Below are 60,948 nucleotides of genomic sequence, written 5' to 3'. Positions count from 1 at the left end.
ATTCAATTAGTAATGGCCATTAGTAAATATGTTTCAATTTTTTTCAATTTTTTTAAACTACTAATGGCGCACCGTGGGTGTGGTGCGCCATTACTAGTTGAACTAGTAATGGCGCACCACACCCACTGTGCGCCATTAGTAGTTTGGCCCAAACATTCCCCCGAATGCACCCCCGACCGCCTTTTCAGTTTCAAAAAAATAAAAGAAAATGATAGAAATGTCAAAAAAATAAAAGAAAATAAGATTCCCATGTGATATGTGGTCTAGTTGTTAGAAAAATTTACAAACATGAATTTTTGACTTTTTTGCAAAATCTCTCGAGAATTTGTAAAATGGGCATAACTTTTGCATACAAACTCGGATGAAAAAGTATTTTATATGAAAAATCATCTACTCGAAAAGTTACATCCGAATTTAACTGGGGAACCTTGTTAAACATTTTTAAAATCCTCAAAAACCTAACAGAAAAAAAGATACGGGGCTTTTAAGATCTGGAGAGGCAAAAAAATTTAAAAAAATTCAAACTTACTAATGGCGCACCTGCCCATGGTGCGCCATTACTATCTTCCCGCCTTCAAAATTCAAAATAAATCAAAAAAATATAAAAAAGTTAGTAATGGCGCACCTGCCCACGGTGCGCCATTACTATGCCGTATATATGGCTGGGCGTGGTCCTCTCCTCCTTATCTCTTCATTCTTCTCCTCCACTCCACCTCTCCTCCACTCCATCTCCTCCTCTCCTCCACTCCATCTCCCCTTATCTCCTCCACCATACTACCCTCCTCCTCTCCGGTGACCTCCTCCTCCTCCTCTCCGGCGACCTCCTCCTCCCTCCTCTCCTCCCCTCCCCTCATGGTTTCTCCTCCCTCCTCTCCGGTGATCTCCTCCTCCCTCCTCTCCGGTGATCTCCTCCTTCTTCCTCTCCGGTGAGCTCCTCCTCCCTCCTCTCCGATGAGCTCCTCCTCCCTCCTCTCCTCCCCTCCCCTCATGGTTTCTCCTTCCTCCTCTCCGGTGCTCCGGTGAACTCCTCTCCGGCGACCTCCTCCTCCTCTCCGGCGATGTAGGCGAGCGCCTCTCCGGTGACCTCCTACTCCTACTCTCCGGTGACCTCCTACTCCTCCTCTCCGGCGAACTCCTCTCCGGCAAAAGAACACGGCAAAAGAACGTACAAGATATAAAAACGAGAACAAAATTCGAAAAAATATCGTGCAAAAAAATGAGCCAAAAAAAGAGCAAAAAATGGGCAAAAAAATCGTGATCCAGATCCAAATTCAAAATTCAAAAATAGCAATGGCGCACGGTGGGGGTTAGACGGTGCGCCACTACTATTTTCCCGCCTTCAAAATTCAAAAATACTAATGGCGCACCGTGGCCTATACTAATGGCGCACCAGTGGCCTATACTAATGGCGCACCAGTGGTGCGCCATTAGTATATCAGATACTAATGGTGCACCAGTGGTGCGCCATTAGTATTTAATACTAGTGGCGTGGTACTAGTGGCGCACCAGTAGTGCGCCATTAGTAGGCAAAACTGGTGCGCCACTAGTAGGCCTTCTCCTAGTAGTGTGTTGCCCTTCGTCCTCGAACACGCAGCCAAACGGGTGTTTTTCAGCCAAAGAAACGCACTGACGGGACCGTCGCGTGGCTCGCTGCTTGCATGGCTCATAGTGCTATAGATCCTACTGCTGAACCTCGCCATTTTCAGGCTGCGTTGGGTATTCCTCACTGGCGTGCCGCGATAGAACAAGAGTTTCAGGCCTTGCTGAAGAATGACACTTGGCATCTTGTTCCTCCAGTGACTGGTGTTAATGTTATTGATTCTAAGTGGGTTTTCAAAGTCAAGAGACATGCTGATGGGTCTATTGAGCGCTACAAGGCCAGGCTAGTTGCCAAAGGTTTCAAACAGAGGTATGGTCTTGATTATGAAGACACATTCAGTCCAGTTATCAAGCCCACTACTATCCGTTTGCTGCTGTCTCTTGCGGTCACTCGCGGGTGGTCTCTTCGTCAGCTTGATGTGCAGAATGCTTTCTTGCATGGAGTCTTGAAGGAAGAGGTTTATATGCGTCAGCCGCCGGGTTTTGTGGATCCTGCACGTCCTCATCATCTCTGTCGTCTTGTTAAGGCGCTATATGGACTTAAACAGGCTCCCCGTGCGTGGCATGCTCGTCTTGGCTCTGTTCTTCGGGCGCTGGGGTTTCTTCCCTCCACAGCTGACACGTCCTTGTTTTTTCTTCAGCGTCCCGAGGTTACGATGTATCTACTGGTTTATGTTGATGATATCATCCTCATCAGTTCCTCCGATGCTGCTGCTGATCATCTTGTGGCTGCCTTGAGTGGTGACTTTGCTGTCAAGGACTTAGGTGCTCTGCACTTTTTCCTTGGTCTGGAGGTTTCGCGGTCTTCTACTGGGTTGACTCTTACTCAGAAGAAGTATTCTCTGGACTTGTTGCGTCGTGCTGGCATGCTGAAGTGTAAACATGCGATCACTCCGATGTCTGCTACTGATCGGCTGTCTGCCCTTGATGGAGATCTTCTTCCACCTGATGATGCTACTGAGTATCGCAGTCTAGTTGGTGGTCTGCAGTATCTTACTATCACCAGACCTGATGTTTCCTATGCAGTCAACCGTGTCTTTCAGTACCTCCATGCACCCAGGACGTCTCATTGGTCAGCTGTGAAGCGTATCCTCCGTTATATCTGCCTCACTGCTTCCTATGGTTTGCTTCTCCAGCCTGCACCATCTTGTGAGATCTCAGCATTTTCAGATGCAGATTGGGCTGGCAGTCCTGATGACAGGCGATCCACGGGGGGATATGCAGTGTTTCTTGGTCCTAACTTAATCGCCTGGAATGCTCGCAAGCAAGCCACGGTGTCTCGCAGCAGTACTGAAGCTGAGTACAAAGCAGTTGCTGATGCGACTGCTGAGATCATATGGGTTCAGTCCTTATTTTAGAGAATTGAGAGTCTCTCCTGCTCATCCTCCAGTGCTTTGGTGTAACAACATTGGTGCTACATATCTTTTGTCCAATCTGGTGTTTCATGCTCGGACGAAACATATTGAGGTGGACTATCATTTTGTTCGGGGACACGTTGCACAGAAGCTCCTCAGTATCAAGTTCATCTCGTCAAAGGATCAACTTGCTGACATCTTCACGAAGCCTCTTCCACAACCACAGTTTGTAGGCTGTAGGCGCAATCTTAACTTGCTTTGTACCTCAGGCCATAGTTAAGATTGAGGGAGGGTGTTAGACTGTATATATACGAGGACTCTTGTATACACCTGTAATTGTATTGTACCCTTTGGTACTATTATATAATGAGATAGTCACACCCTGTTTAGGGTGTCGAGCAGTTTTCCAAACTATATGTTTTACACTCCGGCGATGCTGCGATGGCGACACTGCTACGATGGCGGCGAGTCGGCTCTGGGCTGCAGCAACGTCGACTGCTGTGGGCACGACGACGGTCGGCTGCTCGGCTGCAGCAAGGCCGGCTGCTGCGGGTGCGACGACGGTCAGCTGCTCGGCAATGCTGTGACGGTGGCTCGGCTTCTCCGGTCATGCTGCAACGGTTGCTGCGACGGTGTGCTTTTGACATCTACGGCAGCGGTGATGCTGCTTTGATGGCCATGCCGCGAGCCGATGTTGGTGGCTGTGCTGCGAGCCCATGCTGGACGATGGCCGTGTTGCGAGCCGGTGCTTCGACAGCCGTACTGTAGGCTGGTGGTGTGACGATGCCACCATGCTACCAGCTAGGTCAGCAAGCCTGTGCTTGCCGAGCGAGATCACGTTACAAGCTATTGACGAGGAGTGCCATTTTTGTTTTCATGCATCTACGATTGGAAACACTTAGATTAGAACTAATTGGATGGTGAGAAAGGCGGCTGTCGTTTGCCCCGCGACATCCGGATGGCGCCTAGCACGCGACATTTTTCTATGCAACATTATCTGTGTTGCAAAAAAAAAATTTGAACAACACCCATACTGTAGAAAAATGAAGGCAAAAAAATCTGTACCTTTTTCCACAATATCATCCGTATTGCAAAATTTTATTCCACAAGAGCACCCACGTTATAAAAAAGTTAAGCCAAAAAAACTTCAATTATTTTCTGCAACATCAGATGTGTTGTAAAACTTTCTTTCGCAACAACATCCATGTTACAAAACAGTAAAGACGAAAAAATATACCTGCAACAAGCTCCCAACAACAATATCCTTGTTGCAATGGATGAGGACGGTGTTGGACGCTCGATAGCGCCAGATCTAACGGCTGCCGAGGTGGCAGCCAATGCACAGCATGCCTCTTTTGACTAGGTAAAGACGTTTATAAGGACATATGATACTTAATATATGACCTTAAAACTTTCCCTATTTAAGAAATACATTCCATACTTGTAAATTTTGTACAGTCAAACTTGCCCTCGATATAGATCTCCACCCCTCCCCCTCCCCCCTTCCCCCCTCCCCCTCCCCCGCGCGCCGCCTCCTCTGGCGGCTCGGGGGCAGCCCCGTCGCGCCGCCGCCGGCCCACCCTCCACACACCCCCATCCGCTTCGCCGCCGCCGGCGAAGCCGCGCGTGCCCGAGGGATGGTAGTGGCGGGGCTCCTTTGTGTCGGCGCTCGCCAGCTAACGGGGGGTCCTTTCGGCGACGCTGCAAGATCCGGTACGGTGGGCCCCTTCGCGGGCGTTGTGGGGGGCTGCTCAGCCCGGATCCGGCGCGTGGTGGTGCGGGGTTGAGTGCGCGAGGTCTTCCTGCTGGCCCGGTCGTGCGGGGCTCGATCCAGCGAGGCTGACGAGGTGTCTCGGTGGTCGGCTCTTCGAGGCTCGGTGGTGGGCGCTGGCTGGAGGAGGAGAGGCCCGGCGCATCTGGCTGGTAATGGCGTGTCGCTGCGGAGCGCGCAGGCCGGTGGCGGCTTGGTGCTCCTCGCCGCGGCGGCGCTCGAGCCAGGCCAGATCTGTGCTGGCTGGTGGTGAGGGCTTATGGCCGGCGCACGGCAGGTGAGGTGGTGATGTGGAGGGCCTGACGGGGTCTGGCAGCGGAGACGTGGCTCGTTCTGGTGGGGGCGCCAGCGGGAGGCAGTGCTGGGTTCTCATGGGCAGGTTGGTGGCGGCGCTGCGATGGCTCAGCCAAGATGGAGTCTCGCGAGCGGTCGGTCATCCCTGTGCGCCATGGCAAGCGACGGTGCTTTCCTGGTGGTGTCGGCTTGGGATTTTTCCGTGGAGAGGCGGGTCTGATTGTCACAAGGCTGTCCCTTGGAGTGGGCGATGGCCGTCGCGAGCAGTCCTGGACCTGGCCAGAGGTGCTGGTTGGCTGCGGACCCTCGTGCAGGCTCGGAGTGGATTGTGTGGCCGCGGTTTCCCTGCCGGGTGGTTGGTCGTTGGTCCTCGGGTATGCAGCTACATCGGCAAGTGCTGCGGTGGCGGCGGTGTGAGGCTTCTTGGCAGTGCTGCCAATCCCATGGAGTCGTGGAGATGGGCGAAGCGCAAATGAAAATGTTGCACGGCTTCTGCCGGGCCGGCGGTGATGGCACCGATGGATGTCATTCCCCTCCTTGGAGGCATTGTCAAGCGTGTTCGCCTCATCCCTCGCACTCATGGTGTTGGTGGATGTCTCCGGGCGAAAGCCTAGACTCGATATTCGGATCGGCACAATGGCAGTGTCCTCGACGCCGCTCCTCTGTTGGGAGCATTGTGTTTGAAGACACGACTGGTTCCTCGTTGCTCTCCTCCGGTGTTCGCCACTATCCTTTTTCTGATCCTCAGTGGCGGTATGTACGTTCGTCCACGGTACGGTGTCTTCCCGGATTGGATCGATTCCTACCATTCATCTGCCACTTTCTCTTAGGCGCTCAGGATGGATGGTGCGTCGACAAGAGAAGTTCTGCGGAAGTGTGGTCTTCGGAGGTGTCCGCGTCGGTCGAGACGCGGTGCTGTGTATCAGTTTAGGATAGGCTTTTTGCATTGTAGCTTGCCTAGTGGTGATGTTTGTTTGTGGTCTTGTCGGGTGTGGTGTTCGTGCTACATTCGTTGTTGCATCGAGCGGTAACTTTCTTGTAACTAAATTATGTCTTCTATAAAGTTATGGTACGACTAGGCGTACTTTGAAAGCTCGATCGATGGACTGCTGAGATCAAACACTACTCTTAAAAGAACTTGCAAGAATTAGATGTCCATGAATGCGGCACCGAGGAGCTAGTATACCAGTCCAGGGGGTTAGTGGGAACCGTTCCGAAGATCGTACTGCATTATGGAGACTTACAGAAGGTAATGACAACTACTTCCTTGTTCGCGTCCCATGTCACTTCCCAGATCCCACAATTGCCCTTGTTTTTTCCATGCATAACGGCATCGCCAAGATGGACCCTCAAACCTTTACTATATCTTCGGACCACTTTTGTCAGGGAACCTGTATATGTCCGCTTCGCAGTCCAGATGTATGGATACCGATATGCAAGAGACAAACGTGGGGGGCTTTGTCGGAGCTCGGACATACACTTCACCAATCACATGCACGGTTCCTCTCTTCTCTCTCTCCTCCCAACCGCACATGCATGGCCCCGCTCTCCTCTCTCTTCTTCCAACCGGACACTTAACCACAAATATCTCACCACATGCATAGTTCTCACCTACTTTTTTTCCTCCCAACTGGATACTTTGTGATTAGCATTGAATGGCTCACCCCGCATCATGTCCGCGAAACACGTCCGGACATAAAAATAGACATATACCAGAGATATTTGCCGGTCAGAGGTTGAGATGCCCTAATAATCTGACCAATGCTTCTTTCCATCTACTATACATGCCTCTGTCTTGTCCCCTCTACATTCTTTTTGCCTTGTAGAGCTCAACTCTCACCGCTCATGCACATTTTGCCACATGGATGAGGGTCTTGTGGCCATTTCTCCTTCATGTACATAAATCCGGTAAGTAAATCTTCAAGTAGAACCTTAGCCCTTCTGTGCAGTATCAACTTTATCAATTTCCATGTATACCTGTCATGAAAAGAGAACTCCCATCTATATCCCTGCGACATCAGATTTCCAGCTTCTTCCGAACGGTAGTGAAAATAGTTCTAAAGCATTACTTAGGATTTTCTTTGCCCCATTTTCGTTGTTCTTTCTTTGGTAAGAAAGTCGACGTGATTATTTGCTTGTGCCATCTGAAAGTATTTTTTCCTTCCTAAATGGAAATCCCAAAACATGTGATGTAATCACCATTTATTTGGTCCTTTGTGCAGGTGTTTGTTCGTGTTTGTCAGGATAAAAATTTGGCATCCGCATGTTCCATAAAATTTTGGGTTCTTGTCATTCATCGTGACTTGGTAGTCTACTTGCCTAGTTCGGGTCTCAAAATCAACATATCACTATAGCAGAAGTATGAAATAAATGAGACTTTGGGATCATTCCACTGATATTAAGGTTAGCAATTTTTTCACGCTACTACATTGCTATCGGTACTAGTTCTTGCATTCATCATCTTTGTTAGCTTGATGTGCAGGAGTTCTTGTGTCTGTTCTCGTAGTCTTCTGGCCACGCCGTGTTGACATTTTATCCAAAGCTCGTGAAGACTTGGTGGTGTATGTGGAAAGTTCAGGTTAAGGATTAAAACGTCGCCATGGCGTACGTAATAATGGAAAAGAATGAGCTTTATGTGCTACTGATAAGGTTTTGCAGTTTTCTAGCCCAGTCGCCATGGCATAATAATGGAAAACAATGAGCTTTCTACAATGCATCTGTATTTTTATTGTATGTCCAGCACGGTCTCCCTTTGCGTCTGTACGGAAGGCATTTTACAGTTGTTTGGTGTTTTCGCGAAGAAGTATGAATTGACACATGGTTTCAAAGTTTCAGAGTCAGCTAAGATTCTTATGTTGCTTGATACATATATAGGTGTGGCATGTGGTACAACTTTGGAACTACATGGCCGGCCTGAAAGTATACCTCTTTTTCCTAATGTTTACACTGAACTATGTAATTGTGTGTGTGTTTTTTTCTGGTGTGTGTCCATGACAAAGTGCAATTTTGATTTGGTCAGCCAACACTTAATCAGGGTGTCACTTGTGCCCTCGGTTTACTTGCTGATATGCTGTATTGATGGATCTGTGAGTGCCTCACTCATATTGCTCTTTTCCCTACCAGTTAAATTAAATAGTGGCAATTATGGTGTTACATTACATTTGTTGATCAATCTCCTTGGAAGCAGCGAATCGAATAGGCAATAAGACGTGGTTGATTCACACAGCCACTGAAACAAAATGGTTTCAAACTTGTGCTGCACCGATGCCAGATGAAGTTGAACTGCATAATGCGCATTATTTGGGTGCGCTGGGATCTTAAAGTCGCTCTGAACTTCCTAACCTTGTGATATTACTATCCTCAATGACTTGTTCGTCGTTTTATTCTTTATAGAGTGCAGCAATAGAAACCCGTCTTAATCTTAAACTGGTCACTCGACAATCGGGTTTTGATGGCCTCTTTGCCGGTACATATGGAGAATAATACCGGAGAGATGGTCAGTGTTTTCTTTGAAAGAAGAGAAGGCTTGCTTCAAGTATTGAGAAACATAGCTAGATGTTGCAATCAGAGAGGGATTCCTCCATGAACAATCCATCTATTGACAAAATTGTTTCTCAAAAACAAGTTTCCCTAATCAGTTTTGCTCCACACGCTGTCTAAGTTCAGAAAAGAAGGAAACGGTTTGATAGTTCATAAGTTACACAATCTTTTACCTCAGTAATTACAACAACACCCGAAAAAGTGACCGTGTACCAACCTTAATAGGGACGGAAATAATCATGGTTCAACGACACACGAATCATCAGCTGACCCGCATTTCACATTTCGCTGGAAACATTGTGTTCAACCACACATCTGAGCTATTGGATGCATATGGTTTATTTGATACTAGATAGCAGAAGATTAAGAGACAAACATGTTCTAGCTTATGTTACATACTACTACATGTACACCATGTCCCTATAAAGTTTGCGGTATAAAAAGTAACCCCCCAACCCAAACAAACACTACCCTTAAACAACTATGCTGACGTTTACCTGTTCACTAACTGCCGGGTAGTGACCAGTTTAACCGTCAATGGTTGTGTTCACCTACACCTGAAATTTCACAAGTCTGACGCGTTTCTCTGAACCAACAACGACACAGTTCCTTTCCCCCAACTCTGACGGCAATGGCCATCATACCTCCTGCGCCATCGTGTCACGCCGCACCGACCATCACGACGCCGCATGACCGATGTTGGCAGGATGCTGCCTCTGCAGCCATATCCTGTGGTTCTTCTCAACAACCACTTGCCAAGGTAAAAGCTGGTCACCAACATATACAATGAAATGCATGACACTTGTCTTTACCAAAGAAACGGCCAAGATAATATGAAAGGCGACTTGGGCTTCTAAACAGTGCCGCGTCGGCATCGAATCAGCTAGCATTTGGGTCTACTGCAAGTAAGAGCTTGCACTGCATTTCATGCATCATCTGAATCCGGTCCATGTAACCAAGCAGCAGGATGAGGTGGAGGTCCGCATGGCCGTCTAGCTTCGCTTCCTGCTCACATCAAGGTATAGTTGCTAACTTAATTGCTCACATCAAATGAACGAGCAACAATAGAAGAACAGTTATGCATAAGCACGATGCAGGGGACCATACAAGTTAGGCTGGAAGATGTGGCAGAAAAAACAGTACCAAGTTAAGCGATGAGGACGTACGGTGTGCTACCCCTCTTCCTGGATTAGCTAGCTATTCTTCCTCTGCTGCTCGTGCGTGTGTGCACGCTTATTGTCGCACTTCAGTTGCCCCCTGAGCCGGAAGCTACTTCCTGCTCCTGGTCTGCATCTACGGACGAAGAAGACTGGAATCAGCAGGACGGAGTAAATAGAACAAACACTACCAGAAAAACATCGTTTGCCGATGGCCAAATCTATGCCGACGGCACCCGTCGGCATAAATGCCGCTATGCCGACGGCCAAGTGCAGGCCGTAGGCGTAGAAAAGCCGTCAGCATAAAAACAAATATGCCGACGGGGCCGTCGGCATATACGAGGCCGTCGGGACCGCTCGAGGTACGCCTACGGGGCCCGTCTGCATAGGAGCGGCCGTCGGCATAGCCCTTGCCGTCAGCGCTCACCGTTTGACGACGTTGAGCCTACGCCGACGGGGGGTAACGGCGGCCGTCGGCATACCCGTGCCAGCCCTATGCCGACGGCTATGCCGTCGGCATAGACCTGGCCCATACCCCTCTGCCACGTCATCGATCTGTGTGCTATGCCACGTCATCGATCCGTGGGACTGCACCTCCGTGTGTGCACAGATATGCCGACGGCCTAGCCGTCGGCATACATTTATTTAGTTTTATTTTAAATTTCGCTTTATACTACCTATGGCAAATATATGCCTACGGTATAGCCGTCGGCATAGGCCCCTCTGCCACGTCATCGATCCGTGCGCCATGCCACGTCATCGATCCGTGGGACTGCACCTCCGTGTGTGCACAGGTATGCCGACGGCCTCGCCGTCGGCATACTATTTTTTTATTTTTACTTTATTTTCTCATTTTTACTTTATTTTAGTTTTTGTTTTTTCATAAGATAATTATGCCTTATCTAAAAAAACATACCCTGATTGTATATCGATTGCCCCCCATTACGAACGTCGCTATCGCCGTGCCACGGAGGGGGGAAACGGTCGACATGGAGGGAATTCTAGTTGGTGGGGGGATTCGGGGTGTAGCTATGTCACCGAAACATCGCACGGGTCCCGATGCATATGTGAAAGTGTTCAGGCATGCGTAGACGCCCGTCTTGGGGCTCCGCGGTGTGCCCCCCTGCACGCAAGGCAGTGCCGCCGTCACTTGGATGGGGGCACACCCCGGAGACGCGTGCCGCCTCTTCGGACATGCCACCACACCACCCCGCATGTATAAGAGACCGGTGCGACGTTCGGGTGGCATTGCTACCCCCCAGGGCCCCCGTCCCGCCTAACCCTGTAGCGTTTGACCACGGGATCTAGCCCTTTGACTTTGCACGGACGGGCTTTGAGCAGTGGACCTATCCACCCGGTTGTGTTAGGTTAGTCCATAGGCACACTTTGGAGCAACATCCGGGCCAGACCCACGGCAAGATCCCCTCCGTGTAGACCCGACGCGCCTGTTTCCGTCCTCCAAGTGCCGGCGGCGTCGCCATCCGTGACGGGGGGCACACCCCGGAGACGCGTGCCGCCTCTTGGGACATGCCACCGCAGCACCCCGCATGTATGAGGGCCCGGTGCGACGCTCGGGTGGCATTGCTACCCCCCAGGGGCCCCCGTCCCGCCTAACCCTGTAGCGTTTGACCACGGGATCTAGCCCTTTGACTTTGCATGGACAGGCTTTGAGCAGTGGACCTATCCACCCGGTTGTGTTAGGTCGGTCCATAGGAACACTTTGGAGCAACATCCGGGCCAGACCCACGGCAAGATCCCCTCCGTGTAGACCCGACACGCCTGTTTCCCCCCTCCAAGTGCCGGCGGCGTCGCCGTCCGTGAGGGGGGGCACACCCCGGAGACGCGTGCCGCCTCTTGGGACATGCCACCACACCACCCCGCATGTATGAGGGCCCGGTGCGACGCTCGGATGGCATTGCTACCCCCCAGGGCCCCCGTCCCGCCTAACCCTGTAGCGTTTGACCACGGGATCTAGCCCTTTGACTTTGCACGGACAGGCTTTGAGCAGTGGACCTATCCACCCGGTTGTGTTAGGTCAGTCCATAGGAACACTTTGGAGCAACATCCGGGCCAGACCCACGGCAAGATCCCCTCCGTGTAGACCCGACGCGCCTATTTCCCCCCTCCAAGTGCCGGCGGCGTCGCCGTCCGTGAGGGGGGCACACCCTGGAGACGCGTGCCGCCTCTTGGGACATGCCACCGCAGCACCCCGCATGTATGAGGGCCCGGTGCGACGCTCGTGTGGCATTGCTACCCCCAGGGGCCCCTGTCCCGCCTAACCCTGTAGCGTTTGACCACGGGATCTAGCCCTTTGACTTTGCACGGACAGGCTTTGAGCAGTGGACCTATACACCCGGTTGTGTTAGGTCAGTCCTTAGGAACACTTTGGAGCAACATCCGGGCCAGACCCACGGCAAGATCCCCTCCGTGTAGACCCGACGCGCCTGTTTCCCCCCTCCAAGTGCCGACGGCGTCGCCGTCCGTGAGGGGGGGCACACCCCGGAGACGCGTGCCGCCTCTTGGGACAGTCCACCGCAGCACCCCGCATGTATGAGGGCCCGGTGCGACGCTCGGGTGGCATTGCTACCCCCTAGGGGCCCCCGTCCCGCCTAACCCTGTAGCGTTTGACCACGGGATCTAGCCCTTTGACTTTGCACGGACAGGCTTTGAGCAGTGGACGTATCCACCCGGTTGTGTTAGGTAAGCCCATAGGAACACTTAGGAGCAACATCCGGGCCAGACCCACAGCAAGATCCCCTCCGTGTAGACCCGACTCGTCCGTTTCCCCCCTCCAGGTGCCGGCGGTGCCGCCGTCCATGAGGGGGGGGCACACCCCGGAGACGCGTGCCAGGCGTTTGCACCCGCCACAACACTTCCAGACTTTTGAGAGGCCGCCTACGCAAGATTTGGCGGCATGCTAGCCCCCGGAGGCCGCCGGCCACAGTCGTAGACACGCGAAGAGCAATCCGCATAGAGGGAATTGTTCAGATACTACTCCATCATGAACAATTATGACAAATTACCATCAATCCTACAGCACATGTGCCCGCGTCGTGTAAAAACTCATGATTTTATCGCGCTTCGAGTATTTAATAATATTCACGCCGCATCGCTACCGCAGAATGTCTACTAATGTGTCATCGCCGTCCGTGAGGGGGGCACACCCCGGAGACGCGTGCCGCCTCTTGGACATGCCACCACACCACCCCGCATGTATGAGGGCCCGGTGCGACGCTCGGGTGGCATTGCTACCCCCCAGGGCCCCCGTCCCGCCTAACCCTGTAGCGTTTGACCACGGGATCTAGCCCTTTGACTTTGCACGGACGGGCTTTGAGTAGTGGACCTATCCACCTGGTTGTGTTAGGTAAGCCCATAGGAACACTTAGGAGCAACATCCGGGCCAGACCCACGGCAAGATCCCCTCCGTGCAGACCCGACGCGTCCGTTTCCCCCTCCAGGTGCCGGCGGCGGCGCCGTCCGTGAGGGGGGGCACACCCCGGAGACGCGTGCCGCCTCTTGGGACATGCCACCACACCACCCCGCATGTATGAGGGCCCGGTGTGACGCTCGGGTGGCATTGCTACCCCCCAGGGCCCCCGTCCCGCCTAACCCTGTAGCGTTTGACCACGGGATCTAGCCCTTTGACTTTGCACGGACGGGCTTTGAGCAGTGGACCTATCCACCCGGTTGTGTTAGGTCAGTCATAGGAACACTTTGGAGCAACATCCGGGCCAGACCCACGGCAAGATCCCCTCCGTGTAGACCCGACGCGCCTGTTTCCCCCCTCCAAGTGCCGACGGCGTCGCCGTCCGTGAGGGGGGGCACACCCCGGAGACGCGTGCCGCCTCTTGGGACAGTCCACCGCAGCACCCCGCATGTATGAGGGCCCGGTGCGACGCTCGGGTGGCATTGCTACCCCCTAGGGGCCCCCGTCCCGCCTAACCCTGTAGCGTTTGACCACGGGATCTAGCCCTTTGACTTTGCACGGACAGGCTTTGAGCAGTGGACCTATCCACCCGGTTGTGTTAGGTAAGCCCCCATAGGAACACTTAGGAGCAACATCCGGGCCAGACCCACAGCAAGATCCCCTCCGTGTAGACCCGACGCGTCCGTTTCCCCCCTCCAGGTGCCGGCGGTGCCGCCGTCCATGAGGGGGGGCACACCCCGGAGACGCGTGCCAGGCGTTTGCACCCGCCACAACACTTCCAGACTTTTGAGAGGCCGCCTACGCAAGATTTGGCGGCATGCTAGCCCCCGGAGGCCGCCGGCCACAGTCGTAGACACGCGAAGAGCAATCCGCATAGAGGGAATTGTTCAGATACTACTCCATCATGAACAATTATGACAAATTACCATCAATCCTACAGCACATGTGCCCGCGTCGTGTAAAAACTCATGATTTTATCGCGCTTCGAGTATTTAATAATATTCACGCCGCATCGCTACCGCAGAATGTCTACTAATGTGTCATCACCGTCCGTGAGGGGGGGCACACCCCGGAGACGCGTGCCGCCTCTTGGACATGCCACCACACCACCCCACATGTATGAGGGCCCGGTGCGACGCTCGGGTGGCATTGCTACCCCCCAGGGCCCCCGTCCCGCCTAACCCTGTAGCGTTTGACCACGGGATCTAGCCCTTTGACTTTGCACGGACGGGCTTTGAGTAGTGGACCTATCCACCTGGTTGTGTTAGGTAAGCCCATAGGAACACTTAGGAGCAACATCCGGGCCAGACCCACGGCAAGATCCCCTCCGTGCAGACCCGACGCGTCCGTTTCCCCCTCCAGGTGCCGGCGGCGGCGCCGTCCGTGAGGGGGGGCACACCCCGGAGACGCGTGCCGCCTCTTGGGACATGCCACCACACCACCCCGCATGTATGAGGGCCCGGTGTGATGCTCGGGTGGCATTGCTACCCCCCAGGGCCCCCGTCCCGCCTAACCCTGTAGCGTTTGACCACGGGATCTAGCCCTTTGACTTTGCACGGACGGGCTTTGAGCAGTGGACCTATCCACCCGGTTGTGTTAGGTCAGTCATAGGAACACTTTGGAGCAACATCCGGGCCAGACCCACGGCAAGATCCCCTCCGTGTAGACCCGACGCGCCTGTTTCCCCCCTCCAAGTGCCGGCGGCGTCGCCGTCCGTGAGGGGGGGGCACACCCCGGAGACGCGTGCCGCCTCTTGGGACATGCCACCGCAGCACCCCGCATGTATGAGGGCCCGGTGCGACGCTCGGGTGGCATTGCTACCCCCAGGGGCCCCCGTCCCGCCTAACCCTGTAGCGTTTGACCACGGGATCTAGCCCTTTGACTTTGCACGGACAGGCTTTGAGCAGTGGACCGATCCACCCAGTTGTGTTAGGTCAGTCCATAGGAACACTTTGGAGCAACATCCGGGCCAGACCCACGGCAAGATCCCCTCCGTGTAGACCCGACGCGCCTGTTTCCCCCCTCCAAGTGCCGGCGGCGTCGCTGTCCGTGAGGGGGGGCACACCCCGGAGACGCGTGCCGCCTCTTGGGACATGCCACCGCAGCACCCCGCATGTATGAGGGCCCGGTGCGACGCTCGGGTGGCATTGCTACCCCCAGGGCCCCCGTCCCGCCTAACCCTGTAGCGTTTGACCACGGGATCTAGCCCTTTGACTTTGCACGGACAGGCTTTGAGCAGTGGACCTATCCACCCGGTTGTGTTTGGTAAGCCCGTAGGAACACTTAGGAGCAACATCCGGGCCAGACCCACAGCAAGATCCCCTCCGTGTAGACCCGACGCGTCCGTTTCCCCCCTCCAGGTGCCGGCGGCGCCGCCGTCCGTGAGGGTTAGATGGGACGGTGTACCTAGGGGGTAGCAATGCCGCCAGGTGTTGCAGTGGGCCCTCCTACGGTTGTGCAAGCGTGGTTGCAGGCGCAGGCACCCGGCACGCGGCTCCGCTGTGTGCCCCCCTCACAGGCGTCGCTGCGGGGCACGGCGGCAGCAACGTCCGTGAGGGGGGCAATCGATATACCATCGGGGTATGTTTTTTTTACATAAGGCACATTTATGTTGTGAAAAAACAAAAAAATAAACAAAATATAAATAAAAAATAATACAAAATTTAAATAAAAAAATAGAGATATGCCGACGACAAGGCCGTCGGCATAGCTGTGCACATGGCCACAGATCGATGACATGGCAAAGGGCCAGGCCTATGCCGACGGTTTGGCCGTCGGCATAGGATTGCCTTATCCGCTGCGGTTCGCCCCCGCACCACCCATTCCCCATCTCCCCCTTTCCCCCGACCCACACCCGCGCCGCCGCCGGATCCTCTGCTCCACCCACCGCTGCCCTTCCTCCGTTCGCTGCCGCCGCCCTTCCCTCGCCCTCCTCCGCCGCCGCCCCACCCGCACTCTGGGCCGCCGCCCTTCGCTCGCCACTCGCCGCAGCCCGCCCCACCCGCGCTCCGCCCCGGCCTCGTCATCTCGGCTCGCGTCGCCGCCGCCCTTCCCTTGCCGCAGTGGGGCGCGTGGACTCCTCCCCGGCCACCCCTCGGCCACGCCCTCGTCGACCTCGGTCCGGCCGGACCTCTCCGAGCCCACTCCTCCCTCACCGCCGCCCAACCGTTGCTCCGGCCGGCGGCTAGGCTGCACCGGCCCTCCTCTGTCGATGCTCCGGTCGGCCTAGCCCGAGCCCGAGCTCCCCTCCGCCTCCCCCACCGTGCCTGCCCTCCCCCCTCCCCCCAGCCGACCCTCCCACACGGTGAGCTCCTTCCCTCCCTCTTTGAAGCAATTTTTTTTAATTTAGTTAGATGATAGATGGATGGATGCATATTATGTATGATGATAGATGGTTAGATGGATGGATGCATGCATTATGTATGATGATAGTTAGATGATAGATGATTTGATGATAGTTAGAAATGTGAGAAATGCAAGAAATGCAAAAAAAAAAGATGATAGATGACGATGTTGATGATGATAGATTATGATAGATGATGATGTTGATGATAGATGATAGTGCTTTTTTATGCCTTGATAATTTTTAGATGATGATGATGATAGATTTCCATTTTTCCGGAAGAGATGATAAATGATGATGATTGTTGGATCAAGATAAATGATGATGATGATGATTTTTTTATGCTTCGATGATTGTTACATGATGATAGATGATGATGATGATATTGATGATGTACGGTGCAGGTTCTGTGGTGTTCCACCTCGGTGGAGTGATCGTCGTAGGAGCTGTTGGACCCCGATTGTCCCTCCGCTGTTCGACTACTTCCTCTACAGCCGAGGGTGAGCTACGAATCATGTCACTAGATTACATTCTCAAGTCATGTCGCGTAACCTAGGCGTCTCCCGTCCGAAAGGGTTGCATCGATAAATATGCATTCAATTTCATGTTTATCACCGCAGCTCTTTCGGATTGTCCAGCGTTTTCCACGGACAGCCCGAGGATGTGTAGATTTGGTATGTTCTTCATGTTCTACCCCGTTCCGAGACAGGATTTCGGCGGCGCCTCCCCATTGTTCTCCGGAGCACATTCTCTCGGCTATTTGCCGAGACGTGTATCTGGAGAACAGCGGGGAGGTGCTGCCGAAATTTTGTCTCGGAACGGGGTAGAATGGAGAACGTACTCAATCTACACATCCTCGGGTGGGATCAGGACCCATCTTTACCTATTAGAGATGTAGGTGGATTAAACGCGGTAGAAACTGAAAATTTGATGTGATTAATTTAAATGAATCCTTAATTATGTTGTGTGGCTTGCAAAAAAGCAGAGGATGGCAGATAATCAGTGGATGTACAGTGGTTTTATCCGTCGGAATCGAGTAACATCAGAGTGGATCGCGAAAACCGATGTCTATTTGAAGGAGATATTCCCTCGTCCAATGAGAATTATCCCACCATGCCCCTGTGCGAGATGTGCCAGACGTCACCGTAGAAATCAGACGGACATGAGTGAGCACCTTCGCACGCACGGATATATGCCAAACTTTGACATGCCGCCGATAAACATAGCCGAGTAGGACCGTGGTAGAGGGGAGGTGATGCGACAACACATCGATGGATATGAGGACGACGGGGTCAGGGACATGCTAGATGATGTCATTGTTTCAGAAACGGGAAATGCGACACCTTCAGAGAATGAACCAGAGGAGCCGGAGGCAACCGCAAAGGCCTTCTTGGAGGTCTTGGCCTCGTCGAAGAAACCTCTTTATGCGGGGGCGAAAATATCTCAGCTGGATGCCATCTCGCAACTGATTGCAGTCAAGGCTGAGTACGGCTGTAGCCAGAAATGCTTTGAAGCATTCTTGGGAGTATGGGCTAACAGCCTCCCTGAGGGTCATGAACTGCCGAAAAGCATGTATGATACAAAGAAAATCATGAAGGCACTCTCTATGGATTATGAGAAAATAGATGTTTGCTCGAAGAATTGCCTTTTGTTTAGGCACGAGTATGCGGATGACAAGTACTGTAGGCAGTGCGGTTCGTCTCGGTACATTGAGGTGGTCGGTGAGGATGGTGAGAAAAAGCAGCTAACCATCCCCGTTAAGGTTCTTCGGTATCTTGATTTTATAAAAAGATGGCAGCGCCTTTTCATCACGAAGGAGTCTGCCAAAATGATGAAGTGGCACAAGGAATGTATAAGGTACAATCCAAAAAAATTCGTACATATCTATGGATGATGAATTGAGATGGGTTTCCATGGGTTTTGACCCTGCCGTCATGACATGTAAAAAGTATGATGTGAATGGGTATCGCTTCCATACAGAGGATCACCAGAACAGCCGGCCTGATCCCAAAACTATAAATACCGGAGTGTACACCCCCGGTCAAAATTCAGTAGACTACTACGGAAGGGTACAAAATATATACGAGATTAAATTCCACCAGGGGCGCGAGACCCTAAGTCTGCCTGTGTTCAAATGTCGATGGTTCGATCCGCGGGAGGGGGTAAAACATACGCCTTCCATTGGTTTGGTCGAAGTTAAACCATCAACCATCTATGCCAGAGCCGATCTCTTCATTGCGGCTACCCAAGCTACACAAGTATATTATCTGCCTTACCCATGCCAGAAAGAGTACCTAAAGGGTTGGGAAGTTGTGTTCAAGGTGTCGCCACATGGTAAGCTACCGAACCCGAATGAAGACGATTACTACAACATTAACCCCATGACATACGAGGGAGTGTTCTATCAAGAGCAACCTGATGATGATGATGTGGTTAGAAACGATGACGCTAGACCATTGGGTGATGATGATGTGGATCCAAACGACGACGAAGCACGGAATGATGGTGAGACCATTGTCAATGAAAATGACATACTTATGCTAGAAAAGTTAAACTTAGACGCTGACGACGAGGAAGAGCCTCCACCTCCGTCAGACAACGAAGATGATATGATTGATAGTGATGATGAGACGAACCGAGAAAGAGGTTACAACAGTGATGATTCATATGGTTTCTAGCAGATGTACGTGTCAAGTCTTTTTTTCTATAGTTTAGGAATATGCCTTTTATGCCTTTTTATTAATGTGTTTATTATCATGCCTTTTCCTTCATTTCATTAATTTACTAACTGCTTATTCTCTTTTCAATGCAGGTTCGTGGAACATGGGCAAGGGGAAGGCCGACGGCGTGGGTTTCCTACGCAAGGTCGTTGGCCTGCCTAGTCGGAGTGGTCGAGCACGTAATCCTCCCCCCCGGCTACTTGACGATGAGTCCTCACAGGGAGGTCGAGGGAGAGGTGCCCCTAGAGGAGGAGGGGGCGGGGGGAGAGCCCCTAGAGGCCGAGGTGGTGGGGGGAGAGCCACTACAGGGGGTCGCGGCCAGAAAGAGCGCACCCTCACCGACTTAGGGGTGTTGTCTTCGAGGCCATCCTCTAGTGAGGTACCCTCCTCTAGTGAGGTACCCTCCTCTGGTGAGGAGGAGGAGGAGGACGAGGCAGGCGAGGAGGAGGAGGTTCGGGATGGGGCCGAGGAGGAGGTGGAGGAGGAGGACGAGGAGGAGGATGAGGAGGAGGTTGGGGAGGGAAAGGCAGGCGAGGAGGAGGGTGGTGGCGGGGATGATGGTGCTGGCGGGGAGGGGGTTGACAACAAGGGGTGGCTGCGTGGTAACGCAAAGCTACCAAAGCAGGTTCCTGCTACTGAGGAGCAGAAGTGGCTTATTGAGCCCACGGGGAAAGAGTAAGTGCCACTTTATAATAATTTCATTATTTTGCTTGTCACATGCTCATTCCGGTTGTTATTTATTTTGCTTGTCACATGCTAATAGTTCATTCTTTTGCAGCAACTGGATATATTCTAAAGGGGTCCGTATTCCCAACGGCCTCATCACCGTCTTGCTGAAGTTACACTGGCCGGGGTTGTACTGTCCGGATCCAGTCAGGTACCCGGACCATCGGGTCTTGGCCACGAGCTGGGAGCACTGGGAAGCGGCCCTCCACGCGGAGCATGGGACCCATGCCAAGGCCGTGATCACCACTTTCTGGGTGAGTTCTCTTCAGAAGCACAAGTCCATTCTAGTTTCATGAATGATTTAACTCATGGCTTCTTCCATTCTTGTTTCGTGCATGATTGTAGAAATTCTATCGAGTTCTCCCGGAGCACAGGGGCAGAGCGGACCAGATCGTGCTACGCCAATGCAAGAAGAAGGTCCGCCAGATGTAGTACGAGGTGCGCTATGTGGCCATCTCGACATACTACCACGACTATCTTGGTGTGAAGATGACCAAGGAAGAAGCGCGGAGGATGGGCATTACGTTGGAGAGGGACGAGTTCTTGGCGGTAAGTATAAAAGATTTTTCATTATGCTTTCATTACCTTGTGGTACATTTCACCGTTTCGTGTTGACATGCCATTATGCTTTTATTATGTAGGTGTGTCCAAATTGGTGTTATGGAAAAGACGAGTCCTGGGCGGCATTGGTGGATCTTTGGTGTGATGAGGCTGGAGCCTGGGCGGCTATGAGAGTCAAAAACAAGGCTAACCGAGGGAAGGAGGGAGTACATGCTCAGGGAAACCGAAACCACTATCTCCACAAGGTAGTTAATGTATGAATAACCCCATTAAACATTCTTCTTCTATTTACCATTACTTTCTTATGTATGACTAACCTCTGTTTGGTGGTGCAGGAGGAGAAACTGAAGCGGCCGCTCTCACACATGCAGGCGTGGGAGATCGCCCATACGCGGAAGGACCCCAAGCCTGGCGAGCCCAAGTACTACGGCAAGAAGACCGCGCATAGGAAGAAGGCCTACTCCGATGGGTATCTGGCGTTACATCCTGACACACCTGACCCCATTGCGGCGGATCTGGACGAAAGGGTGGTGGTGGGCATGGGTCCGAAGGAGCACGGTCGGGAGGCGGTTCTCGATGCTGTGATCACTCCGTCTATCTCCTACACACAGCTCCGTCGGATCGACCCGACCCTGAGCCAGCGCACGAGCACGCGCATGAGCAGTGCACCGTCACCGTCCCTCTTTCAGGAGCAGCAAACTGTAAGTATTTTCCCTTTTATCTTCATTGTTCCCTTTATTTTCCGCATTTAGTAGTTTTATGAGTCTCATCATGTCATACTGTAGGCCTACATGGAGTACACACGCCAGGAGACCATGGCGTGGCACGACCGCCTTCATGCATACCATCAGAAGAGGGATCGCGAGATGCAGCACGCTTTTCAGGAAATGGCGGCCGGCAGGTGTCCTCAATGGCCATCAGCAGAGGGTCCTCCAGCACAACCAGTGCTGCTGACCTTTGAGGAGTTTGTGGCACAGAACGCTGGCCCCTCGCCGGTTAGTTCATCCCCAATCAATTCACCCAAAGCATGTCATGCCTTTCAACACAGTCTTATATCCCGTTAATCTATCTTTTCAACATCCAGGGAACAGGTGCATCTACCGTTGGCGGTGGTCTTCGCAGCACTCCCGAGACACGGAGCCCGACCACTCCGATCCACGGAGACGGAGGCGGAGGCGGACGTGGAGGCAGTCTTGGCGGTAGCGCTGCCGCTAGCAGTGACGACCTGGGCTTCGGCGGTCTTGGCGGTGACGACCTCCGCGGTGCTCGACGTCCTGGCGCTTAAGCCTTTCTCAATGCTATGATACTTGTATGCTTGTTCTCGATGCTATGATACTTGTATGCTTGTGATGATACTTATCTTATTGTTGTTTGTGAGATTCTTATATGCTTTGTGGTGATGATACTTATATGTGTGATGCTTTGCGATGCTTCTTAGCGATGCCAATTTGTTGTGTGATGCTGTTTGTTATATATGCTGTTTGTTATATATTCAAATGAATTGAGCTGAAAAGAAACAGAAAAAAGAAAAAAAAAACTGGACAGAATCTATGCCGACGGCCTGGCCGTCGGCATAGGCCTGGCGTGAGCTCCGAGTGGACGACACGTGGAAACTATGCCGACGGCTAGGCCATCGGCATAGGCCTGGCGTGAGCTCCCAGTGCCCGACACGTGGCACGTCTATGCCGACGGCCTGGCCGTCGGCATAGACCTGCCCCAGGAGCGCCCAGTATCTGACACATGGCGTGTCTATGCCGACGGCCTCGCCGTCGGCATAATTTCAAACTAAGCCGACGGCCTGGCCCTCGGCAGAGACACGCCCATGCTGAACGGCATCTCGCCACGTGGCGAGAAGCCATTGGGCAGCACTTGACGGCGGCCGCCGTTAGGCGATGACGTTGCCGACGGCTTACGGCCACCGTCGGCATAGGGTCTATGCCGACGGCTTTTCTATGCCGACGGTCATCCTGGCTACGCCGACGGATATGTTGCCGACGGCCCTACGCCGACGGGGGCCGTCGGCATAGGCCTGACCCGACGGCTAGCCATGGCTATGCCGACGGCCCTGGCCGTCGGCATAGGGTGTGATTCGGGTAGTGAAACTATGTGGACACAAAAACCTCAATAAATAAAGACTTGGCTAGCTAGGAGCATCTGTGTTGATTTACCTCCAGATTGCGATGGCATGCTTGTCAAGAAGTACTGGGCCAGTACATCCCTCGTCCTGACAGCGTCCTCATCTGCCAACTTGCGAACTTGCTGGCTGTAATTTGGCTCATCACTGTACGGTACACCTTCACCTTCGTCCATGTCTATCACTATGTTATGCAAAATCAAGCACGCCCAGATTGCATTACCTAGATTTTTCGGGTACCACGTCCCTCTGTGCAACCACTTATATGTGTCTTGAAACCTTGCCATCGCCTTCAGTGTGACGGTTCGGGCTGCAGAGTGTCTCCTATTGAACTCGGCTTGATCAGGAAAGTTTGGGAGGTCCTCATTTTCCAGCTGGTTATAAGGTGTCAGGAGCCAGGGGAGAAGAGGGTATCCTGCATCACCAATTACATATTCCCCAACAGCCGATCCATCTAAAGACACGTTGAGCTTGTTTCCATTCAGCAACTCACCCTCCTCGCAATCCTGGAAGAGTTCAGAGTCATGCAGAAAAATACCCGGCTGGATCATGCTAACTGACCATTGCCATGCACCACGGATGAACCTCAAATCTTGGTCAACGACGGCTTGCAGTACAAGGCTGTAACCTGTCTCATCTTCTTGCGGTGTGATGTGAACTGTATGTACAACACCGCAGCAGTTTGACACACCATGGATCTTATGAAACTTGGATTTGGTCTTCTTCATTTCATCGGGGTATGGCCAGCGCAAGTGCTTTCTTTCTTTCGCCACCACAGCATCAACAAAGCTATCAGTTACCAGCGAGACGGTAGACTCGTTCACACCAACGGAGGATCCTATGGTCTCCAGAGGCTCACCAGAGTTCAGCACTAACATAGCAAGGGCTACTCGATCTTGTAACGACAGCACCCTGCCATCAGCAAAGGTGCAGCTGCTCATATCTTCTAAAGATGCATACACCAAGCCGCAGACAAAGTTGAAGGTACTTCTTCTCATCTTGAATACAGACTCAAATCCTTGTGCGTCCACCATAGAAGAGGATAACGTTCCTGCAAGGCAAGAAAATACACAACTGTACGTGACTTGCAAGGCAAGAGCCAAGAGCTATACATTAACTTTGAATAGACTCCAACAGTCATGATATGAACTTTTTTTAACTATAAAAAGGATAGCGCCCTAGTTTTGTTGAACTCCAAGAAACCTAGGAAAACAAGTGGCAGAAATACCCAGATATTTAGCAGCATGCGGGAGAGAAGCCAAATCAGAAAGTAGGCATTACACAGCCCGCATGCACAGCTAATACTTCCTAAAACTGAACTCACATATCTACTAATGACGTACTCAAGTGGAGCGAAAAGGTACGAAATATATTTAGAACTGAGCATGTGGAAGGACACAGAATGAGACTAATGGCAGAGCACTTGAATAAATAAAGACACAGCTCATATGTCAGTTTACCTGCGGATACAAATGGTCATCACACAGCCCGCATGCACAGCTAATACTTGCTATAACTTAAGTTGCATATCTACAAACGACGTACTCAAGTGGAACGAAAAGGTACGAAATATATTCAGATATGAGCATATATGAAAGGACACAAAATGAAACGAACTAATGTCAGAACACTCGAGTAACATAAAGACGAAGCTCGTATGTTAATTACCTGCAGATACAAATGGGTGGTTGATGTTTGTCTCCAAGCTGCAGGGATCCCGTGTGTACAACACGTACAATTCTCTTAAATTGACTCCATCGTGTGCATATGCCTTGACATGTTCGACATGGCTAAACTTGTCCCACTCAGTGCCAGATTGTCCCGCAGCTACTGACGCGAGCAGCCATAGATTACAGTCTACCTGCAAGTGTCTTGGCTTTATACCTCGCATGTATTCCGGAAGTTCTTCCATGGCGTAATCCTCTAGCATCAGAATCTGCAGTGCAGGAACACCCTCTAACACATTCAGCTTTGGGCACTTGACGATGGTAAGCTTCTGAAGATTTGGGAGATTAGTGATCCTCTCCAGGTCAGGGCTGTAAGACACTTCAAGCTCAGTAACGGAAGCAAAGTTCTCCAGAAATTTGACTTGCTGTACGAAAGATATAAACAGTTTTTTCAAAGCCCATGAATTGGAGGCAAGGTCAGGAGGAACAAGCCTCAGTTTGCACTTTTGTAGGAAAAGCACCTCCAACACAGGAAAGGCTTGCACTTTCTCATCCCACACCCATTCCTCCAATTGAAGCATCTCGATTAACTCCATCCTGTGTAATCTCGGAAAGGCAAGTGCCACCTGGAAAGGATGAGCGCCATGATGATGTTAGGGCTGGAGGAATTCTGATCCAACACGCTTGATGGATGGAGCGCGCTGGATCTCAAGTTCCTCCAGATAGGGGAGTTAACACAAGCCAGCAGGAAGTTGTGTGCAGTAAGTCAGATCTTCCATCCAAAGAGTCCTCAAGCACCTGAGGGATGATGCTAATAATGTTGACGTCATCCACCTTGGGAGTTGTCGGCCAAAATATCCTGACATACTAAGATAATCTAAGCTGGGCGGAGGGCACAACCCATCAAACACCTCCTTGATTTGTCGCTGCTCAGAGACACCTTCTTCATCTTTAATCAGCCCATCAACCCAAAGTACACTACTGCACTGTAAATACAAGTTGGTAAGATGCGCCTTCTCACTAAGCCTTGCCTTTGAGGCAGACGATGTAGCAGATGCATTCTGCAGTCCACTCAGATAAAGATCCCTGAGCTGGCCAACGGGGCCCAACTCTTCCAAACTACACCAGTCACCATCCACCTGGACCGGAAACCCACGTAGTCTCCTCAAATTTTTTAAAGCACAGAACCCCCTAGGTATACCATTTATTCTAGTTCCTCTGAAGTCAAGAGACCATAGCTTTCCTAAATTTACAATGCTATGTGGAAGTTCCACAAATTGTTGGCAACCCCCAACGCTAATGTACTGCAAGAATTTCATCTTCCCAATGTTCTCTGGCAGACAAGATATATCATAATTCCGTATGGACAAGTACCTCAAGTGCTTTAGTTCATGTAAAGATTCAACCAGTAGAGCAAAATTTGCAGAATATATATGTAGAATCAGAGTCCGCAGGCATGGAAAATCAACCAACGAATCACCAGGCTTTATGTTTACATGGCCGACACATATTAGTGCTCTCAATGCCTTTTGTGCTTCCAAAGAACTCCAGTCCAACCCTTCTGATTCTGAAACTTTGCTTTCTACAGATAAGTGAAGAAACTATTGTGCAGTGAGTTTACTAATATTACCATTCTCTCCACTCTGAACAGCTACTGCCTCGTCTCTAGCCGCAAATTGAGCAAATGAGCGAACAACATCATGCATATTGAGAACTGGGTCATCAATATACTGTATTCCTGGCTCAATAAGGTTCCTAAGTATCAGCTCAATATAGTACTTTATTCCTAATTCTTCCAAGTCGTCTGAGCTTCCGTGAATAAATCCTTCACTAATCCACATGCCAATAATGTCAGCACGACTGAACGATCCACCTTTAGGGAGAAGGGAGTATTGTAGAAAGCACTGCTTGATGCAAGGAGGCAAATCTTCATAGCTTAAATATACTGCATAGTTCAGTTCTTCGGGCATTTCATATGCTGACCATATAGAATCATTCAGAACCATCTCCCAGTCATGACGATGCTTCCCTTTCTGACGCAAAAGTCCCCCCATTACTTTGACAGCAAGAGGCAAACCATCACACTTTGCTACCACTTGCAATCCAATATCCTTCAGCAAATCGATATCAAGTCCATCTGCCTCTCCTGAGACTGCCTGCAATCAATTCAGGATTCAGACCAGATTTAATGAATTGGCAAGTGACTGGGAAAAAAAGGAATAGATCGTTGTCAGTCAGCATACTGCATACTAAAATGAATTGACAAGTGCCATTTAGAATTGCGTATTAATTATTAATTAAAAGGTGGAATCATGCAGATTAGATAATCGACCCCCTTTTTTAATTCTCGTGACCCTGGGTGGAGCTATGTAGTATGTGGTGTCAAATGAACCATTGGTTTTTACTAATCCCATTTTGAAAAAGAAATATCCTTAAAATACACAATGACACCAGCATGTGTAAAGGAATGATACCGACAATGTTTTTTCTGGCTTTACATACCTCTGCGTGACCATGAGTGCATGCAGCTTGTCACATGCAGGCTGGTAGAACCCAAATTGACTTTACTTGGACTTTTTGAAACAACATAAATCAATTGGCTGGTCACAGAGTTAATGCAGGGCCATCGGTGACACCATCAATGCCAACCAGGCTACCTACTAGGTGCCCACCCGAACAGGAAGTAACTAATCATAATGTTTCGTCAGACAAACTGCCAACAACATTGACATAACATCTCTGATTCTAGTTTTGTCATCAACTTCTAAGATCAACTAAAATATAGAACACTTATATAAAATATTGTTGAAAGAAACATATAATTAAAACTTTGATTTAGAAGTCACTACCAGTTAATTAGTTGCGCACCTGTTTCCTGAGCAATGTCCAGGCATCCTCGGGCCCTAATTTATCAATGCGGTGGTAGGGCTCTCTGGCTCTCATGCCTGGGGCAACCGTCTCATTTCTCGTGGTGATGACAATCCGGCTACCAGGGGCACCGTGGCTGAAGGGAGCATTGAGTAATGAGGTCCATGCTCTATCACTCCACATATCATCCAAAACTAGAAGAAATTTCTGGTTTCTGACGGCGTTGAGAAGGGCCGGCACAAGCATAGATTTGTCTTCAGTTGCAGGGAGTTTTCCATCGGCGGTGGTGATGGCCAACCTTAGCAGCTCAACATCGCTGAAGTCTTGTGTGACGCTCAGCCACATCGTCTTTTCAAATTTGTGTTGAATTTCCTCGTGGTTGAAGACCTTCTTGGCAAGGGTGGTCTTCCCGATCCCGCCGACACCGACGATGGCGACCACCATGATACCATCGTTATCCTTTGTCAACTCCTCAACCAGTGCTCTTGTATCCTCTTCAATCTTCTCACCTACCACAGCCGAGCGTTCCAACACCGGATCCGTCTTCCGGTCAGCTGCAGAAGGTCGGCCGGTCCTGTAGTCCTGGTAGGTCTCCAGCTTGATGAAGCTGAAGGCAGCACCGAGCAAGCAGATGTCGTCCAGCCTCTTGTTGAGCTTCCTGATGCGGCTGCCAATATCATGGGCGAACATGGGATGCCGCAAGCAGAAGAGCAGCGGGTTGCAGCAGGGTGAGGGTGCTGCATCCCGCCGACCCATGGCCTTGAGCTCGCAGAGGTCAAGGATGTTGGTCGCCTCGTACATGACACCCTTGAGCTTTGTGACCCACCCCTGCACCGTCCGGTCAGTGATGCGCTTCCTCTCGGCATCGGCGAGGTAGTCCCTGAGGCTCTCCAGCTTGTCGTGCAGGCTGTCGATCTCCCCGGTGACGCCGAGCAGCATCCCCACCTCGTCCGCCGCCATCTGCTTGATCGTGTCGGCGATGTAGGACGCGAAGGCGTCCAGCACCATGGCCATGGTTGGTTTCTCCTTGCTTGTCCTCAGACCGGCAAAGAAATGGTAATCAATCGAGAGTGTGTATGTTTGGCTTCCAGGCTAGCTAGGAGATGTGAAAGGGGTGGCAATTAGGCTGAAATGTGGTGCTCTGTCTTGTTGGTGAGTGATGGATCTGGATGCTTTGCTGGCTAAACAAGCCAGGCTGATGCTTAGCTTTGGGCTCGCCGACGGTGCCTTGCTTGAATCACCGGCAAAGCCACCCACGGCCATGGCCCCTGTTATTCGTTTCTCCTCCGCACCTTTTTTGGTCCGGGGTGGCAAGAAAGGGATATGACCTGAGACCTGACAAAGGTTGATCCCTTTCCGCGTCAGTAATTTCAGAACAAAAGGCAAAGAATCAAACCCCTACCTAGCAATGGCTGTGTGGGGGGGGGGGGGGGGGGGGGGCGGTCGGTCCTCACCCGCCATTGCGCCGCCGAGCCGCCGGATGCGGGGGAGGATCCATCGATGCGGATGCCCCCGTAGAAAGCTGGAGACACATCGAGGGGCCCGACGAGCTACGAAGACGGCGGGCGGAGTCGCCGGCGGCGTAGCGGTAGCCGTCACTTGGGGAACTCTCATGGTTTTCTTTTATTTTTCTGGATTTTGAAGTTTCTTCAGGGAATACAACGATGTAGCTTTGATTCGTGTGAACAATTAAATTCCTTAAAAAATCGGTTGTAACTTCAAGATGTTTCTTTAATTCAATCTTATTATTCATCCATTGTCATGATAAATACAAACAACACATAAGAAAGAAAAATACTCCCTCCGTAAACTAATATAAGAGCGATTAGATTACTCTTAGGGCATTTTCAACGCCAGGCGCTAGGGAAAATTTCCCATCCAATTGTCAGTTACGTCTTCAATACCTGGCGTCAGATGCCGCGGGGACGCAAAACAAGGCAGCGAGTGCTTGCCCTTTTTTCTCCACGAGATGAGGCAACCAGCGTTGGACCAGATAACGCTTAGAGCTTTTAAATTCTTTTCTTATTTATTTTTTCCAGTTTAAGCGCCTAGATAAGAGTCCATCATTGTAGATGCCTTTATATTAGTTTACGGAGGGAGTACATCTAAATCCGCAGACTACTAGCGACGACTAAAACACTGGAGCAAGCCAGCGACGCGCCACCATCATCACACCTTCCTCGTCAGAGCCAGGCAAACTCTTTTGTAGTAGACAGCGGGAAAGTCATCATACTAAGGCCCAAAATCAGCGCATCAGAATAGTAAGCACCGCCAATGAAGAGAAGTGTAGACTGAAAGGATCCAACCTGTAGACACATGAACACAAACGAACGAAAACCGGATCCAAACAGATCCACCAAAGACAAACGCCGACTGAATCTCATGAGATCCGCCGGAGATACATTTTCACACGCCCTCAGACAACGCTATAAACACTGTTGGGGCGGAAGTTATGTAGGAAGAACCGTATTCTATCTTTAGGTAGCCGCCGCTGCCTCGCCTTCCTAAGCAGGACACAAACCCTGATGAAACTAAAAAACACCTAACAATGATGCCCTCACACCAACAAGGGTTGGGATCCACGGTGCCTCCATGACTCTAAGGCCACACGAGACGAGGCAAAACCGGCGGCATCGATGGGTAGCAGTAGGGGAAACTATTGAATAATTGGGAAATTTTCCATTAAGTTTAAACCAGAAAAACAGTAGATAAAATATGATAGACATGGCAATTGAAACACGAAACAGATTATTGAATCTAGGCATGCAATAGAGAATAAAAAGGGTAAGAATCATATCCACATTGATTTCTACTGCTAGTAGACCAAACACAAACCCTAACAGAGAGGATAATAAAACATACAACGCAATTGAAGAAGAAGTGTTTGCAAATCGCAACAACACAATCACCAGGGTCATGTTGTGGAGAAGGTGGTCGAGTTGGGTAAGAAGTCGGCAGTGAACTCATCATCTGTAGCCACATTGAAAAAGATCCAAAAGTCGGGCGGAAGCGTTGCTCAAAAACCTAATCGCCCCTCTCACATACCTGATTGCAAGAGGCGTGATTTCGACGGCCTGCTATCTCACTCCTGGGTGCACGCCGAGAAGCGAGATGGAAAAGAGGTAGGCGGTGTGATACTCTGAAATGAGTGAATGGAAGTGTGTCTCATCTGGAAAGAGGGGCGACCTCTTATAGCCGAGGCGCGTTGCAACTGACCCCTCGGTAGTGGAAGAGAAACAGACACCCACTAGAGAGAGGAAGAGAAACAGTACGCCGCGACTATTCTGATTCGTCTCCCACTAGAAAAAAAAGTTTCACACTATTTTTCTTGCGTGACAAAAATAAGGCAGCACACACACGTGGCATAGGTCCTAGCATGGCTTGGCTCGATCACAAAACATGACGCGCGTGCAAAGCGTGACTTGGTGTGTGGCAAGCGAACAGAGAAGAAGGAGCACGCACGTGTGTGTTCTCTTCTCAAGCCCGGAACAACCCACCTTATAAGTTGTTCTACCACATCCTCCACACCCCTTTTTCATGAATGGACCACATGGCCTTTGGGATTTTCTAGGAATTATTAGATAAAATTATGAATTATTAAATGGGTTGGGACCAATACTTTCAACAATCTCCCACCAAATCTCATAGGCACATAAAGTTTGCCTATGGTTTCAGAACATGTTTATATATCGGTATTCCGACGAGGACTGTTAAGCTAAAATTCCACCTAGAACTCAATGCTACGCTCATTCGCAACCTGAAGAGTGGACTATCTTTGAACTACAAGCTTTGTTTAAACATGATTCACGCAAAGCCTTTACCAATACTAGACCGTTGAAAAGCTTTCCCGCATGTAGGAGCATATACGTCATACTCCGGGGGCCTCTTCATGAGTTTATTAGAGAGCATCCGACTCTCATAGACTCAATGTTTAACAGTTTAACTCATATAGGTACTTCCTTTCAAGGTGTTCCGCACGACAACATCTTTGCCCAGGCAAGCCATTCATAACAGATTAAGGTAAATATCAACCTGCCATACAGATCAGGAGAGATTTGCATCGTAACAGAGTGGATAAAAGTAAGTACTCCCCTCACATTTACCCAATAGCTTGTCTCATCAATTCTAATTCATAATTCACGAGATCTTCGATCACATAGAATGGGTTACCACCATGAACAACTTATGTAGTGGGTCTCGATCCCATCTCCCTCTATGCATACAATATTCCATGATAAACCCTTTGTGAGGGGGTCTGCCAAATTCTTTGATGTGTTTATAACTTTATACCTATAAATTTAAAGTTTTTTTATAAATCTGACAGATTTCGTTATCCTTCCCACATGTCTTGATGACTTCTTATTATCCTTATAACCATTTACCTTGACTATCACCGTTTGATTATCATAGTTCTTATGATAGTTGTTATTGGTTTTTGAATCACCGGCAAGTCTATCAAGAGTTCTCGAAGCCACTCTACTTCAACAATTGTTGTGTCTAATGCTGTGAGTTTTGCTTCCGTTATTGACGTCATTAAGATGGTATGATGGCAAGACTTCTAGGAAATAGCACCACCATTAAGTGGCACATAACCACTTGTAGCTTTAAACTCATCAACATCAGATATCCAATTTGCATCACTATATCCCTCGCATACCCTTGGTTACCCAGTATAGTGAGGTCCATAACCCGAAGTACCTTTCATATAGCACATTATCCTTTCATATATCAAAAGCGACTCAGAACCTTCTCCACATAGTGAGATTGCAACAGTGTTGTCCCACCATTATCACCTCTCAAAAACTTGATGTTCAAGATAACATCAACTATTCCAAGGTCTTTCGAGCGGGACCGGTCTATCGATCTTCAAAGCTCCGGCTATGGCACCCATGTGCGAATTAGAGCGGGACGGCACACAAATGACATGAAACAGAGACAAAGTGGTGGAAAGAGACATGGCTCAACTTGGGGAGGTCGATGGTGAGCTAGGTGGGGGCTGGGGAAGTGGAACAACAACAAGAACAAGGAGTAGGCTTCGGTGGCTGGAGCTCGAGATGCAGCAGACGAAGGTGAGGTAGAGGAGGTGACCTATGCATTGCTGCCTCCTGGGTGGAAGAATCCAACGTCGGGGAAGAAGAGGGACATGGCCGCACGTCCTGGGGTCGCTGATGACGCGTCTTCCTCGCCAGTGTAGTTAGTCTCGACGTGGTCATCATGGTCGCCGCTCACCGCAGAGACGCATAGCAAATGTTTGACGAAATGTATGAGCCAGATGTAAGTTTTAGGGAGTTAAGTTTAGGGGTTTGGTTAGAAACCGCACGTATTTAGAGGAGTAAATATACTACTCCAAAGGATACTCGGTTGTTTACAACTCGCAAGCTAAACTATGTTCCGTAGTCCGTTCTCCAAGACCATCCGGTTTTTCTTTCAAAAAACCTACTTATCTGGTACTTATCCGGTTTATGCTTGCCGTCTAAGCTCCAAAGTCGTTGAGTTGCTTTGGATGTTTCCCACTAATCATTGTTGATGCATCTCTTATTAGAATTATGAGTAATATCTCGTAAAGATTTTGAAATAAAATAAAAACTAAGGGATGATTGAATCGCACATATATACAATAGTACTTGTTATGAAGAATTTTTTCTACGAAGGACAAAGGGTTGTGTTGTCCCCCCCCCCCCAATTTTGGTCCAATCAAACATTCATGCTAATGAAGGACAAAGGGTGCCAACATAATCTTCGGATAGGTCCACCAACTCCTTCGATATGGGCGTAATGTTGGTCTTATACGAATTTACTGGTGCCAACATGTCAGCTTTTTTGTCAGATTATTGTCTGTCTTGGTTTGTGTGTATCCTAGCTATGCAGAGGTCAGCATTACTCGCTATGCTTTGTATCTATTTGATACTATGTTTTAAGTTAATAAAAGAGCTCTTTATCGAAGAATGAGACCATGTGCAAAGATACATGAACGATTCCACTCCACACACAACGATTCACTTGCTCACACTTGGCAGTTATACATTAACCAATAATTACTAGATAAAGTTTAAATTTTATTGAATCTTCTTCATCAATAAAGTCGAATAGTCTTATTTGACATTCCCAGGGGATGGTGTGTATGTTATCCATCATGTTAATGGCGGCATTCCCTTCGCGAAGCAGCAACACTGTTTTTTTGTGAAAGATATGCAGTCGCTTTGACCCTTATCATATCCATGTGCTAAACATAGTTTCTGGCATAGACTGAGTGTGCAGCGTTTCATAACAAAACACAACTTGTCGGGCATCTCGCCCTTCGTATCTGCACGCATGGGATCACAATACTAACTTCCCAGTTACTAACATCCAAATGTGTACGAAAATATTAAGAGAAAAGAAGACGAAAGAAATGTACCCATGATCCTTCTACAAGAGAGGGCAGGGAACTGGTAGACATGACAACAAGAGCCAGCAGACACATAGCCTGCCCGATGTGCTTGATAAGCGCCATTAGGAGTACTTGAGTAGCTAGCTTTCTTGTTGTTCTGCTACTGTTCTTGTCAATATATGTCGTAGCAGTTATGTCCCTATGCCTAGTGTTTATATAACTCCATGGGCATTGATTATTTTTTCTTTCTTTGGACGTTATAAACTCTATTATTAAATAGCACACATATCCATCCAATAAAAGTGATCTTTTAAACTCTATCCTTAAATAGCACATAGTACTCCATATCCATCCAATAAATGTGATCTTTTATACTCCATGGGCATTGATATTTTTTTCTTTCTTTGGACGTTATTAACTCTATCCTTAAATACTATCACACATATCCATCTAGAATCTCACCATTTATGTGTTCTCATTAATTGTTTCCTTTATCACATCTCCTTTTCTATCTTTTGTTTGCCTTTTTTTGTGATGGAAAGTATTGAGTTTTATTCCTGTATGGCAGTAACATGGTTACAATCGACCAGCAATAGCCTTGAGATAAATTCAGGTGAGTGACGCAACAAACACATGGTTCGTCCCCCTCAGCTCTACCACAATTCGCTAAGAAGACGACAACCCTAATTTGCTCAATCTAATATTCTGGATGATAAACTCACGGTCTTCCAAAGTAACTTTAATTGCATTCGTAAGATGTCCATAGCAGGAATCAAGACTGTGATCAACCATAGCATTCAGTGCAACCGAGCAATTAGATTGGACAATCGACGATGCCTTGATATGCTAAACTGTCAAAGCAACACCTTCCATCAGAGCACTAATCTCAGCTACGAGTGGACTCATTGCGGTTGAACAAAATATGGCGAGATGTGTATATAACATCTTTAGATCAGTTCCGTAGAATCATACCAGACCCTCACTGCCGTCTGAAGCAGCGAACGATCCATACATAGATAACCCAACCCATCATCAAGGGGCCGGATCTAGCAGCGGCTCCTTGTCCGAACCCATGGATTGGGACACCGACGAGGATCTGGCCATCCACATCGCCCTCCACCGATCACGGGTGGATTAGGGTGGAAGCCCGTTGGAGTGTGAGCCCTCCTCGATGGTCTGACGGGGACGCTCTAGCGCTGCGCTCGACCGAGCCAGCTCATCGCAGTTCGTGCGCTCCCTGGTGAGGTGGTCAACGTCTAGTGGCGCCCGTCAGCTTTGGCCCCTGCTCCTCCTGTCCGGCGATGGGTGCCAGTCCTTGTCACCACTGAGCCTACCACGACTCCCTATGTCAGAGGCGCTCACAGCTCGTCGCGCGAGGCAAGTGGCCAGGGACAGACCTAGATGGTCCGTCTGCGAGTCTTGCAGATCCGCACCAGTGCCCCAACCCTCTGAATCTGACGAGGACAAGGCTTGTCTCTTGTGTTCTACGCCGGTCCTTGACCTCAGACGAGATGGACGCCCGCCGCTGCAAAAATGCTAAGGAATTGCGGCTCGGACTTGAGGAGTCAAAGTGTTTCACCGAGAGGGGGTCACAACATCTAAAGCTGGGTGTCACACCATACCGAGGACTAGGCTGAAGCGCTTATTTCGACGCAAAATATGAACCAGCATAAAAGCAAGGATAACTCATCGGACCGAACCATGAGTCATGATCCGATGACATCGCCCCAAGGCTAAGCGCTCGATCTGGCCGGCAACAAAGAACATGGATCCATGCCAGATTGGATCTTAGGAAAAATCCCAACGGTCCCATCGACGGACCGAACCCAAGAGGAGTGCAAGAAGTCTCTCTTGAATGAGATATTAGATCTAATTCAGAGGATCACAATATCCCACGACCAGTCCTTGGTTTACGATCGGATCCGGGAGTCTCCTAGAAAAGCTGGAATTTTTGGCCCACCCACCACCCACCTAGTGGCCAATATCGATGACCTCACTGAAGTCCTTGCAAGCACCTCTGGCGAAGTCGATGGCATGGATGAGGGGGGCGGGGAGTCCTCGGATAGCCGCCAACAGACACCATGCCCGTGGGGAAGTGGACGGCAACCTCCACTATGATTTCTACATAGTAGACACCCCCAACGACGGAGGCGGCATCCCCAACAACGGCGGAGGCAGTAACGACAATAACAACAGAGGTGGAATCGCGAGTAATGGTGGTGGGAGGCAGCGGCAACAACAGAGGCAAAAATAACAACGGCGATAATAACGCCAATCCCAACGATGACACCGACAAGCCACGAAGCAGCCTCGACCCTGACGACGATGACATCTTGGACGAGTCGCTCAATAGCCCTAACCATGATGCGTTGCGGCCAAGGCTAGTCGATACCTCCAGAAAAAAGAGAGTGAGAAAAAGCGTCTTTGTGAGGACGAGCAGTACCAGAGTGATCAATGGAACAAACTCTTCCAACAAATAGAAGCTACTAAGGCCCCACCAAACTACCACAAAAACCTCTTAAAAGGAGCTGCACGTGGCAGCCGGCAACAACGCAATATCCAAGTGTTAGTGGGCCAAGGATTTGCTTTTATTGATGCATTAAATTGCATTCCTTGCAACTAATGTTGAGGAAATCATTAACTGGTAGCTGCTCGTTCGATTTGGGAGTAGCGATTAATCGATGAGTTGGCCTATTAATTGAATTAATCGGTGGAATTTAAAACTCAATAGGCATAATTTTTGTATGGAGGAATTTGTTCAATAGAAATTGAATGCTATAAAAAATCTACATTGCAGTAGGAAGCAGACGGCACTGTTTCTTTTCTCAATAGATCACAAACATGTACATAACAACAATCATCAACAAGCATCCATGTGGGCGTCAAAAATCATCAACAAACATGCATACACCAACATTTTGTTTGCTGATTTTAGCCTGGTCCACAACCCCGAGAGATTGCGTGCGAATTCATTAAGAAGAAGGGTAGTTGAAGAAGCGACCTGCTAGCCATGGTTGATGTGTTCCTTCATAAAGGAGGGGAGGAGGTTGACAACGGTTCCTAGAGAGGACTTCGTGGCAAGCCGAGACATGCATGTGTATCACTAAGTGAGCATAAACTTTTATATGTATTGGTGAGTTCCCTTTTAATCCTTGCATTCATGGAGTGAAGTTTAAAGTTTATTTCTACATCAGTTACATCAAATAGTCTTATTTGACATTAGCAAGGATGGTTTGTATATCATCTTGGTGGCGGTGTTCCCTTCTTGAAGCAGCAGCAGTTGTCACCTTCGAAGGATACACAAGTGCTTCTATCCTCATCATATCCACGCGCTGAACAGTTTTTCTGGCATTGACCGATTGTGCAGTGTTTCATAACAACACACGACGTGCAGACCGTCGTGCCCTTCATATCTGCACGTAGAGGATGGGGATCACAACAATAACTTCCCAATTAATAAAACCAAAAGCTTATGCAAATATTAATAGAAAAGAAAAGAAAATGAATGTACCCATGATCATTCCTTCTACATGAGAGGGCAAGAGAGTGGTAGACATGACAACAAGAGCCAGCAGGCACATAGCCTGCACGCTCTTCTTGATATGCGCCATAAGGAGTACTCGAGTAGATTTTTTTTCTTTTTCCTGCTATTGTTCTTGCCAATAAGCCATAGCAACTATGTCTATATATAGTGACATGGGCATTGATATTTTCTTTCTTTCTTAATGTTATTAAATCTATCCTCATAGCACACACATATCCATCTAATAAATGTGATCTTTTATACATGATCACTCACTATTTCCTTCCCCGGTTGAGCATCTCATCATTTATGTGTCCATCAATAGTTTCATTTATCACATCCCCTTTTATCAATTTTTTTTTGCGAGGGAAAGCACATAGTCTTATTCTTGTATGGGAGTAACAAGGTTACAGTCGGCTAACAATAGCATTGAGATAAATATAGGTGAGTGACGCAACCAACACACGGCTCGCCCCCTTAGCTCTGCCATAATTCGCTAAGAAGACGACAACCATAATTTTCTCACAATCTAGTTTCTGGAGGACAAACTCACGGTCTTCCAAAGTAACTAGAATTTCGTTCATAAGAGCAAGTATAATAATATGATGTAAGCAGGATATAAGGATCTGAATATTATAATTTTGCTGAGTTGGAGAAGAGAAGCAGACTGGAGATTAGTAGCCAGCTGCAGCATGAGCTCCAAAAAACTGGTGAGACAAGATAGTGGGTCAAACAGTGATAAAGTAGTAAATGTTTATAGCTAACATTAACAAGTGGGCGATTAGGTGGCTATATGTGACATGGCAACTTCATATAGCCGGTTGTTGGCTGTAATATTAACCATGCTCTAAGATGTCCATAGTAGGAATCAAGATCGCAATCAGTTATAACATTCGATGCAACTAAGCAGTCAGATTAGATGATCATTGCTGCCTTGATATGCTAAGCTGCCAAAGCAACACCTTCCATCAGAGCACTAAGCTTAGCTACGAGTGAACTCATCGCAGTTGAACAAAATGCGGCGAGATGCATACATAACATCTTCGGATCAGTTTGGTAGAATCATACCAGACATGCACTGTCTTTCGAAGAAATGAACAATCCATACATAGATAACACAACCCATCAATCAGGGGGCGCCATCGCCATCATCGCCGGATCCGACAGCGGCTCCTCATCTTAACTCGACCCCGTGGACCGGGACACCCTCGTAGGATAGTCGGACGAGGAACAGGCCATCCATGCCACCCTCCGTCGGTCATGGATGGATATTGGTGGAAGCTCATCGCAGTCCGTGCCACCTCCGTGCCGGCTAGTAGCGGTCCACGCTCTCCTCAGTGAGGCAGTCGGTTGTGCAGTGACGCCCGTCACCACTGCCCCTGCTCCTCCAGGCAGGCGTCGGGTGTAGGTCCCGGAACCTCCAAGCCGCGCTCGTGGCTCCCCCAAGCCGGAGGTGTGGGAAGCTCGTCGCATAAGGCAAGTGGCCCGGGCCGGATCTAGCCAGTCCATTTGCGGGTCATGCAGATCCGCACTGGTGCCCCTTCCCTCTGACTCCGATGCGCATGAGGCTGTCTGCGGTGTCCTGCGTCGATTCTTGACCCCGGACGAGACAGATAACTGTCTCCGCCACTGCAAAATGCCAAGGACTTGCGGCCGCCTCGCCAAGGAGCGGGCACACGCTTAAGATCAATCAGATTAGTCGAGGACACTGCTATGGTTAGAAACAATAACGAAAAGACTAACTGCCACACGCATGGCACTTCTCCAACCCGCCGACACGCCTTTATCGCCGTCCATTGTAACCTGCATGAATCTTGGCGTGATGACACAATTTTTAGTTGCCACATAGGACATGGGCGACGTGCGGTGTATGCAGCGGTTCCCCCGCACGCGTTTACCACTCCGTCGTCAACAGTTGCATGTCGGAGGTGTGCGGTGGAACCGCCGTCGCGCCCGCACGCGTGGCGCACGACTTCTGTCGCTGTTTCCCTCGACTGGCCACTCCCCCCCTCATTGCCTCTGCCCGTCTCATTCATTCCCCCAACCATCATTACAGAGTAGTTCTGCTCGATTGAAGGAGAAGACGAGAAAAGGAGCCTGCGGCGCCGGCGAAAGAGTCGACGACATTCACGACCGTTGCTTGTGTTCACCGGACCGGAGCGGCGTCACCGGAGCAGCCGAAGTGAGGAGGTAAGACCGTGGAAGCTTTTGTACTCTCCCCCTTCCTCCTTGGTCTCACTTCCCTCGAGCCCCCCTCTCCCCTCCCCCGGAGATTCAGGCGGATTTGCGGCCGCTCTGGCGTCCTCGTCGCCGGGGGAGTCGTGCGTGTGCTATTTTACGGCGGCATTGTGCAGCCCCGTCGCTGTCGCGGTGGTACTCAAGCCGGTGAGGCTCGCCCGGGGTGGCAATTAGATTGATGCGATTAGATGCATGAGGGTTTCTGTTTCCATTTGTTAGTTGCGATTTTTGTATCGAAGGCTACGATCTTCACTGTTGCAGGGCAATGTTGCTGTCGAATTGAGGGGTTTGATAGTTGTGTATGAGCCCTAGATCTAGGTAGGTGCATTTGAATGTATAGTATCATGGCAGTCATGGAAATTTCAACAAATGGACTCTGTCAGTTGATGGCGACTAATTTTCTGAATGAACTCTGTCAGTTGCCATGTCCTGTGTAGGATAATGGCAGTTTCATGAGAACCAAATTCAGGGAGTGATAGTTGTGTTTCTGAATCAACTATCCTTCTATGTGGCAACTAATTCTGAAAATCAAGTATGACAGTTGCCATGTCATATGTTGAGTGATGGTAGTTTTTTATGTACCATGTACTCACTTAGTTGCCATACTGTTCTGTGATAGCACAACATATTTGACTGCAGTACATGGCAACTCTTTTTTTCCACCAGGCCAATGTGTGAGTTGCCACATTACATGTTGTGGACTGGCACACATATGCTATTCATGATTTTCTCATGCACATTCTTCATTCTGTACATATTCCGAGCAGAGCAAAGCAGAGTCAGTGGCGGAGGCAGGGGGTGCTGGCAGGGGCCTTGGCCTCCCCTATGTTCTCAATAGTACACATATATGTACTCCTAATCCTTCATTTGTTAGACAAAACTAGCTATGTTTAGGAGATTTGGTCCTCGCTAGCATTATATGACATGTCTTGGCCCCATCTCACTAGTAGAAAAAGGGCCTAATGTTCAGCCCTTTAGTCCCGGTTTGTAAATTAACCAGCACTAATGTGACCATTAATGCCGGTTCGAACGGCTATGCATTAGTCCCGGTTTGTGTTGAACCTTTATTACCAGTTTGTGTCATGAACCGGTACTAAAGGGGTGGGGGCAGGCTGGCATCAGGCCAGGGCCCCACGAGCCCCTTTAGTCCCGGCTTGTGACACGAACCGGTACTAAAGGTCTAACCTATAGTCCCGGTGTCACAAACCGGGACTAAAGGGGTCTAACCTTTAGTCCCGGTTGGAGACACAAACCGGGACTAAAGCCCAATTTTCAAACTCTACCCCCCCGGTGTATCGCCATTTCAGTTTTGTAAAAAACAAAAGAAAATGATGAAAACTTCAAAAATTAAAATCCTTCGAGATATAGTTATGTTACTACATCTACTAGTTAGGAAAATTTAAAAGCTTAAATTTGGACATGTTTTGCAAAAAAGTGTTATGAAAAAGGAAAATGGCCATATCTTTTGCATACGATGTCGAAACAAATGCATCATATATAAAAAAATCAGCATGAAAATATGCATCCGATTTTGATGGCCGTAGGCCTGTTTGCAAATTTTTAGAATCCTCATATTCTAAAAGGAAAAAAAGATATGCTCAAATTTCAGTTTTTTTACTTTTCCTTAAATCTGGTCAAATTGTGGTCAAACTATGGTCAAACTACTTATTCAAGAAATATTAGTGTTAATAAATAATTATTTTACTTTTTTTGACTTTTGGTCAAACTATGGTCAAATCTGGTCAAACTACTTATTCAAGAAATATTACTGTTACTAAATAAAAATTATTTTTTAGAATATTAGTTTTAATCTCAAACGGTGAAACATGTGACTTCATGCTCAAGCTAAACTCCTGAGGGTTAATAGGATTGACAGCTTACTATTGTTAGGTAAACAATAAGTGCAGACTTGGAAACTAGGGGGATAGAACTCGGAAGTTAAGCGTGCTCAGGCTGGAGTAGTGAGAGGATGGGTGACCGGCCGGGAAGTTAGACGATTTGGAATGATGAGGGGTGATTAGAGACTAAATCGTCAAATAATTCAGAAATTTGAAAATAAAAAATCAATTTTTTTTCAAAAAAATCAAAAAAAAACTTTAGTACCGGTTGGTGTTACCAACCGGTACTAAAGGTCCCCAGACCACCGCGTGGGCTCGTGCCACGTGGTGGGCCTTTGGCCCTGATTCGTGTTGAACCGGGACTAAAGGGGGGGTACCTTTAGTCCCCACCATTTAGTGCCGGTTATAGAACCGGGACTAAAGGTCCTTACGAACCGGTACTAAAGGTCGTTTTTCTACTAGTATGTATATTCAGTTTTCTGGCTCCGCACTGAGCAGAGTATATATTCAGAGTATGTATCCATCTAATCTATTGTCTTATCTTGTTATGTACTGTTGGTAGCCAACAAACACATTAATTCCCATGGTGTTGGTTGTGTAAATCCGATCAACTGAATAAATCAATCAATCAATCAGTGTCTTAGTTGCCACATCTTTTTGTTTTGTTAACATGGCAACCTGAACTTAGTAGATGTGGCATGTGCTTTTTATTAAGCCAATGTGTTAGTTGCCACACTGATTGTTAGACAATGGTAGTTCGGTGTTCCGATGTACTGCCCTCAGTTGCCACATTGTTTATTTTACCAATATGGCAACTTGAATCTCCTACATGGCAACTGCATTCTTAAGACGCAAACACATATCCAGTTGCCATGTTTTCGCACCTGCTGTCCAATTGGTTATTTTTTGCCTGTCTGTGCATGTTCAGCACATGGCAATTACAACCTTTTCACATGCTAAAACTGTGGGGTAAATGTGGCAGTTTTCATTTTCTGTTAATGATGATATCCAGTGATTCATTACTTAGTGTATCACTTTCTGGATTTGTCTGATGTGTTTTCATTTCACACTAATGTGTTTTTGCTCTTACTGTAGCAAATATGGCTCGTGGCGACCATCGAGATGATGATGATGACTTCATGGAGCCACCGCCACAGAATCGTGAGGATGAGGTCACTCTTCGCCTATGTTTTAATATGATACTGAGTTTTCATTCTTCTGTTAGAACTAATTTTTACTACATTGACGCTGGTCTTGACAAGGATGGCGATGATGACATGGAGAATGTGCCGCATGACACTGACCACGATGAACGCCACGAAGATAATGTGAGGGGTGATACGTCTCCAACGTATCTATAATTTATGAAGTATTCATTCTATTATATTACCCGTTTTGGATGTTTATGGGCTTTATTATACACTTTTATATTATTTTTGGGACTAACCTATTAACCGGAGGCCCAGCCCAAAATTGTCGTTTTCTTGCCTATTTCAGTGTTTCGAAGAAAAGGAATATCAAACGGAGTCCAAACAGAATGAAACCTTTGGGAGAGTTATTTTTGGAACGGAAGCAATCCATGAGACTTGGAGTAGACGTCAGGGAAGCTTCGAGGTGGCCACGAGGGTCAGGGGCACGCCGTACCCCCTGGGTGCGCACCCACCCTCGTTTGCCCCTCGTGGATCCCCTGACCGACTTCTTTCGCCTATATATATCCATATACCCCGAAAACATCCGAGAGCACCATAGATGAGGAGTTCCGCCGCCGCAAGCCTCTGTAGCCACCAAAAACCAATCGGGACCCTGTTCCGGCACCCTGCCGGAGGGGGGATCCCTCATCGGTGGCCATCTTCATCATCCCGGCGCTCTCCATGACGAGGAGGGAGTAGTTCACCCTCGGGGCTGAGGGTATGTACCAGTAGCTATGTGTTTGATCTCTCTCTCGTGTTCATGATTCAACACGATCTTGATGTACCGCGAGCTTTGCTATTATAGTTGGATCTTATGATGTTTCTCCCCCTCTACTCTCTTGTAATGGATTGAGTTTTCCCTTTGAAGTTATCTTATCGGATTGAGTCTTTAAGGATTTGAGAACACTTGATGTATGTCTTGCATGTGCTTATCTGTGGTGACAATGGGATATTCACGTGATCTACTTGATGCATGTTTTGGTCATCAACTTGCGGGTTCAGTGACCTTGTGAACTTATGCATAGGGGTTGGCACAAGTTTTCGTCTTGACTCTCCAGTAGAAACTTTGGGGCACTCTTTGAAGTTCTTTGTGTTAGTTGAATAGATGAATCTGAGACTGTGTGATCCATATCGTATAATCATACCCACAGATACTTGAGGTGACATTGGAGTATCTAGGTGACATTAGGGTTTTGGTTGATTTTTGTCTTAAGGTGTTATTCTAGTATGAACTGTTGAATAGATCGATCAGAAAGAATAACTTTGAGGTGGTTTCGTACCCTACAATAATCTCTTCGTTTGTTCTCCGCTATTAGTGACTTTGGAGTGACTCTTTGTTGCATGTTGAGGGATAGTTATATGATCCAGTTATGTTATTATTGTTGAGAGAACTTGCACTAGTGAAAGTATGAACCTTAGGCCTTGTTTCCTAGCATTGCAATACAGTTTACGCTCACTTTTATCATTAGTTACCTTGCTGTTTTTATATTTTCAGATTACAAATACCCATATCTACCATCCATATTGCACTTGTATCACCATCTTTTCGCCGAACTAGTGCACCTATACAATTACCATTGTATTGAGTGTGTTGGGGACACAAGAGCTCTTTGTTATTTGGTTGTAGGGTTGCTTGAGAGAGACCATCTTCATCCTACGCCTCCCATGGATTGATAAACCTTAGGTCATCCACTTGAGGGAAATTTGCTACTTTCCTACAAACCTCTGCACTTGGAGGCCCAACAACGTCTACAAGAAAAAGGTTGTGTAGTAGACATCAAGCTCTTTTCTGGCGCCGTTGCCGGGGAGGCGAGGTAAGCGGCACTAACACCCCATCAACTAAGCTCTTTTCTGGCGCCGTTGCCGGGGCCGTAATTTGTCGATGCGGTGGTAGGGCTCTCTGGCTCTTGTGCCTCGGGCAACCGTATCATTTCTTGTGGTGATAATAATCCGGCTACCAGGGGCACCGTAGCTGAAAGGACGATTGAGTAATGAGGTCCATGCTCTATCACTCCACATGTCATCCAAAACCAGAAAAAACTTCTTATTTCTGACCGCATTGAGAAGGGCCGGGTCAAGCATAGATATGTCTGGAGTCGCAGGGAGTTCTCCATTGGCAGCCGTGATGGCCGACCTTAGTAGCTCAACCTCGCTGAAGTCCTGTGTGATGCTCAGCCACATCTTCTTTTCAAATTTGGGTTGCACTTCCTCGTCGTTAAAGACCTTCTTGGCAAGGGTGGTCTTCCCAATCCCACCGACACCGACGATGGCGACCACCATGATACCATCGTTATCCTTTGTCAACTCCTCAACCAGTGCTCTTCTATCCTCTTCAATCTTCTCACCGACGATGCCGAGCATTCCAACACCGGATACGTCTTCCGGTCAGCCACAGAAGGTCGGCCGGTCCTGTAGTCCTGGTAGGTCTCTAGCTTGATGAAGCTGAAGGCAGCACCCAATTTGCAGATGTCGTCCAACCTCTTGTTGAGCTTCCTGATGCGGCGGCCAATGTCATGGGCGAACCTGGGGTGCCGCAAGCAGAAGAGCAGCGGGTTGCAGTAGGATGCGGGTGCTGCGTCCCGCCGACCCATGGCATTGAGCTCGCAGAGGTCGAGGATGTTGGCCCCCTTGTACATGACACCCTTGAGCTTAGTGACCCACCCCTGCACCCTCCGGTCGGTGATGCGCTTCCTGTCGGCGTCGGCGAGGTAGTCCCTCAGGCTCTCCAGCTTGTCCTGCAGGCTGTTGATCTCGCCGGTGACATCGAGCAGCATCCCCACCTCGTCCGCCGCCATCTGCTTGATCGTGTCGGCGATGTAGGACGCAAAGGCGTCCAGCACCATGGCCATGGTTGGTTTCTCCTTGCTTTGTCCTCAGACCAGCGAAGAAATTAATGGGTGATCCAACAGAGAGTGTGTGTGTGTTTGGCTTCCAGACTCACTAGGAGATGTTGAAGAGGACGGTAGCAATTATGCTCAAATGTGGTGCTCTGCCTTGCTGGTGGGTGATGGATCTGGATGCTTTGCCGGCTAAACAAGCCAGGCTGATGCTTAGCTTTGGGCTCGCCGACGGGGGCACCGGAAGAAGCCGTATAAGAAAGAGGGTGCCTTGCTTGAGTCGCCGGCAAAGCCACCCACGGCCATGGCCCCTGTTATTCCTTTCTCCTTCGCCCATTTTTTGGGTTCGGGGTGGCAAGAAAGGGATCTGACCTGTGACCTGACAATGGTTGATCCCTTTCCGCGTCAGTGATTTCAGAACAAAAGGCAAAGAGTCAAACCCCTACCTAGCAATGGCTGGTGGGGGGCGGTCGGTCACTCACCCGCTGTTGCGCCGCCGAGCCGCCGGACACGGGGGAGTATCCGTTGATGCGGATGCGGTCGGTGTTGGAGCAGGCTGTCGGCGCGGAACGGAGCCGGCTGCCCCCGTAGAAAGCTGGAGACACATCGAGGGGCCCGACGAGCTGCGAAGATGGCGGGCGGAGTCGCCATCGCCACCGCCGGTGGCGTAGCGGTCCCCGTCACTTGGGGGAACTCATGGTTTTCTTTTCTTTTGCTGGATTTTGAAGTTTCTTCAGGGAATGCAAGGATATAGCTTTGATTCGTGTGAACAATAAATTCCTAAAAATAAATTGGGTTGCAACTTCAAGATGTTTTTTCTAAAAAAATAATCAATCTATTATTCATACAATTGTGAAGGTAATACAAAGAACACATAAGAAAAAAATACATCTAGGTCTGCAGACTGCGTAGCGACGACTACAAATACTGGAGCCAGCCGACGAGGCGCTGCCGTGATCGCACCTCTCTCTTCGGAGCCGGGCAAACCTTATTGTACTAGACAGCCAGGAAGTCTTCATGCTAAGGCCCCGTTCGGATCTTCTCCACAATCCAACTTCCGAAGAAGCCAGCGAGAAGCCACACAAACGGGACAGCTCCGAAAATCCCACTTCTGGAGAACGAGCGACCCGTAGTGCAAATTTTTGGAGCAGCCGAAGGGCAGCTTCGCGTAAACGAGAAGGGGAAGTTGCTTTAAATTGCATTGGAATGCCCTTCCAAAGTGGCATCCGTGAAATGTTTTCTTCTCCTCGTACAGTTTTCCTCTTGTGATGAGCCACCGAACTGGGCCTTGGGCTCGCTTTCTGGGTTGTCAGCCCATTCTGATCGAGAGGAGTTGCTTGGTGTTGCCGAACGCATCTTTCTCCCCTCAGAAACTAGCGACATCTGGCTTCCCGGGAAGCTAGCTGTTCCGTGAAGCTGGAGAAGATCCGAACGGGCTCTAAGCACCCAAGATCAGCGCACGAGAATAACAACCATGAAGAGAAGCATATACTGAAAGGATCAAACCTGTAACACACGAACGCAAACAAACGAAGACCGGATCCAAGCAGATCCAACAAAGAAAAAACGCGGACAGAATCACAAGAGATCCACCGTAGACACATCTCCACACGCCCTTCGACAACGCTATAAACACCGTCTGGGAGGAGGTTAGGTTGAAAGAATCTTATTCTATCTTCAGGTATCCACCGCCGTCTCGCCTTCCTAAGCAGAACACAAAACCTAATAAAACTAAAAAAACACCTAAAAATGATGCCCTCCCGCCGACAAGGGCCAGGATCTACCGCAGTTCCATGTCCCTAAAGCCACACAAGACGAGGCAAACCGGCGACATCGATGGGTCGCAGTAGGGGAAACTATTGAATGATTGAGCAATTTTCCATTAAGTTTAAATCAAAAAAACTGTAGATAAAATATATAAGACATGGCAATCGAAATAGGAGACAGATTATTGAATCTAGGCATGCAATAGATAATAAAAAGGATAAGCATCATATCCATATCGATTTCTACTGCTAGTAGACCAAACGCAAACCCTAATGAAGAGGATAAGAAAACATACATCACAACTAAAGAAGAAGAAGCGTTTGCAATCGCAACAGCACAATCACCGAGTGTCATGTTGTGAAGAAGTTGGTCGACGTCGGGAAAAAGTCGTCAGGGAACTCATCATCTGTAGCCACGTTGAAAAAGATCCAACAGTCGTGCCGAAGCTCTGCCCCCAAACCTAATCGCCCCTCTCCCATACCAGATCGCAAGAGGCGGGACTTCGAAGGCCTGCTATCTCACTCCTTGGTGCATGCCGAGAAGCGAGATGGAAAAGAGGTAGGCAGCGTGATGCTCTGAAATGAATGAACGGAAGTGTGTCTCGTCTGGAAAGAGGAGTGACCTCTTATAGACGAGGCGAGTTGCAACTGACCCTTTAGTAGTGGAAGATAAATGGATGCCCACTAGAGAGAGGAAGAGAAACAATACGTCGCGACTGTTCAGATTCATCTCCCACTAGAAGAAAAAAAGTTTCAATTTTTTTTCTTGCGTGACAAAAATAAGGTAGCACGCACACGTGGCATAGGTCCTAGTAAGGCTTGGCTCGATGACGAAACATGACGCACGTGCAAGGCATGACATGGTTTGTGGCAAGCGGACAGAGAAGGAGGAGCGCGCGTGTGTGTGTCCTCTTCTCAAGCTCTTATTGTTATGTGAAACAACTTACCTTATAAGTTGGTCCACCACATAATCCACTAGCATGGTGAAACTAAACTTTCCACACCCCTTTGTCATGAATGGACCACATGGCCTTTGGGATTTTCTAGGAATTATTAGATAAAATTATGAATTATTAAATGGGTTGGGACCAATAATTTCAACAATCTCCCACCAAATCTCATAGGCACATAAAGTTTGCCTATGGTTTCAGAACATGTTTATATATCGGTATTCCGATGAGGACTGTTAAGCTGAAATTCCACCTAGAACTCAATGCTACGCTCATTCGCAACCTGAAGAGTGGACTATCTTTGAACTACAAGTTTTGTTTAAACATGATTCACGCAAAGCCTTTACCGATACTAGACCGTTGAAAAGCTTTCCGGCATGTAGGAGCATATACGTCATACTCCGGGGGCCTCTTCATGAGTTTATTAGAGAGCAACCAACTCTCATAGACTCAATGTTTAACAGTTTAACTCATATAGGTACTTTCTTTCAAGGTGTTCCGCACGACAACATCTTTGCCTAGGCAAGCCATTCAGAACACATTAAGGTAAATATCAACCTGCCATACAGATCAGGAGAGATTTGCATCGTAACAGAGTGGATAAAAGTAAGTACTCCCCTCACATTTACCCAATAGCTTGTCTCAGCAATTCTAATTCATAATTCACGAGATCTTCGATCACATAGAATGGGCTACCACCATGAACAACTTATGTAGTGGGTCTCGATCCCATCTCCCTCTATGCATACAATATTCCATGATAAACCCTTTGTGAGGGGGTCTGCCAAATTCTTTGATGTGTTTATAACTTTATACCTATAAATTTAAAGTTTTTTATAAATCTGATAGATTTCGTTATCCTTCCCACATGTCTTGATGACTTCTTATTATCCTTATAACGATTTACCTTGACTACCATCGTTTGATTATCATAGTTCTTATGATAGTTGTAATTGGTTTTTGAATCACCGGCAAGTCTATCAGGAGTTCTCGAAGCCACTCTACTTCAACAATTGTTGTGTCTAATGCTATGAGTTTTGCTTCCATTATTGACGTCATTAAGATGGTATGCTGGCAAGACTTCTAGGAAATAGCACCACCATTAAGTGGCACATAACCACTTGTAGCTTTAAACTCATTAACATCAGATATCCAATTTGCATCACTATATCCCTCGCGTACCCTTGGTTACCCAGTATAGTGAAGTCCATAACTCGAAGTACCTTACATATAGCACATTATCCTTTCATATATCCAAAGCGACTCAGAACCTTCTCCACATTATCCTCTCACAAACTTGATGTTCAAGATAACATCAACTATTCCAAGGTCTTTCGAGCGGGACCAGTCTATCGATCTTCAAAGCTCCAGCTATGGCACCCATGTGCGAATTAGAGCGGAACGGGACACAAATGACATGAAACAGAGACAAAGTGGTGGAAAGAGACATGGCTCACCTTGGGGAGGTTGATGGTGAGCTAGGTGAGGGCTGGGGAAGTGGAACAACAACAAGAACAAGGAGCAGGCTTCGGTGGCTGGAGCTCGAGATGCTGCAAACGAAGGTGAGGTAGAGGAGGTGACCTATGCATTGCTGCCTCCTGGTTGGAAGAATCCAACGTCGGGGAAGAAGAGGGACATGGTCGCACGTCCTGGGGTCGCTGATGACTCGTCTTCCTCGCCAGTGTTGTTAGTCTCGACGTGGTCATCATGGTCGCCGCTCACCGCAGAGACGCATAGCAAATGTTTGGCGAAATGTATGAGCTAGATGTAAGTTTTAGGGAGTTAAGTTTAGGGGTTTGGTTAGAAACCGCACGTATTTAGAGGAGTAAATATACTACTGCAAAGGATACTCGGTTGTTTGCTCGCAAGCTAAACTATGTTCCGCAGTCCGTTCTCCAAGACCATCCTGTTTTTCTTTCAAAAAACCTACTTATCCGGTACTTATCCGGTTTATGCTTGTCGTCTAAGCTCCAAAGTCCTTGAGTTGCTTTGGATGTTTCCCACTAATCATTGTTGATGCATATCTTATTAGAATTATGAGTAATATCTCGTAAAGATTTTGAAATAAAAATAAAAACTAAGGGATGATTGAATCTCACATATATACAATAGTACTTGTTATGAACAATTTCTTCTACGAAGGACAAAGGGTTGTGTTGTCTCCCCCCCCCCCCAATTTTGGTCCAATCAAACATTCATGCCTAATGAAGGAAAAACGGTGCCAAAATAATCTTCGGATTGGTCCATCAACTCCTTCGATATGGGCGTAATGTCATTCTTATACGAATTTACTGGTGCCAACATGTCATCTTTTTTGTCAGATTATTGCCTGTGTTGGTTTGTGTGTATCCTAGCTATGCAGAGGTCAGCATTACTCGCTATACTTTGTATCTATTTGATACTATGTTTTAAGTTAATAAAAGAGCTCTTTATCGAAGAATGAGACCATGTGCAAAGATACATGAACGATTCCACTCCACACACAACGATTCACTTGCTCACACTTGGCAGTTATACATTAACCAATAATTACTAGATAAAGTTTAAATTTTATTGAATCTTCTTCATCAATAAACTCGAATAGTCTTATTTGACATTCGCAGGGGATGGTGTGTATGTTATCCATCATGCTAATGGCGGAGTTCCCTTCGCGAAGCATCAACACTGGTTTTTTGTGAAAGATATGCAGTCGCTTTGATATCATATCCATGTGCTAAACATAGTTTCTGGCATAGACTGAATGTGTAGCGTTTCATAACAAAACACAACTTGTCGGGCATCTTGCCCTTCGTATCTGCACGCATGGGATCACAATAGTAACTTCCCAGTTACTAACATCCAAATGTGTACGAAAATATTAAGAGAAAAGAAGACAAAAGAAATGTCCCCATGATCCTTCCTTCTACAAGAGAGGGCAGGGAAGTGGTAGACATGACAACAAGAGCCAGCAGGCACATAGCCTGCCCGATGTTCTTGATAGGCGCCATTAGGAGTACTTGAGTAGCTAGCTTTCTTGTTGTTCTGCTACTGTTCTTGTCAATATATGTCGTAGCAGCTATGTCCCTATGCCTAGTGTTTATATAACTCCATGGGTGATACGTCTCCATTGTATCTATAATTTATGAAGTATTCAAGCTATTATATTATCCATCTTGGATGTTTTATGGGCTTTACTATGCACTTTTATATTACTTTTGGGACTAACCTATTGACCTAGAGCCCAGTGCCAGTTTCTGTTTTTCCCCTTGTTTCAGTGTTTCGCAGAAAAGGAATATCAAACGGAGTCCAAACGGAATGAAACCTTCGGAAAAGTTATTTTTGGAACGGAAGCAATCCAGGGGACTTGGACTGCACGTCAGGGAATCAATGAGGAGGGCATGAGGCAGGGGGGCGCGCCCACCCCTCCTGGGCGCGCCCTCCACCCCCGTGGGCCCCTCGTGGCTCCCCTGACGTATTTCTTCCTCCTATATACCAATATACCCTAAAACCTTCGGGGAACAGAATAGATCAGGAGTTCCGCCGCCGCAAGCCTCTGTAGCCACCAAAAACAAATCGGGACCCTGTTCCGGCACCCTGCCAGAGGGGGGATCCCTCACCGGTGGCCATCTTCATCATCCCGGCAATCTCCATGACGAGGAGGGAGTAGTTCACCTTCGGGGCTGAGGGTATGTACCAGTAGCTATGTGTTTGGTCTCCCTCTCTCTCGTGTTCTTGATTTGGCACGATCTTGATGTATCGCGAGCTTTGCAATTATAGTTGGATCTTATGATGTTTCTCCCCCTCTACTCTCTTGTAATGGATTGAGTTTTCCCTTTGAAGTTATCTTATCGGATTGAGTCTTTAATGATTTGAGAACACTTGATGTATGTCTTGCGTGGGATAACCGTGGTGACAATGGGTTATTCTATTGATTCACTTGATGTATGTTTTGGTGATCAACTTGCGGGTTCCGCCCATGAACCTATGCATAGGGGTTGGCACACGTTTTCGTCTTGACTCTGCGGTAGAAACTTTGGGGCACTCTTTGAGGTTCTATGTGTTGGTTGAATAGATGAATCTGAGATTGTGTGATGCATATCGTATAATCATACCCACGGATACTTGAGGTGGCATTGGAGTATCTAGGTGACATTAGGGTTTTGGTTGATGTGTGTCTTGAGGTGTTATTTTACTACGAACTCTAGGGCTGTTTGTGACACTTATAGGAATAGCCCAATGGATTGATCTGAAAGAATAACTTTGAGGTGGTTTCGTACCCTACCATAATCTCTTCGTTTGTTCTCCGCTATTAGTGACTTTGGAGTGACTCTTTGTTGCATGTTGAGGGATAGTTATATGATCCAATTATGTTATTATTGTTGAGAGAACTTGCACTAGTGAAAGTATGAACCCTAGGCCTTGTTTCAACGCATTGCAATACCATTTACGCTCACTTTTATTATTAGTTACCTTGCTGTTTTTATATTTTCAGATTACAAAAACCTATATCTACCATCCATATTGCACTTGTATCACCATCTCTTCGCCGAACTAGTGCACCTATACAATTTACCATTGTATTGGGTGTGTTGGGGACACAAGAGACTCTTTGTTATTTGGTTGCAGGGTTGTTTGAGAGAGACGATCTTCAACCTACGCCTCCCACGGATTGATAAACCTTAGGTCATCCACTTGCGGGAAATTTGCTACTGTCCTACAAACCTCTGGACTTGGAGGCCCAACAACGTCTACAATAAGAAGGTTGCGTAGTAGACATCAAGCCCTTTTCTGGCGCCGTTTCCGGGGAGGCTAGGTAAGCGACACTCACACCCCGTCAACTAAGCAGTTTCTGGCGCCGTTGCCGGGGAGGTGAGTGCTTGAAGGTATATCTTTAGATCTTGCAATCGAATCTTTTAGTTTCTTGTTTTATCACTAGTTTAGTTTATAAAAGAAAACTACAAAAAAATGGAATTAAGGGTGCCTCATATGCTTCATCTTTTTAATGTCTTTCGTGAAAATGATGGAAAGGAAAATTGTGCTCAAGTGCTAGAGGACGAATGCATTCTAATGTTTGGCACTAAATCTTTGAATGATGAGCATGATTGCAATGTTGTTAGTACGAATTCCTTGAATATCCATGATGCTAATGATATGCAAATCCACAAGCTTGGGGATGCTATGTTTGACGAAGATGATATTTTTTGCCCCCCAAGTTTTGATGAGCAAATTTATTATGATGATAGCATGCCTCCTATCTATGATGATTATTGTGATGACACGTATGCTATAAAGAATAAAAATAACCATGAAACTTGTCATAATGATTTTAATTTTCAATTGGATTATGCTTCACATGATAGTTATTTTGTTGAGTTTGCTCCCACTACTATTCATGAGAACAAATTTGCTTTTGTGGAGAGTAATAAAATTTCTATGCTTGTAGATCATGAAAAGAATATGTGATAGTTGTATTTTTGAATTCATTCATGATGCTACTGAAAATTACTATGAGAGAGGATCATATACTTCTACATATTGCATAATATCAAGTTTCCTCTCTATGTGTTGAAAATCTTGAAGTTATGCTTGTTTTACGTTCCTATGCAAGTTGATTCTTGTTCCCATAAGTTGTTTGCTCACAAAATCCCTATGCATAGGAAGTGGGCTAGGCTTAAATGTGCTTGTCATATGCTTCATGATGCTATCTTTATGTTTCAATTCTTGTCTTTTATGTGAGCATCATTGAAATTATCATGCCTAGCTAAAAAGACAATAAAGAAAAGGGCTTGTTGGGAGACAACCCAATATTTACCTTTACTGTTTTTGTGTGTTCACATAATAATGCTACTGTAGTAATCATGTTATATAGCTTTTGTTTCAATAAAGTGCCAAGTAGAACCTTTGGGAAGACTTGGGTGGAAGTTAATGTGATCTTGCTGTAAAAAACAGAAACTTTGCGCTCACGAGTTTAGCTGTCATTTCTTACTGGAGAGTGCTATTTAGTTAATTATTTTTGCAGATGATTACTAGAAACATTCCTCAGGTCCACCAATTTATTTTAGTATTTTTTGAGTTCCAGAAGTTTGTGTTAGTTACAGATTACTACAGACTGTTCTGTTTTTGACAGATTCTGTTTTTCGTGTGTTGTTTGCTTATTTTGTTGAATCTATGGCTAGTAAAATAGTCTATAAACCATATAGAAGTTGGAATACAGTAGGTTTAACGCCAATATAAATAAAGAATGAGTTCATTACAGTACCTTGAAGTAGTGTTTTGTTTTCTTTCGGTAACGGAGCTTACGGGTTTTCTGTTGAGTTTCGTGTTGTGAAGTTTTCAAGTTTTGGGTAAAGATTCGATGGACTATGGAATAAGGAGTGGCAAGAGCCTAAGCTTGGGGATGCCCAAGGCACCCCAAGGTAATATTCAAGGACAACCAAGAGCCTAAGCTTGGGGATGCCCCGGGTGGCATCCCCTCTTTGGTCTTCGTTCATCGGTAACTTTACTTGGAGCTATATTTTTGTTCACCACATGATATGTGTTTTGCTTGGAGCGTCATTTTATTTTCTTTAGCTTTGCTTGCTGTTTGAATAAAATACCAAGATCTGAAATTCTTAAATGAGAGAGAGTCTTCACATAGCTACATAATTATTTAACTACTCATTGATCTTCACTTATATCTTTTTGGAGTAGTTTGTCATTTACTCGTGTGCCTCGCTTATATCCTATGAGTAAATGGTTGAATGATTTGAATGTCATAAATCTGAAATTATATATGTTTCATATGCCTTTCCCATGGGGAGTAATGCCTTCACAAATAAGAAGTAGAGGTGGTAAATTTATTGAAGGTTAGCAAACATTATATTGGTCACTTGAACAAATCATGAACGAATATTGAAGGAAGAGAGATTTCACATATAAATATACTATCTTGGACATCTTCTATGATTGTGAGCCCCATTAATTATTTTCAAACCTGAGCAAATTAGTTGAAGTTGGACAAGGAAGACAACATAATGAGTTATGCTTGGGTATATTTGTATAGAAGTTATATTGTTATGGATCCTCTAACATGTGGTGCTTGCTATTTAGAATCCTTTGCTAGCCAAAATATCTGTATTAAGCGGGAATACTGCTTGTGCATGCAAATTCCTTGAACCAAGTTTCTTCCATGAGTGTCCACCATATCTACCTATATGCGGTATTTACCTGCCGTTCCAAGTAAATTTGCATGTGCCAAACTCTAAACCTTCAAATAATAATCTGTTTTGTATGCCCGAATCGCTCATGTAGCGACTAGGGGATGTCACTATCTTCCATGCTAGGTGGGTTATTCTCACGATGAGTGGACTCCGCTAATCATTCACGAGAAAATGGCTCGTAACTGGGATGCCCAGTCCTATGATCAAAAGAGCAAAAACAAATTCGCAAATAATTTAAACAAAACTCCCCCAGGATTGTTGAGAGTTGGACGACACCCGTTGTTTCAGACAAGCCGTGGAGTGTGATCGTTGGTGGAGGGGGAGTAAAATCTTTACCTTTCTGCGTGGAAACCGCCTATGATGTATCTAGTACGGAAGATATTAGGAACTCTTGGTCGTTATGTTGACAATGAAAGCATACCTCTCAAAATTATTTTCATCTCTATTTTTGCTTCGAGCTCTGGCACCTCTGCAAATCCCTGCTTCCCTCTGCGAAGGGCCTATCTTTTACTTTTATGCAAGAGTCAATAGTTTTCCTTCTCATTCCAACCTACTCTTTAGTTGGCAAGCATCATATGATGGAAAGATCTAAGCATATATGGCCATTCAAATATATTTGATCATGAATTATTACTGTTGACATTACCCTTGAGGTAAAAGGTTGGGAGGCGAAATATTAAGCCCCTATCTTTCTCTGTGTTCGATGAATACTACTTGTTCTAAAAATATGCTTTGAGTGGTAGCAATCATGTAAGACTAAATGATAGTTGAGTATGTGGAGTTTGCTAAATCAAAGCTCTGACATAGACTCTTCCTGAAAATAAGATGAATTGTAATTGTTTGATGACTAATAACACGGTTTGTTAGTTTTCAAGAAAGTTTATGAGCTATACTTTAACATGTGAATAGTTTGTTACTTGATCATGCAAAGTTCTATGAGTTGAGCTACTGTTATGACATATAATGATGCTAGAAAAGGTGATTGAAATTATCATTGATCAAACTTATGCACCTGCTAGCATTCACACTTCATAAATTATTTCTTTTATCATTTACCTACTCGAGGACGAGCAGGAATTAAGCTTGGGGATGCTGATACGTCTCCAACGTATCTATAATTTATGAAGTATTCATGCTATTATATTAGCCCTCTTGGATGTTTATGGGCTTTACTATGCACTTTTATATTACTTTTGGGACTAACCTATTGACCCAGAGCCCAGTGCCAGTTTCTGTTTTTTCCCTTGTTTCAGTGTTTCGCAGAAAATGAATATCAAACAGAGTCCAAACGGAATGAAACCTTCGGAAAAGTTATTTTTGGAACGGAAGCAATCCAGGGGACTTGGAGTGCACGTCAGGGAATCAACGAGGAGGGCACGAGGCAGGAGGGCGCGCCCACCCCCCTGGGCGCGCCCTCCACCCTCGTGGGCTCCTCGTGGCTCCCCTGACGTATTTCTTCCTCCTATATATACCAATATACCCAAAAACCTTCGGGGAACAGAATAGATCGGGAGTTCCGCCGCCGCAAGCCTCTGTAGCCACCAAAAACCAATCGGGACCCTGTTCCGGCACCCTGCCGGAGGGGGGATCCCTCACCGGTGGCCATCTTCATCGTCCCGGCGATCTCCATGACAAGGAGGGAGTAGTTCACCTTCGGGGCTGAGGGTATGTACCAGTAGCTATGTGTTTGGTCTCCCTCTCTCTCGTGTTCTTGATTTGGCACGATCTTGATGTATCGCGAGCTTTGCAATTATAGTTGGATCTTATGATGTTTCTCCCCCTCTACTCTCTTGTAATGGATTGAGTTTTCCCTTTGAAGTTATCTTATCGGATTGAGTCTTTAATGATTTGAGAACACTTGATGTATGTCTTGCGTGGGATAACCGTGGTGACAATGGGTTATTCTATTGATTCACTTGATGTATGTTTTGGTGATCAACTTGCGGGTTCCGCCCATGAACCTATGCATAGGGGTTGGCACACGTTTTCGTCTTGACTCTGCGGTAGAAACTTTGGGGCACTCTTTGAGGTTCTATGTGTTGGTTGAATAGATGAATCTGAGATTGTGTGATGCATATCGTATAATCATACCCACGGATACTTGAGGTGGCATTGGAGTATCTAGGTGACATTAGGGTTTTGGTTGATGTGTGTCTTGAGGTGTTATTTTACTACGAACTCTAGGGCTGTTTGTGACACTTATAGGAATAGCCCAATGGATTGATCGGAAAGAATAACTTTGAGGTGGTTTCGTACCCTACCATAATCTCTTCGTTTGTTCTCCGCTATTAGTGACTTTGGAGTGACTCTTTGTTGCATGTTGAGGGATAGTTATATGATCCAATTATGTTATTATTGTTGAGAGAACTTGCACTAGTGAAAGTATGAACCCTAGGCCTTGTTTCAACGCATTGCAATACCATTTACGCTCACTTTTATTATTAGTTACCTTGCAATTTTTATATTTTTTCAGATTACAAAAACCTATATCTACCATCCATATTGCACTTGTATCACCATCTCTTCGCCGAACTAGTGCACCTATACAATTTACCATTGTATTGGGTGTGTTGGGGACACAAGAGACTCTTTGTTATTTGGTTGCAGGGTTGTTTGAGAGAGACGATCTTCAACCTACGCCTCCCACGGATTGATAAACCTTAGGTCATCCACTTGCGGGAAATTTGCTACTGTCCTACAAACCTCTGGACTTGGAGGCCCAACAACGTCTACAATAAGAAGGTTGCGTAGTAGACATCAAGCCCTTTTCTGGCGCCGTTTCCGGGGAGGCTAGGTAAGCGACACTCACACCCCGTCAACTAAGCAGTTTCTGGCGCCGTTGCCGGGGAGGTGAGTGCTTGAAGGTATATCTTTAGATCTTGCAATCGAATCTTTTAGTTTCTTGTTTTATCACTAGTTTAGTTTATAAAAGAAAACTACAAAAAATGGAATTAAGGGTGCCTCATATGCTTCATCTTTTTAATGTCTTTCGTGAAAATGATGGAAAGGAAAATTGTGCTCAAGTGCTAGAGGACGAATGCATTCTAATGTTTGGCACTAAATCTTTGAATGATGAGCATGATTGCAATGTTGTTAGTACGAATTCCTTGAATATCCATGATGCTAATGATATGCAAATCCACAAGCTTGGGGATGCTATGTTTGACGAAGATGATATTTTTTGCCCCCCAAGTTTTGATGAGCAAATTTATTATGATGATAGCATGCCTCCTATCTATGATGATTATTGTGATGACACGTATGCTATAAAGAATAAAAATAACCATGAAACTTGTCATAATGATTTTAATTTTCAATTGGATTATGCTTCACATGATAGTTATTTTGTTGAGTTTGCTCCCACTACTATTCATGAGAACAAATTTGCTTTTGTGGAGAGTAATAAAATTTCTATGCTTGTAGATCATGAAAAGAATATGTGATAGTTGTATTTTTGAATTCATTCATGATGCTACTGAAAATTACTATGAGAGAGGATCATATACTTCTACATATTGCATAATATCAAGTTTCCTCTCTATGTGTTGAAAATCTTGAAGTTATGCTTGTTTTACGTTCCTATGCAAGTTGATTCTTGTTCCCATAAGTTGTTTGCTCACAAAATCCCTATGCATAGGAAGTGGGCTAGGCTTAAATGTGCTTGTCATATGCTTCATGATGCTATCTTTATGTTTCAATTCTTGTCTTTTATGTGAGCATCATTGAAATTATCATGCCTAGCTAAAAAGACAATAAAGAAAAGGGCTTGTTGGGAGACAACCCAATATTTACCTTTACTGTTTTTGTGTGTTCACATAATAATGCTACTGTAGTAATCATGTTATATAGCTTTTGTTTCAATAAAGTGCCAAGTAGAACCTTTGGGAAGACTTGGGTGGAAGTTAATGTGATCTTGCTGTAAAAAACAGAAACTTTGCGCTCACGAGTTTAGCTGTCATTTCTTACTGGAGAGTGCTATTTAGTTAATTATTTTTGCAGATGATTACTAGAAACATTCCTCAGGTCCACCAATTTATTTTAGTATTTTTTGAGTTCCAGAAGTTTGCGTTAGTTACAGATTACTACAGACTGTTCTGTTTTTGACAGATTCTGTTTTTCGTGTGTTGTTTGCTTATTTTGTTGAATCTATGGCTAGTAAAATAGTCTATAAACCATATAGAAGTTGGAATACAGTAGGTTTAACGCCAATATAAATAAAGAATGAGTTCATTACAGTACCTTGAAGTAGTGTTTTGTTTTCTTTCGGTAACGGAGCTTACGGGTTTTCTGTTGAGTTTCGTGTTGTGAAGTTTTCAAGTTTTGGGTAAAGATTCGATGGACTATGGAATAAGGAGTGGCAAGAGCCTAAGCTTGGGGATGCCCAAGGCACCCCAAGGTAATATTCAAGGACAACCAAGAGCCTAAGCTTGGGGATGCCCCGGGTGGCATCCCCTCTTTGGTCTTCGTTCATCGGTAACTTTACTTGGAGCTATATTTTTGTTCACCACATGATATGTGTTTTGCTTGGAGCGTCATTTTATTTTCTTTAGCTTTGCTTGCTGTTTGAATAAAATACCAAGATCTGAAATTCTTAAATGAGAGAGAGTCTTCACATAGCTACATAATTATTTAACTACTCATTGATCTTCACTTATATCTTTTTGGAGTAGTTTGTCATTTACTCGTGTGCCTCGCTTATATCCTATGAGTAAATGGTTGAATGATTTGAATGTCATAAATCTGAAATTATATATGTTTCATATGCCTTTCCCATGGGGAGTAATGCCTTCACAAATAAGAAGTAGAGGTGGTAAATTTATTGAAGGTTAGCAAACATTATATTGGTCACTTGAACAAATCATGAACGAATATTGAAGGAAGAGAGATTTCACATATAAATATACTATCTTGGACATCTTCTATGATTGTGAGCCCCATTAATTATTTTCAAACCTGAGCAAATTAGTTGAAGTTGGACAAGGAAGACAACATAATGAGTTATGCTTGGGTATATTTGTATAGAAGTTATATTGTTATGGATCCTCTAACATGTGGTGCTTGCTATTTAGAATCCTTTGCTAGCCAAAATATCTGTATTAAGCGGGAATACTGCTTGTGCATGCAAATTCCTTGAACCAAGTTTCTTCCATGAGTGTCCACCATATCTACCTATATGCGGTATTTACCTGCCGTTCCAAGTAAATTTGCATGTGCCAAACTCTAAACCTTCAAATAATAATCTGTTTTGTATGCCCGAATCGCTCATGTAGCGACTAGGGGATGTCACTATCTTCCATGCTAGGTGGGTTATTCTCACGATGAGTGGACTCCGCTAATCATTCACGAGAAAATGGCTCGTAACTGGGATGCCCAGTCCTATGATCAAAAGAGCAAAAACAAATTCGCAAATAATTTAAACAAAACTCCCCCAGGATTGTTGAGAGTTGGACGACACCCGTTGTTTCAGACAAGCCGTGGAGTGTGATCGTTGGTGGAGGGGGAGTAAAATCTTTACCTTTCTGCGTGGAAACCGCCTATGATGTATCTAGTACGGAAGATATTAGGAACTCTTGGTCGTTATGTTGACAATGAAAGCATACCTCTCAAAATTATTTTCATCTCTATTTTTGCTTCGAGCTCTGGCACCTCTGCAAATCCCTGCTTCCCTCTGCGAAGGGCCTATCTTTTACTTTTATGCAAGAGTCAATAGTTTTCCTTCTCATTCCAACCTACTCTTTAGTTGGCAATCATGATATGATGGAAAGATCTAAGCATATATGGCCATTCAAATATATTTGATCATGAATTATTACTGTTGACATTACCCTTGAGGTAAAAGGTTGGGAGGCGAAATATTAAGCCCCTATCTTTCTCTGTGTTCGATGAATACTACTTG

The 60,948-nt window shown here is 47.1% G+C and overlaps 1 long non-coding RNA gene and 2 pseudogenes across 1 annotated transcript; all 3 read right to left on the bottom strand.

The window, feature by feature from the left end:
- Window positions 1-21,985: 21,985 nt before the first annotated feature.
- Window positions 21,986-28,259, bottom strand: LOC109772119 (putative disease resistance protein RGA1; annotated as a pseudogene).
- Window positions 28,260-33,137: 4,878 nt separating this feature from the next.
- LOC120970258 (uncharacterized) lies at window positions 33,138-33,688 on the bottom strand. The gene is made up of 2 exons (XR_005764971.3): window positions 33,560-33,688; window positions 33,138-33,488 (listed from the first exon to the last, which is right to left on the bottom strand). It is a non-coding gene; the product is annotated as an uncharacterized lncRNA (long non-coding RNA).
- A 10,468-nt stretch (window positions 33,689-44,156) lies between these two features.
- LOC109772120 (putative disease resistance protein RGA4) lies at window positions 44,157-45,170 on the bottom strand (annotated as a pseudogene).
- Window positions 45,171-60,948: the final 15,778 nt, after the last annotated feature.

The sequence above is a fragment of the Aegilops tauschii genome, chromosome 7 (assembly GCF_002575655.3).
Source record: "Aegilops tauschii subsp. strangulata cultivar AL8/78 chromosome 7, Aet v6.0, whole genome shotgun sequence".
NCBI lineage: Eukaryota > Viridiplantae > Streptophyta > Magnoliopsida > Poales > Poaceae > Aegilops > Aegilops tauschii.
The sequence above is the reverse complement of the archived record's forward strand: the minus strand, read 5'-3'. Positions and strand labels throughout refer to the sequence as shown.